Here is a 72,089-nt window from a genome sequence, read left to right as displayed (position 1 = left end):
TTTGCAAAATTAGCCAATAGTTGCAAAAAAAGGGCTTAAGCAATCAGAAAAAACTGTAAGTGGGCTCATGGATCCCGCCGTCTGTTGGGGTCTGGCCACAGGACCTCATCAACATCGCAAGCAATGTCCTCTCCCGCTAGGCACCGGGGTAAATATCCTCTTGCTCTCCCTCCATCCATGCTTGCAAAGTTCTTGGAATGGCTACGCTGAGGGCTTTTTGTAGTTGGCTAATTGGTGTTCGGTTTTGCAAGTAGGTGCCTTCAGGTGTGTATTTGAGTGGTTGCAATTACCCGATGTGCTTTGTATTTTGGATACATGTGTTTTCCGAATGGCACCCTGAGATTTCATTTTGTGAGCGAAGTGTCTTATGTATGAAATAGAGTGTAGCATGCAGGACCATGTGTGTTGCATGAGGGAGTAGGTGTGTTGCATAATTGGTACTGGGGTGCAAAGCAGCGCTTTTGTTTAAGGTAGGGGTACATGTGTTTGAGGTATGGTAACAACAGCTTCACGTTGTGTTACTTTAGTCTAAGCATGGGTTTATAGTGTTCAAGCAACGGGCAAAAACTGTAATGATCAATGGTAATTGAAGAGGAACCCTGGCTCGGGACATTTTCATGACAAGTGTCAGCGCAGACATCTACTAACGAGAGAACATGTTTTATCATCATAAACACGGTGATGTGAAGCATCGTTAAAGTGTCACTTCAGTAATGTTGACTCATGTTTTTAATAATGACTTTAAAACACTCATTTCTGTGGTTTATTTTAAGTTTACAGAATATAACATGTGGTAAGACGACGAGTTTTACTTCTCACTGTCCGTGTCATGTGTATCTATTTATCATGTATGCTACTTTGCTCTGTGGACTGTAAAATGTTTCATTGTGTTCATGAAATAAACCAGACTTTCACTGTCTGCATCTTTTACTGTTTTCTGCTTTTGTTCACTCCAAGTTTGACAAACCTACAGATATCCAGAGTTAACTCACTAACAATGTGGAGCAGTCTCAGTGTATTTAGCTGCTTTTTCCCTGAACACAACCAACTGAGAGAAACGCCTGTAGGCCTCACTTTGGTCATTTTGAACGCTGAAGGAGATTTGTTCCATAGACACCTTATACTAGTGTTTCCTGCACTACTATGTTCTATTTAAATCCAGATTCCTTTTATAGTTTGCAGTGAAATTTGTTAAACCGTTGCTTAATGGGACAGAAGTACAAGTCACTCTTTACTAACACATTTATAGATGAGTTTATTGCTGAACGACACAGCTGGCAGTCTCACACACTCTTTAGGTTTTTCAACTTTTGTGTGTAATGGTTTAGTCTATCAAACCTTACCCTTTTCTCCCCAGTATCACAACAGTGTGACTCCCAAAGTACAGATCAGTAAACAACCAATGATTCTAAATCCAGAACAGAAAGATACAGTTGGAAGATGAATGATTGCGTTTTTATGATGTGTAGTAAAACGACCCCCTCTTCTTCTTCTCTGTGTTGGTGTTGTTCTTGTGTGTGCGTGTGTGTGTGTGTGAGTGTGTGAGTGTGTGTGTGCGTGTGTGTGTGTGTGTGTGCGTGTGTGTGTGTGTGTGTGTGTGCGTGTGTGTGTGCGTGTGTGCGTGTGTGTGTGCGTGTGTGTGTGTGTGTGTTAGCCCTACTTAAAAAACATCTGAATTACATTTAGAGCTGAGATTCTAAGTTGTAAGCAGAAATCTTATGCTCAGCCAGAAGCATGTTTCCCCACTTTCACAATGCTGAGGTGTCAAATCCACAACCCCCAACAAATGGTTTGTTACACGCGGGTGTGAAGGGCAAGCTTTACTTACACAGCCTCACACACAGTAGATTTTTAAAGTTTTTGGTTACAGGGGTTTAGCCACAGATGCAACATCCACTTTTGATAAAGATCACTCCACCTGTTTATTTCTTAAGAAATTAAGCATCTTTATTAAGCTTTTATTTATAAATGTCTACACAATAATAGACACCGTGTGCTCTGAGACATTATAGACTTCTACTTCCATCGGTTTGCATTTTAAACTCCCAGCCTTTCAGTTTGTTATGAACGACTTATATTTCTAACATTTTGTGATATAAAAGTGAACCATGCGACTTTTTTTATTTGGAATGACTTAAGACACGAGTTATTTAAACAATTCTAAATGACAGTGTGATGGCCATAGTACTTTATGTGGGCCAAATGTGTTAAGGATAATGTTTATCAATGTAAAATTGCAAAGAACTTGTGGATAGAATATACCATTTTGTAAACAGTTACCTCAGAAGCTGTACTGGTAGATCTATGTATCTAAGGTAAAACTATCCACAGTACTTCCACTTCACCTGTGAGTGTACAAACACTGAAGGGACATATATTGTCCATATCAGTGTCACTGTGGAAGGTAAATGCATTTTGGTTTCTTTATCTGACACAGTTATTCAGCACTGTGTCAGCATTGTATTGACCTGCTTATGTGTTTTTTATTCTTGTAATTTGTTCATTTCTTTTCTTCTTATTTTCACTTACAGCAGTTTAAATACTCTCACTGACTCATTTATCAGGTACATCTTTGAACCGAGTTGGACCACCTTCAGCCATCAAACATGTCTTCATTTTTTGTGGCACAACAAGGCGCTAAAAACATTCCTCAAAGATTCTCAAGACATATTGAAATTACATCATCACACAGTTGCTGCAGATTCGTCAGCTGCTCTTACTTGAAGCAAACTTTCCGTTCCACCACATCCCAAAGGTGCTCTGCTGGATTGAGATCTGGTGACTGCGCAGGCCGTACATGATTTGAGCGCCGTGACATGGTGTGGTATCCTGCTGGAAGCAGCCATCAGACGATGGGTATTTTTTGGGCATAAAGACATGAATGTGGTCAGCAACAACCTTCAGGCAGGCTGTGGTGTTTAAATGATGCTCAGTGGTTACTACAGGGTCCAAAGTTTGCAAAGAAAATCCTTCACAGAGCATTACACCACCAGCAGTCTGAACTGTTAGAAATCAACTCATCGGGCAAGGCATCGTTTTTTTAGTCTTCTGTTGTCCAGACTTGCAAACTGTAGCCTCAGCTTGCTGTTGTTAGAGGACAGCAGTGATATCCAGTGTGGTCCGCTCTGCCTCAAGGTTTGATGTGTAAACAGCATTTTTACCCAGAGAATCACAGCTCACTGGATATTTTCTATTTTTCAGACCATTGTCTGTGAACAGAGATGATTGTGTGGGAAAATCCCAGCAGATCAGCAGTTTGTGAAGCACTGGGACCAGTAACATGTGCCATGTTGCTCTGTTTGAGCATTGATTTGCTGACATTTTATTATTTTATTAACCTTTATTTAACCAGGAAGATGAAGCTGACATGTGATTGACAAATGAAATGAACACTGAAATATTTGTGTTACACCCTGAACAAGTATACCTCATAAAGTGGCCAGTGAATGTATATAAGCAGTTGGACCAATTTCAGTTCATAGTAATATTCAGAAAAGATGCAAAAGAAGAAGAAGAAGACAAAAGAAAAGAGCACAGTGACAATATTTAAAGCTCTGTGGTTATAAAACTGGGGTTTCATTACTTCACTCAGAGTTTCAGTAGACGTAAACTGTGTTTGATTTGTGTTTTGATTTCCAGGAAATGAAAGTAAATGATTTTACTGACAAATGCATCTTTTCAATGATTTAGACACAAACGAGGCCCACACTTCAGCAGACAAATCTTTTTCCGTTTATCTGCCCGGTGTTGTGATCATCTTTATAACTGGAGTTATCGTGGGATTTATCTACTGGAGGAAAAGTAATGGGTGAGACTATTTTTGCTGCAGTAACTCAAAGATGATATAGATGTAGAGAAAGTAAAAGGAAACATCGCATTTCAATAAATGAGAATTCGGTGTATGTTAAACATCATGTCTAGAATGAACACTTTTTATCCTTCCAAAAATAATTATCATTATTAAGAGAGAAGATAATATAAATGTAGATGTTCTGACTTGATTTTTCTCTGTTTGAATGTGAATAGTGTTACACTAATGCTGACATCCTTTCTTATCAACGTGGCTGCTTAAGGTCAGGAACATCTGGAGTGTCTGTACCTGAAAATCCCAACGGTTTGGTGAGCAATTTATTGCTACGATCTACAGCAGCTAGTTAAAAGTTTGCCAGTAAACATAAAACATGTACATTTATGTTTTAGGATGTTAACTACTTATATAGATAATTACAGATTAGTGTTATAATACTATTAGTGCCAACTTCAGTGTCCTTTATTTTGTGAAGAAGCTCTTACAGAAATGAGCAGAAACATTAAATAATCCAGGCAACAGATGGAGAGATTTAAAGATCAATAGAGTGTGTGGGTAGACCGGGTTGAACTTGATTAATACCTAAAATATTTCACTTTTCTAAAGGATGACGATGAGCCAGATCAGCCCTATACAAACCTTCAGCAGCCATCGAGTGATTCCTACCAGACTATCATCTCAGTGAACCATCAACACGACAACAAGACACGCTCAGCAAGAAGCACAGGAACTGTGGGAGTGGATAATAAAGCTCTATGAAACATTTTAAAGTATATAAAACTTTAGGTGACATACTAATATAATAATATTCATATATTATAATAAACGTCCATCTTTTCACACTGGATAGTTGTTTCCCAGTAATGGAGACCATTCAGTCATAATACTCCAACTCAGGCTCTCAGATTTAATACAATACAAACACAATAAACTGTGGCAAACATGACTCTTTGTATCAGACTACTTTTGTTTTTTAACAAACATCTCATCATAATTTGAACACAATGTCCATCCAGATAAACAGAGAGATCAGTCTGGCTTAAACAATGTTGGTGGTTTACCTTCTACTGTCCTTCCACTTTTATGCACTTCTATTTTAGACATAGTAAAAGTTTCAGTGTAGACACAAGAGGTGAAATAAGGAAGGTGCAAGTCTTCCTGCTTTCACTATAGTCTACCTCACACTGTCAGCCACAGTTACTTCCTCACCAGCATGACTGCACGGAAACTCTGCTTTCTCCTGCTTCTGCTTGTGGTTTTTAGCAGTGAAGGTAAATATATATAATTAAAAAAGAAAAGCTGTAAAGCCAGGTGTTTAAGAAGAAAGCTTTAGTTAGGTTAGTGAAATAATATATGTGATTGATTTTCCCACAACAACAAATATATAGAAACTATAATCCTGATTTTGTTTCATTTTAACTGGAACAATTTATAGAGACTCTTGTGAAGACAATTGGAAAGAAACCCGATTCCACTCAAATATGCAGCAAAACAACTCTGAATATTACTGTGATGATACTGTGTGAGATCAGCACAGAGAGGAGCCGAGGAGAACAGCGTCGTCTGCTCTATCGTTACGACCGAGGCTTTATTCATGGCTGTGACTCCAGGTTCACACTGATCAAAGAAAATGAGACTGTGTTTCTCCACCTGCTCAACTTAACATCTGAAGACAGTGGGAACTACACCTGTGAGTGTGGATTTCGTGGTGGATTGTATGTTCTCCATCTCAGTGTGACTGTGAGAGGTAAAAACATTTTCTATTTATACCCACACCGCAGATTCAAGGTGGATGTTTGGAACTGCGTTAACACTTTCTTTTCTGTCATACATGGTTTGAGGTCGTCATTCCCGCCTGCAGCGGATTAATGAAAGGTTTCAGTCAGGAGATGAACATCTGGAATGTTTTTAAGCTCTTCTTCTGGCTAATTTGTTTAAAATTTCATTATAAAACTGCTCCAATCACAACTTTGGTGTTATTTCATCAGTGAAGTGTTTGAATGATGCAATTGTAACTCTAATGTAATGAAAAGATAAACATGTTTTCCACTTTAATATAACAGGCTAATGCAAATTTCGTGACTTTTCATGTTTTCAAAATGAAGTTTTTTTGTGTGTGTGTGGCAACATTCAACAGACGATGGAGATTCTTCTGGCATGAAGTTCATGGCTACAGTTCCCATCATTTCTGCTGCTGCTTCACTCATCAGTGTGGCTGTGATAACCTGTGGTTACAGCCTGAGGAGAAATCCTCGCAGGTGAAAACTTTTACTGACGCACTTAAACTCATGAAATGACCCTTTGAAATCACTTGAGCACATTACTGCATACAGCAGCCACTGTGGTGTTCAAAGTATCTCATAGGTTCTTTTAAAACACCACACATTAGTTGTAGACATAGCTAGTCTTGTTTTTGAGGTATTTTTCACCCCATGACCTCTGATGTTTTTATCCTAACAGAGAAAACAGATCAGGTCTAACTAACTTAACAGGATCTGAAACTCGCCAGATGTTTGTGAGTTTTCCATAGTTCTGTTTTACACTTAATTGTGCCGAGGCTGCAGTGCATTATGTCTGTGTTTTAAGCTGCACTTTAATTAAATGTAAATGACAGTGTAAATTGTTGTTTAGGACAAAGAGGACCGCTACATGAGCCTTCATCGGCAAAACATCGATGTCTACCAAACTATCTCCTCCGGTCGCCTTCATCATGATGCTGAGGCCACTGCATGTCACAGTCATGTACAATAACAATCAGAGATGGAGTTTTTATCCTGACTACGTGATCTATAAAACTATGATGCTAGACATGCTATCTATAAAAGACACTGACATTTTAACTTGCCAGCATCATGTGTACTGTTAGTTTGTTTTGCACTGAAAAAAGAGAAAAATATTAACGTCCAGTAAAACTTGTAATTATGTTGTGAATGAATTGCCTTAATTCATGGCTTTTAACACCATTTAATTTCTGTTTTTTATCTGGTTTGAACGTTGAAAATCCTGCCACTTGGCTCTGGGGCCTCTGCGACCATTATGGTTTTTGCTATACTGGTCCACTTGATAGTCATATTTGATGATGATTTTACTTTATTTTGAGTCATTAGAATCAGAACGGGGGTCAGGAAAGAAGAAAAAAGATAAGCTGGGGAGAAAGTTAACAGAAGAAGAGGGAAAAATAGAGAAGAAGAGAAATAGATGGAGAGGAAGAGAGAAAAAATACTGAAAATCTATTTCATCATCTGCTGAAAAACACAAGGAAAAACCAACACAGTGGGGAACCCACAGCAACAACCAATAATATGCAGTAAGTAGGCTAGTAAGTAGTAGTAAATAATAGATATTAAATGTTACTGAGCAGTAAATGGGCCCAGAGGGCCGAGACCTGAGGGCACCCCACCCGCAGCACAGGCCCAACAGAGCCAGGGGGCCGGGCCCCACCGAGCAGCCGCCCAGAGTGAGCCACTAAACACAGAGAACCACTAATGCACTGTGGGTGGGGGCACCAGCTACTGGCAGGAAGTGTGGTGGGGGGAAATAATACGTGACTATTTTTATGTGGAGTGGAATTAAACTGCCATAGAATATGCTTGTGGTGGATTTGACTCAACACAAGCGTATTGTCAAAGTGTTCTTTGGCATGCATCGAGACAGTTTCTCAGATACTGAAGTGACTTGAGCAGAGCCAGTTAAAGCCTACTGTGCTTGAGTGGGCAGCTCAAGTTTCCACGTGGAAGGTTTAGTGAGACAAAGACAGGAAGTTAAAGCTGCTGACTAATAATCTGCAGGTTCCTGATTTGAGTCTCTGTTAAGAGGATGGTGTCTCTGAGATAATTGCTTTTGTGCATCGATAAATAAACAGGGAAATAAATGAATAGAAAAAAGCATCCGAGCGGATGTGCACCGACAGTGTGCCCACTGGTCTTAAAGTGCCTTTGCGCCCCTTACCATTTATGGAGGTCCCATTTGGGCACATTGGTATGGACCTATAGTGTACATGGATATTGCTTTGTATTAGTTCTGGTATATTATACAACACAATAACATGATGCAGTGCTGCTGTGCAACATTTCTGCAAAGAGTGTGGTGCAAGCAAGGAAGATAAGATAACTCTTGCACAGTCATACCTAGTACAATAATACAACAAAATTGGAAACTGTCCCACCATAACACAATCATTTAGATACAATATTGGACTTTGTTTACATGTAACTGCACAAATAGAATTTAGAAATGTAATTATTGACAAGAGTGAACAACCACTTATAATGTAATCTACAGCTGTGACCAAACAGCTAGATAGAGAATCAGAAGTGTTGTGTTTTCTACAAAGTTTGCTGTTTCAGTGAGAGTCATATGTCATATCATTTCAAACAGTGGCGATCCAGAAATGTTGTACAAACGAGTAAGACTAACTACAGACTTTAGCCAAAGTTGTTAAGTTAGCTAAAGAGTTGGGATTGTGTGTAAGGCATAAATAAACCTAAAATGCAATGTTTTGGACGTTCTTTGGCACATTTCCCTGCTGTAGGGGTCTCTGCAAGCATACGGGGCTCTGAGAGGGAACAAGATGACAACGAGGAATTCTACTGGAAACAGTCGATCATGTCTGTCAAAGCTGAATTCAGGGCAAACTAGGCTAAATTAGTGTTTTTAGCTAACAGCTACAGTAAGCATAAAAGTGACTGTTGGGCTATTATTTGTTAACAGGGGCGATTTTAGCCCATTTTTGGGGTGCTTTGGTTCATTTTTGGGGTGCTTTGGTTCATTTTTGGGGGTGCTTTGTGTGGCGAGACGAGGTTGGGATATAAAGTAAATACTCTTCAGTTTTAAAGAACGACAACGCCACCCTGGGAATTTCACCCAGAGAATACTGGAAATGACACTAAATCACCAAAAAGGCACTTAGGTTCACTATACTCAATCCAGAGACGAGGTTCAATAATAAACAAATTGACAATTTATTGGTAATTATTTAAAACACCGAATAAAAACATAATCATAAATATTCAAATACAAATATGCTTAAAAAGGTATTCAGAGCTGAGGCTTACCAGTGGAGGGGCAGGGATGCCCCACACACACACACACACACACACACACACACACACACACAACTAAAGAAAGAAAACACACCAAAACACAAGTGCAACACACTATCACACACTCACACTAATAAACTAGACAAGGCAGGTGTGTACACTCAAGGGATCCCACCACCAAGGCACCCTAGTCTCCTCCACGTCGGCACTCCGCATCTGAATAAAAGAAACAAAGAAAATGTTAATATATTACAACAAACTAATGTGTAGCACCGGGGGATAACCCAACTGCAGGACCACACTGGTGATCTACAGCTAGAAAAAGGGCCTCCCACCAGTGGTGTAACAGAAAATCCAAACTACAAATCAAAAAGCAATAAAACAACATACAATCTGAATAAAACTCTAAAATCTGGAGCAAACGGAATCGCCGTACTGCTCCAACTTGCCGTCCACATAAGTTAACAGTCAATCAATATGCACGCCAGCTGACTCCGATAACCGGCATGCATATGGCCGTTGTCCACGCCGACGTCCACTGTAAAAGCTGACAGCAGCAGGGAAAGAATTCTCACAACGGGAACAGACGGTAAAAGCACAGCAAGGCAAAACAGCAGCACTTCAGTTCGCGTAGCTTGGCGCAAAACTAAGGCCCACACTTCCTGCGAAACATAATAAATAATTACTATAAAAGAACAATAGAAGGCAGAGAGCGTAACAAAAGTTGATTACGTACCAAATAAGCCGGGTCACAGAACGTAAGCAGAATAGCTCAGAGGAGGCTTCTATAGCTACGACCAGCCGCGATGAAGACTTTAGAGGAGTAACCCACAAACGATCTCTACCACACCGAGGGGAAGTCAGGTGACCAAAAAGGAGATCACAGGCAAGCGACGCAGAGACACTCAAATGGCCACTATTTATACCAGCGCCCCCTAATGGGCCAGGCTGAAAGTGGGTTGGACCGAAGGATAACATTCATCCTGCCACATTTGGTTCATTTTTGGGGTGCTTTGGTTCATTTTTGGGGTGCTTTGGTTCATTTTTGGGGTGCTTCAGCACTTACTTACTTTTTTTTGACAATATTTCCTGTTTGTGTGACACACTACTAAAAATATAAAAGGCAGAACTTGGTTGAGAGGTAACATTTTAACAACAAAAGTATCCATAATATTTTTTAATATTTTGTAATAATTTATTTGTAATAATTTATTCTGTTTCAGGAGTGTTTTTATGCATCTGTATTATATTATACAAACACATTAAAAGTGAATCTCTGTCCAAAATATGCACTCAGTTTACTTCTTACTCACTATGAGCATCATTCATTATTCTCCTCCAGTAATTAAGGTTAGGATATGTATTTTTTTTATTCCAATCCATTCTTCTTTGGCAGCATTTAAATAACCTTGATCAGAATTGATGGTTTTGTTACAGACTTTTCAAAAAAGTGTTTTGCTTTTCTTTCACAAATGTGGGATTAAATTGTTAAAAAGTACAAAACAGTGATGTCATGTTTTGTGACGAGGACCCAGGCACAGAGAGACTTGATGGATTTAATAATCTTTTGATTTAATAAAGAAATTTGCAGACTTGCACAGAGATGGTAAAATTATGATGACTGATAAAGGAGGCGAAGACAACAGATGATGAGGACAGGGAGGATGCAGGGACCGACAGAGACGGGGAAGAAGTCTCATTGTGACGAGTAAAGTGTATCTTGGCTGGCTGGGCAGCTCTCTGGGTGCTCAGCCCCCCGAAGCTCTGATCCTAGAATCCTCCCTGAATTGTGTTAATACAGTATGTCAACATGAAAGCATAACTGTACAGGGTGGGCCAGTTATATGGATACACCGTAATAACATAGGAATGGTTGGTGATGTTAAAGTCCTGTTTGTGGCACATTAGTATATGTGAGGGGGCAAACTCCTCAAGTTCGGTGGTGACCATGGTGGCCATTTAGAAGTCGGCCATCTGATGCCAAATGATACCAAACAAGGCAAAGTAAATAATTTTTAAAGGTAAATGTAGAGGAAACATCAAAAGTTGTCACGGCTGGGGCAGCAGTCGTGTGGTGGAGTGAATGAGGACCAAGATGCAGACGGCGGTGGAGATGCGAGTGGAGATTTATGTACAGTGAAAATAACAAAGGTGAGGGAAGAAGCGAACATCAACCTAAACTGGGAAGAACTAACAGACAAAGCAGAAAACATGAGGGCAGCAGGGAAACACAGAGATGACACGAAGAAGACAGAGAGACGTGGAGAAACACCGATGGACACGGAGACTTTTCACCTGTTCCTTTTGTTTGAAGTGGCCGAACTTGGCCACAGTAGGACGTGGTCTCCCGGTCGCAGCCCGCATGGGGCCGATGCGATGCACTCTATCAAAGGCGATGTTCTTCACCGTGTCCTCCAGCAGCTTCAGGTGGGTTTTGATGAAGTTTTTGCACTCTGAGCCTTCTTCATCACAAGATCCTGGAAGCACTGATCAATGTAATCTTGGAGAGCCTCTAAACCATAGGTGTCAAACTCTGGCCCGTGGGCCACATTTGGCCCGCAGTGTAATTACATTTGGCCTGCGAAGCCATACCAAATTACTACTAGAGCTGGCCTACTGGTATTATACATCTAATATCTATATATATCGTTTAGTATTAAGCTTTGCTTGTTCCATATTCAGTTTTTCAGCAAAACGTGTTTGAGTCAATAAGAAAAGATTGATTCTTATATCTGGAGGAAGATTTTTTTTCAATAAATATTCATGTTAGCCCGCAACATTGTTCCAGTTTTGAATTTTGGCCCACTGTGTATTTGAGTTTGACACCCCTGCTGGCTGACCACCGGATAAACACTGGTCTCCTAAATGAAGGTTAGGTTAGGAAATCATATCTAAAGTGGACTTATTTCCAGCTCCATTTCTCTAATAGAGTAGCTTTGCATGATTTACAGATCAAAATCATCCTTTATCTGATACTGTGCCCCCAGTTCATCCTGTCGGAAACAGCAGATTTAGCCCCTCCCATTTTAAGAAAGCTTTTTTCTAATTGGGTGCCCACAATGACACATCCAGATTCAAGAGTAGAAAAAAGTGTGATAAACTGAATGTCCAGAGGAGTCTGCAACCTCAGCGTTTGACTCACAGACATTACTGTGCATAAAGTGACCTCATGATTACAAACGTTGGTCTAATAATGCCTGTGCTCATAGACCAACCTACTAAAATACAGCATAAACAAGAGAAATCACTTAAATGCTACATTAGTGACCATAGTGATAAGTACAAGTTAAGGATAGAGGAATAACGAAGCTTCTATAGCCGCTGTAGCTAAATATGCCAAAATCATAGTATTTTGGGCCACGGCTGATCCTCAGTGGATGAGAGAGTGGAGTGGTAAGCTATCAGCTAACTAATCTTAGGTCATTTACATTAACAGCCCATTCACTTTTACAGCTTAACTTTTAAGTGCACTAAAAGTAAACATTATATAATATAAAGTTAAGAAAAAATATTTAAAGTCTGATCATGCTGATGTATGTTAATGTACAACTGTGCACCAGGTTTTATATGCTTTTATGGTAAATGATATTGTGGGTTTTATTATATATTGGAAAGTGGTGAGATGACATAGCAAGGATGCAAACTAGACTGAGGGTGCTAAAAATACTAGCATGCAAAGTACAGAGTGAATAAATGTCTTACAGTGTGTAAAACAATGTATCCTTCTGAAATCCAGCAAAGCAGAAGTACAGAGTCAAATAAAGAGGAAATGCTTTGGTAAATTTCCAGTGCAGCACAGAGCACATGGTGCCTTATTTAAAATGGAGGCTATATATCAGAGATGACTAATCAGAGGATTTCACAATCCTGTCAGAGGCAAAAATGCTGCTTTCAGGTCAGCCAGGAAATGTCATTCAGATATCCACGTGTTTCTAACTGCAGATGACAGTTAAAGTGGACCTGTAGTGTTTTTTTATACTTATTTCCAGTCATATAGATCTCTTGTAATAACTGTGCATATTCGTAAAAAGCAAAGCAAAGCAACAGGAAATTCCTTCAGTCTGCTCTAAACACTCGTTTTACAGTTTTTTCTGCTCTTGGATCTTTATGATTTTAATCTGGATTGAAATCTGAACCCAGAGCTGACGTGTCTTAAATCTGACCAGCAGGGGGCGACTCCTCTGCTATAAAAACATGTCTGATTGTCTATGAGAGTCTATGAGAAAATGGACCTCCGGGTCACCTGATCTCTGCTCTCAATAAACACTCTGGAGTATTTTTGGACCATTTTGCACCCATGAGTACACGCCCCCGACAAAAATTAATTAAATTAACTGCTGGAATTAACAAAGAGCAACAATTCAGAACTTCCCCGGACATCCGACCAAGATGTCACAGTTTCCTTCCATCTCTTCCTGGTGACTCTCAGGTGGCATGTTTTTATGATACGATTCATTTTTAAATGAAGATCTTCTGCAGATATGCGTTTGTCCCTATTGCTATACTCCAGGATCAAGTCATGTTTCTGCACGTCTGATTATTCCAGCAACAGACCTGCTTTATATGATTTAGAGTCCAAAAACAATCCCTATTCATGTTGTACTGACAGCCTGCAGATGTTCAGTTTATCAAAAACAAGTTTAGCTCCTGTCCCTTAAAACCCGCCTCTCTTTTACTATTCAGCCATTTTCTGGAAGCCTGCCGAGGGGCAGCACCCGTTGGTTTCAAAGTTTGAAAAGGCTTCTGGTGCCTTGCTGGTTATCAAAAGCTCCAGCTGCTAACTCAGGAACAACTGTTGAAAACGACCTTAGAAGAAATGTTTATATTCATGAGCATTTTTACATTAATAGAAGAATGAACAACAGTGAGGAATTATTCATTTAACAGTATTTGTAAGAAACATTGCATATTATATTATATACAAGGGCCAATGCATTTTCATTTAAGAATCAAAGTATACGTTCATTTAAGAGAAAATAAATAGCAGATTTTTGTTTTTCTTTCAAGAATGCTAAGTTTGAACATCTAAATGTCTCTGTGATGACACAGAGCGTCTGTTTGGCTTTTGTTAGCTTTTTAGGATGTTGGTGATCATTTTGGGAGCTATTCTCTGTATTTCCACTGATCCCAGAGCACGTTGAGCACTCTCCCAGTTGCTGCACAGGTCCGTTTCAGTGTTGTTGGTTTTTTTTGGTGTGATAATAAGTTTTTTCACTGTGCTTTCATGTTACAGCGCTGATGTTTCAAAGGATTCAAACAAAGGCTCAGTCTAGGTACACATTTCTGTCTCCAGTGTTGTCATGTTAAAGAATCACACAGAAATATAAATGCTTATATTTGCTCACAGGAAACTAAAATGAGTATAAAATAAAGCCAACACCCCAGGCTCCCATTACCAGGGTAACCCTGCCTTCTCACTGATCTCAGAGACGTTCCCAAATGTCATCCAAAGTTTGGAAGTCTTGTTGTCAGTGTGGACAAAGCTGTGAGCAGATGTTCTTGACAGAATCCTCTTCTCACTGTCCACAGTTGTTTTCACAGATCATTTAAGGCATAGGTGTCAAACTCTGGCCCGTGGGCCACATTTGGCCCGCAGTGTAATTACATTTGGCCCACGAAGCCATACCAAATTACTACTAGAGCTGGCCTACTGGTATTATACAGCTAATATCTATATATATATCGTTTAGTATTAAGCTTTGCTTGTTCCATATTCAGTTTTTCAGCAAAACGTGTTTGAGTCAATAAGAAAAGATTGATTCTTATATCTGGAGGAAGATTTTTTTTCAATAAATATTAATGTTAGCCCGCAACATTGTTCCAGTTTTGAATTTTGGCCCACTGTGTATTTGAGTTTGACACCCCTGCTTTAAACTCTCCCCGTTGTTCTCCAGGGTTTTGGAGATGATTTAGACAAATATTGTTAGTTAGAAGACTATTGATAAGTGTATTTGGTAATACTGAAGCTTAAAGGAATTTGTTCAATTCTAAACTACCATTTGCTTTAATTTTCCGCCAAAATCTCCGGCGTCTGACGTCAGTTACAACATGAGTCGCTTACCTCTGTCACTCTGAAGTCACATTGAGTTTTCCTCACTGACTGTTTTAGACAGGATTGTGGGAGCAACACAAAAAGCAGCTTCAGCTGGAAACACACAGTTTAGTGTCTTTGCTGCTCGCTTTAAGTCACAATAAACAGGAAACTCATTGTGTCTCATGTCAGAATCACTCATATACAGGACAGGAAGAGGCGGAGCTTATTTCCTGCAGGGAGCGGTTAGCAGTCTGTGTCTTTCTCATTTCTGACTCCTAAAGAGCTGAAAAACACAGGCTGTTATTGGCTGGCTGACACTGGGATTAATGTCCTTGAAGCCAGCAGTCTTTAATGTCCAGGTTCAGAACGGGCAGGTGAAAAACAGTCCTTTATGTCCTCTGATGTTCAATAAACTGTCCTGATTACTGAGGGAGCAGAGAAAGTGTCTCCATCACTCACCACAGCTGGATGCTCTGAAATCCTGGAATCCAGCTGTGGAGAGGAGCGCCGGCGGCGTGGACGCAGTTTAGTAATCAGGGAACGGGAGACAGGAGGGAAACACAGCTGGGACCAATTACACACACGAGACAGGAAACAGTAACACAGGACTGTCAAAGTAAAACAGGAAATATAACACAGAGTCCAAAGTAAGGAGACGTGGGACACAGTGAAGACACAGAAACAGAAACCAGAACTATAATCACAAAACAAACTCAGAAACATAAAGAGTGAATCAGCTGATTCAGTGTTTGTGACAAAAACATGGATCCTGGTTAATAACTTTTATTTGTTTGTTTCTGTATTATTTTGTGTATCGTTCTTATGAGCTGTTGTTTTGTCAGTGAAATATTATTTCATTGTTTTAAGCTTTTTGTTGACTTTGAAGTGCTTAAGTTGATATTTTTGAACATTTAATTTGTTCGATTATTGTCGAGTCGATAAAACTGTCAAACGCACAGCTGCTTCCAGCACGGCCGGAGGAGAGGTGGCCGAGCAGACGCACAACACACACAGCTCACAGGTTTGCATTTCTAGATATTGCAGATGTTGCAGAAATTGAGAGTAAAGAACTCGGAGATCCAGCGCTGTCTCCTGCCCCTTATTTATACACCACAACACAACGACAGGCGTAACTCACACAAACGGGTAACATGAGGCTCAGATGCTTTGGACGTGTTCACATATACTGGACACAGAATGATGAAGATGGAGCTGCAGGAAGGAGGAAAAGAGGAAAAACACAGAAAAGATTCACAGATGTGGTGAAAAAGGACACGACAGCTTCTGTTTGTTAGTTTGGTTTTTCTTTATTTGGTAAAGATTCAGAAATAAAGAGAAGATCACATGTTGGAATATTATATTAACGTTCTGTAATTACAACAAGTTGTAAAATCTTTCCAGAGTGAGACAGAGACTGTGCAGAGACTGTAGAAGGACAGAGCAGCAGCAGAGCAGTCCAGATACACTGATGATCCTCTGTCAGATCCAGAGGGACACACAGGGCTGATGCTGGACTCTACATTGTGTCTGACAGTGGAGCTGTTCTCAGAGCAGTTCACTCTGCAGCACTGACAGTCATCTGCACTTCATTCCTCTGTCAGTCACTGCTGGATGAAGCTCTCCTCTCCACCTCCCAGTAACATGGCCCAGTCAGAGCGTCTCTACACACAAGCTGCTGCTGCTTCAACCTCTCTGGATCATCAGGACACAGCTGCTCCTCTCTCAGCACACACACCGTCCTGTTTACCATCATGGCCTCCACCTGCAGAGAGAAGGAGGAAGAGCAGAGGAGATAAACGAGTGTTTCCAGAGACTCTTCATCAGCTGTCAGTCAGTGATGCAGCACATCCAGTATAAAGAGCAGCAGGGACGTCAGTGCTGGGACTGTACTAGGACTCATTGTTGCTTCACTTTTTCTAATCTTTGGATTTTTATTGAAGTTGCTGAAAATGTTTTTCCCTCCTAGTTTGAGTTTGGACTTTCATTCATTAGAAGAACCTTGGTGTGTCCACTCTGAGCTCTGTAGGAACCCCAACAACAAGCCCAACAATCCAGATGGACGGTTCCAGCTGTTAACTGGAGGAATTCCATCCAAACATCTGCTCTCACTAAATTCTTCCTCACCTACAGACTGTGTTCTTCACTGCTTTAAACTTGGAAATCAATGCAGTCATTGGTCTGCGTGCTGCTTTGTTCAGAGAGCTGATTGGCTGTTGACAGTGTTTGATCAGAGCGTGTCAGCCGTTACTATGGTGACCATAAAGGTGAGAAACAGGAAGTGTTTGTGTCCAATCCTGAAGCCTGTCACCGTTCTCCTCTCACAGCTTCACTGAGAAGCTGCAGCTTTACAGGAAACACTGGATCTTTGTTTCATACTGACTGTGTTTAGTACAATACTGCTGACAGCACCACCCACTCACTCCATCACTCTACTGACCTCAGAGTCTCCAGTCTGTAGTCTGGACTCTGCTGAAGATCAGACAGCTGCTTCACATCTGGATCCTTCAGGTTGTTGAACTCCAGGTCCAGCTCTCTCAGATGGGAGGGGTTGGACTTCAGTGCTGCTGCCAGATAATCACAGCTGATCTTTGACAAACCACACTTCCACAATCTGTATAAAGAATGAAAGATGTAAGTTTATTAGACAAAGAGCTTGAAATCATTCAGTGTTTCATCATCTGTTCAGAGCTGAAGAAGGTTCAGAATGTAGAAGTTTAGAAAATGGAAACTCCAAACAGCTGAAGCCAATAGGAAGCAGCTTCAAACAGGAAACTGTGCAGAGTTTCAGACTATATGTCCTGATGCAGCCAGTTGGATTTTGGAGATTTGAATCTCTGTTCTGTGACTAAGTCCTTGAATCATTTCTTCCAGTTGGTCCAACAAGACAGACTAAGTATTGGACATGTGTTGTGGCTCCATCAGGGGAGCTTCTAAATGTGATGTGATGGCCCCTCTGGGTCTGTCAGGTCACAGCACTGAAGAGAGCTCAAACTGGGCACACAGTTGTTCCAGTCTGGACCAAAGACTCTATACTGGGACTGAGGGACTGCTTTGACTGCACCCACTGGGAGTTTTGAAAGGCTCATGTTCTCACTTAGATCATCGATTTCTACTGACATTTCTTTCTGGGAAAAATGGGGATTACTTTGGAAACAGGAAGTATTTTCCCCAATAAGCAGCCCTGGATTAGTAAATCACTCCAACATGTTCTCAGGCAGAAGAAGCTGTCTTGTTATGAGGGAGAGAAGAAAAAGATTGAGGCACAGAAACCTGTTGAAAGAGAGATAAAGCAGCTAAAATCAGGTGTAAAAGTAAAGCAGAGGATGAGCTGAATAAAGGACACTCAAGGCTGGCTTGGAAAGGAATGAAGTCCATGGTGGGGATGCAGAACAAGGAGCAAAGATGAATGTGATGCTGAATCAGCAGAAGACTTTGATATCATTGATTTCAATGAAGAGCTTTGTGATTGTAGCAAAGGGCTGGTAGCTCTGAGAGTCCCACTGATGAGGTGTTTGTGTGGAAATCTCTTAGTGGGACCAAAGAGAGAAAAAGCCCTGGTCCTGATGCTGTGGGAGGGAAATGATTGAAGTGTGCTGTGAGGAACTGACTGGGAGATTTTCACACATTTTCCAGTCCTCCTTGGAACAACAGGAAGTTCCCAGCATATGGAAACAAAGGTTAAGTGTCCTATGGCACTCAGTGATGATGGTGCTGTGGCCCCACCACCTCCACCTCTTTGTAAAGGAACTAACTGTAATCTGAAGCTTCAAATGGAACTAAGACTTCCTCCACTAGGTGGCAGTGTCTGATGAGAAAGTGTTAGTGGAGCTGGCCTGGAGTCAGAAACAGGAAGATGCAGGATTTGGGCTGAAATGGGCAAAAGTGGTTAGCACTAGTGCCTTAGAGCAAGAAGGTTGTAGGTTGAAGCTTGTTGGTCAGCTGGGCCTTTCTGTGGAGGTTGGATGTTCTCCCACAGTCCAATGAAATGCTGCTTAGGTTCATTGGTGCTTCTACATTGGCTGTAGGTGTGGATGTGAGGGAGTGCTTCTCTGTCGCTCTCTGTTGGCCCTGTGATGGACTGCTCACCTGTGCAGGTGGACCACGCCTCTTGCCCTATGACAGCTAGGGCACAGGCTGCAGCCCTGTGAGCCTAAGCTGAATAAACAGTTAGCAAAAATGATCCATAGATGGCCTGAAATCCCCCAGTTAGCAGTTTGGTAGATAGCTATGACATGCTAATCCCATCCAGCAGCTGTATTCTACCTGTAAGCTGATCCCTGCTGAGCCAAAGCACTTTTTCATATACAAATTACAACCTTTAATAGAAACCTATTGGTCAGCATCTTATTAGCCTGCTGTTAGCTTCATTCCACAGAAAACTGGGAGAAACTAACAGAGTTGATAAAGAATAAAGAGAAATGTGCTGATTTAAAGCCTTTGAAGTGCTTCAGATGATCTCTGTCCACTTCTGTCCACTCATTCATTCATGTAAGCTTTCTAATGCAGCTTTGATCTTCACAGTCTGCTTGATGAAACTCATTCTAACCCTGAATGTCAGAGTGTTCCTCCTTCTCTTTCCCATCATTCATGCTGGCAGTGGAGGAGATTTGGATGTTGGACTGTGTTTTGGATGATGTGTGTATGTTTGTGTTGGACTGCTGTCTGTAAAGCAAACGCACATTTTGCTTTGGATTTCAGTGTCACACAGACTTTAAGGTGCAATGAAGAGTTTGAGAGTTTCACAGTGAATTTTCCACTGGAGGATTTTTCTTCTTCTTTGAAGGTTTGAAATGTGAACATTGTTCTTCTGCAGTCAATGGACTAAACCAGAGAAGAAGAAAACAGACTTTACCATGAAGATCCTCAGTGTGGATCAGTATAATATCAGCCTGATGTCTGCAGTTTAGTGTCAGCACAACTTTCACATCATATTCATCTCAGCACAACTAAAACATGCTGACTGACCCCAGAGTTTCAAGTTTACATCCTGGACTCTCCAGGAAACCACACAGATGCTTCACTCCTGGATCCTTCAGGTGGTTCTTACTCAGGTCCAGCTGTCTCAGATGGGAGGGGTTGGACTTCAGTGCTGCTGCCAGATAATCACAGCTGATCTCTGACAAACCACAGTCCCACAATCTGTATAAAGAATGAAAGATGTAAGTTTATTAGACAAAGTGCTTGAAATCATTCAGTGTTTCATCATCTGTTCAGAGCTGAAGAAGCTTCAGAATGTAGAAGTTTAGAAAATGGAAACTCCAAAGAGCTGAAGCCAACAGGAAGCAGCTTCAAACAAACACAACAAGAGAAAAAACTCTGAATGTTTCACATTAAAGTCGTACATTTCTCATAAAAACAGGACAAAGACTTGAAAAAGTCGTGTTTTTCCTTCCAGGAACCACATGGCTTCACTTTTAAAGGTGAAGTGTGACAGAAATGGACATATTTGAAGTCCAACACCTTTTTCCAGTCACATTATTAAAGCAGACAAACTACAAGCTCATTTTCATTCCAACAAGTCATCTTCTGACCTGGACTAACAACACTGGTCTCTATGTGCAGCTGGCTGTGAGACCAGTGCTCAGGGAGCGTCTACAAAGTGCAACACTGAAAGAACATCACACACTCATTTGCTTGCAGCACTTTCACACAAACATCTACTGTCATTATTGTCACCAAACTCTGTGGATCCTTTATTGCAAATTCAAATGGGATCAAATGGTCAGACAAAAGAGGGTTATGAGGAAATATGATGAAATGTTGTGTATTAGCAGCAAGTTATTGAATCATTTTCCTCAGAAACCAAACAAAATGATTGACAAACATGTTTTTACAAACTCAGTGTTGGACTTGGATCAGCAGGATAAGCTGATGTTTAAAGGCATTTGAGTCTCGCTGTATGAGAGTCCAGTTCTTACTCAATATTTATGGATGATGTTCTTTCAGTGTTGCACTTTGTCGACGCTCCCTGAGCCTCACAGCCAGCTGCACATGGACCAGCTGACATTACCCAGCATTAGAGGCGGCTGTAAAAAATTCATGTTCCCATTTAAATGGTTTTAATTTGAATAAAACGATGTTGATTCATTCAATCCTGAATCGATGTTTAATATAAATGTATTTTGCCAGAATCTCAGGTTAAAGCTCACAAACTATTTCAACAAGCAGCAAACAGCTAAAACAGTAAATGAGAGCAGCTAAACACACAAAGATGGAAACACAGAGCGTGGATCGTTCACTCCACGGCACGTACACGGACACGCCGTCGGGGCTGAAAGTGGACAGCTCACAGATCCTGAAGCTGCAGGTTTCATCTGTCTCCAACCAAAACTGAGTGAAGCAGCAGCAAAAGAAGATCCAAACTCTGCTTCACGTTTGATAAATATGCTCATGAATTCTCTCTGACTTTGGCTGTTCCTGCCTGCACAGCTCTCTCTCTCTCAGTGTACTCCAAGAACAGCTTCAAACATCTGTTTCTGCATCATTCACTGTTTATTAGCCACCAGTCTGCTGTTGTGTTCAGTGCTGTCGGCCTCTGACAGTAAAGCCTCATTTCTGCTGTTCCATGGAAACTTTTTAAAATGATGACAGATTACAAACTCTCAGCTGTGTCTGTAATCAAACCTCTGTAACTTTGCTTCACTTCAGCAGCATCAGCTCATGTTCACATGTTGCTTCATGGTTTGCTTCAGTTTTTGATCGACTGCAGAATATTTTGAAGGTTATCTGCTATAAAAAGCCAGAAGAGGAAAATCTGCTTCATGTGTTTCTGTTTGATCCTCAGTGACTTTGACACAAAGGCCTCTGCTGTGATGATCACACCTCTGATCAAGTCTCACAGTGTCACAACTGATAAATGATCAGAGTTAGAATATTTCTGACTGTCTGCTGTGTGCCGTGACCTTTGACCTGCTAAAGACAGTCAGCTGTGGATTATTCATTGTTGTGTCTGATACTTAGAACTGTGAGGAAGAAGCTACACAGTTAATCAGGGTCCCCTCTCTCTGAATCAGGAAAGGTGGGCAGGCCGCGTGTGGGCCGCGGGCCATACGTTGAGTATCACTGTTTGAAATGTGAACATTGTTCTGCTGCAGTCAATGGACTAAACCAGAGAAGAAGAAAACAGACTTTACCATGAAGATCCTCAGTGTGGATCAGTATAATATCAGCCTGATGTCTGCAGTTTAGTGTCAGCACAACTTTCACATCATATTCATCTCAGCACAACTAAAACATGCTGACTGACCTCAGAGTTTCAAGTTTACATCCTGGACTCTCCAGGAAACCACACAGATGCTTCACTCCTGGATCCTGCAGGTTGTTCTTAGTTGAAGAAGAGGAGTCGTCATTACTCAGCTCCAGCTGTCTCAGATGGGAGGGGTTGGACTTCAGTGCTGCTGCCAGATAATCACAGCCGATCTCTGACAAACCACAGCTCCACAATCTGTATGAAGAATGAAAGATGTAAGTTTATTAGACAAAGTGCTTGAAATCATTCAGTGTTTCATCATCTGTTCAGAGCTGAAGAAGGTTCAGAATGTAGAAGTTTAGAAAATGGAAACTCCAAACAGCTGAAGCCAACAGGAAGCAGCTTCAAACAGGAAACTGTGCAGAGTTTCAGACTATATGTCCTGATGCAGCCAGTTGGATTTTGGAGATTTGAATCTCTGTTCTGTGACTAAGTCCTTGAATCATTTCTTCCAGTTGGTCCAACAAGACAGACTAAGTATTGGACATGTGTTGTGGCTCCATCAGGGGAGCTTCTAAATGTGATGTGATGGCCCCTCTGGGTCTGTCAGGTCACAGCACTGAAGAGAGCTCAAACTGGGCACACAGTTGTTCCAGTCTGGACCAAAGACTCTATACTGGGACTGAGGGACTGCTTTGACTGCACCCACTGGGACTTTTTAAAGGCTCATGTTCTCACTTAGATCATCGATTTCTACTGACATTTCTTTCTGGGAAAAATGGGGATTACTTTGGAAACAGGAAGTATTTTCCCCAATAAGCAGCCCTGGATTAGTAAATCACTCCAACATGTTCTCAGGCAGAAGAAGCTGTCTTGTTATGAGGGAGAGAAGAAAAAGATTGAGGCACAGAAACCTGTTGAAAGAGAGATAAAGCAGCTAAAATCAGGTGTAAAAGTAAAGCAGAGGATGAGCTGAATAAAGGACACTCAAGGCTGGCTTGGAAAGGAATGAAGTCCATGGTGGGGATGCAGAACAAGGAGCAAAGATGAATGTGATGCTGAATCAGCAGAAGACTTGGACTCATTTGATTCCAGCTTTGATATCATTGATTTCAATGAAGAGCTTTGTGATTGTAGCAAAGGGCTGGTAGCTCTGAGAGTCCCACTGATGAGGTGTTTGTGTGGAAATCTCTTAGTGGGACCAAAGAGAGAAAAAGCCCTGGTCCTGATGCTGTGGGAGGGAAATGATTGAAGTGTGCTGTGAGGAAGTGACTGGGAGATTTTCACACATTTTCCAGTCCTCCTTGGAACAACAGGAAGTTCCCAGCATATGGAAACAAAGGTTAAGTGTCCTATGGCACTCAGTGATGATGGTGCTGTGGCCCCACCACCTCTTTGTAAAGGAACTAACTGTAATCTGAAGCTTCAAATGGAACTAAGACTTCCTCCACTAGGTGGCAGTGTCTGATGAGAAAGTGTTAGTGGAGCTGGCCTGGAGTCAGAAACAGGAAGATGCAGGATTTGGGCTGAAATGGGCAAAAGTGGTTAGCACTAGTGCCTTAGAGCAAGAAGGTTGTAGGTTGAAGCTTGTTGGTCAGCTGGGCCTTTCTGTGGAGGTTGGATGTTCTCCCACAGTCCAATGAAATGCTGCTTAGGTTCATTGGTGCTTCTACATTGGCTGTAGGTGTGGATGTAAGGGAGTGCTTCTCTGTCGCTCTCTGTTGGCCCTGTGATGGACTGCTCACCTGTGCAGGTGGACCACGCCTCTTGCCCTATGACAGCTAGGACACAGGCTGCAGCCCTGTGAGCCTAAGCTGAATAAACAGTTAGCAAAAATGATCCATAGATGGCCTGAAATCCCCCAGTTAGCAGTTTGGTAGATAGCTATGACATGCTAATCCCATCCAGCAGCTGTATTCTACCTGTAAGCTGATCCCTGCTGAGCCAAAGCACTTTTTCATATACAAATTACAACCTTTAATAGAAACCTATTGGTCAGCATCTTATTAGCCTGCTGTTAGCTTCATTCCACAGAAAACTGAGAGAAACTAACAGAGTTGATAAAGAATAAAGAGAAATGTGCTGATTTAAAGCCTTTGAAGTGCTTCAGATGATCTCTGTCCACTTCTGTCCACTCATTCATTCATGTAAGCTTTCTAATGCAGCTTTGATCTTCACAGTCTGCTTGATGAAACTCATTCTAACCCTGAATGTCAGAGTGTTGCTCCTTCTCTTTCCCATCATTCATGCTGGCAGTGGAGGAGATTTGGATGTTGGACTGTGTTTTGGATGATGTGTGTATGTTTGTGTTGGACTGCTGTCTGTAAAGCAAACGCACATTTTGCTTTGGATTTCAGTGTCAGACAGACTTTAAGGTGCAATGAAGAGTTTGAGAGTTTCACAGTGAATTTTCCACTGGAGGATTTTTCTTCTTCTTTGAAGGTTTGAAATGTGAACATTGTTCTGCTGCAGTCAATGGACTAAACCAGAGAAGAAGAAAACAGACTTTACCATGAAGATCCTCAGTGTGGATCAGTATAATATCAGCCTGATGTCTGCAGTTTAGTGTCAGCACAACTTTCACATCATATTCATGTCAGCACAACTAAAACATGCTGACTGACCTCAGAGTTTCAAGTTTACATCCTGGACTCTCCAGGAAACCACACAGATGCTTCACTCCTGGATCCTGCAGCTTGTTGTTTCCCCACAGGTCCAGCTCTCTCAGATGGGAGGGGTTGGACTTCAGTGCTGCTGCCAGATAATCACAGCTGATCTCTGACAAACCACAGCTCCACAATCTGTATAAAGAATGAAAGATGTAAGTTTATTAGACAAAGTGCTTGAAATCATTCAGTGTTTCATCATCTGTTCAGAGCTGAAGAAGCTTCAGAATGTAGAAGTTTAGAAAATGGAAACTCCAAAGAGCTGAAGCCAACAGGAAGTAGCTTCAAACAAACACAACAAGAGAAAAAACTCTGAATGTTTCACATTAAAGTCGTACATTTCTCATAAAAACAGGACAAAGACTTGAAAAAGTCGTGTTTTTCCTTCCAGGAACCACATGGCTTCACTTTTAAAGGTGAAGTGTGACAGAAATGGACATATTTGAAGTCCAACACCTTTTTCCAGTCACATTATTAAAGCAGACAAACTACAAGCTCATTTTCATTCCAACAAGTCATCTTCTGACCTGGACTAACAACACTGGTCTCTATGTGCAGCTGGCTGTGAGACCAGTGCTCAGGGAGCGTCTACAAAGTGCAACACTGAAAGAACATCACACACTCATTTGCTTCCAGCACTTTCACACAAACATCTACTGTCATTATTGTCACCAAACTCTGTGGATCCTTTATTGCAAATTCAAATGGGATCAAATGGTCAGACAAAAGAGGGTTATGAGGAAATATGATGAAATGTTGTGTATTAGCAGCAAGTTATTGAATCATTTTCCTCAGAAACCAAACAAAATGATTGACAAACATGTTTTTACAAACTCAGTGTTGGACTTGGATCAGCAGGATAAGCTGATGTTTAAAGGCATTTGAGTCTCGCTGTATGAGAGTCCAGTTCTTACTCAATATTTATGGATGATGTTCTTTCAGTGTTGCACTTTGTTTGGCACAAAATGAAATTATTTGGCCTCTCAGATGCTTTTAGAGATTCCCAAATGACTGATGATGACATCTCTGGGGTCTGATTGATAGAAAAAAAATCTCTTTGAGACCTTTTGTAACTGACAAACTCTTCATCTGCTAACAACACTGAGTTGAATCTCCATGGCTGATAGTTGGAGCAGGCATCAGGAATACACATTGAAAAAACAAGAGGAGAAATCACCAGAGTCTTATAATCACATTCTGTAACTAAAGGGAGACGTTTTTCTATACAAATATATGTTTTATGGACATTAGAAAAAAAAGAGTATTGACGTGAAGCAGGATTATGAAATCTCCATACATCAGCCAGCCCATAATTATCAAGAAAGCTCTGAATGACGCATGCTGACTTTGGACTAAGTGTACTTTTGTGTGAACTGTGGTCCATAGCAGATAATGAGCAGTTTAGGTCTCCCTCAAAGATGATATTGTGTGATGACATATTGGGGAGCCGCGCAAAGACATTAGTGAAAAATCTGTGATCGTCCCAATTAGAGGCGTAGATATTTGCTAAGATCAAAGGAAAACCATAAACTATATTTTCTACACTTAAAATCCTGTAATTTTCTCATAAATCGACAGTGCGGCTTATGGATGAATTCTGGTTGTGCTTACTGACCTCGAACCGATTTTATGTGCTACACGGCGCTCAGAAACCTTTCAAAAGATGTTTTGGTACGACTTTGCTCAGCTACGAGGCCGCACCGCTTGATGGATTGTTGGAGCATTACAGCTACGAGGAGCCTCGCGGAGTGATACGTACTCTGCTTCAACGTAATATTACTGTATTGAGTGTGTATAAGGACCATAAATGGCACCTGTAAGAGACACGGTTACAAAGAGGGTTTCAAACTCCAGGCTGTCAGTCACGCAGTAGAACCTGGGAACAGAGCAGCTGCTTGTTATTATGCTCAGCGTCTGTTTACATTTTGACTGCACGATTGTGAGCTTTTTGTTATGCACAAAAACAACATTGTTTTCTTTTATTTATGGAGCATTATTATTTAATAAATGCTGATCATTTATTTCTGAGTAATTGTTTCATGTACATCTACGTTGTATGTTAATAAATGTGCCTGTGTGAGATTTGGGACACAGCTTTGACTAAGAACTCTCTTTTTGTTCGAACTTTCTGGCTTTAAAAATATCGAGATATATATCGTATATCGCCATCCAGCTAAAGAATATCGAGATATGAACTTTGGGTCATATCGCCCAGTCGTAATATTGCAATAGGTTGTCCGTTAAACTCAAGCGGGGCTTGGGCCCTGGCACGGCGTAGCCACACAATCCTGGTAGTAGTGACGCTCGGCTATGACGGCGTGCGGGTCACCAGCTGGCTTTCTCAGGATAGGGCTCCTGTGTGAGGGGTCGACAATAACGTCTTTATCCATACCCAGCACTTCACGTAGTAGCACGGATACGGCCGTGGAGGAGCTCGAGTCCAGGCCCTCTGGGATCCCTATGATGTGGATGTTAGCTCTCCGCTTCCTGCCTTCATCACATTTATCCTTCAGGTCAGACAGCTCCTCCTTCATACTCTCTACTGTAGACTGCAGGGTGGTCACCTCATCGCTCCACATTGACAGCCCATCCTCAGCTTCTTTCACTGTAACCTTTACTCCATCAACTTCGCCGCACGTCGCCGCCATGCTGTTAGCGATCTCATTTCTCAGTCCTTGCACGTCAGCCCTTATATTGTCAAAATCTTCTTTCAATGCATTTCTGACTTCTTCTTTTAACAGCGTACTAATGTCCTCTTTAATGGATTGAAGAAGCTCCAGTTTTAGAGCAGTAGGATCCACATCACGCGCGTCTGTTGAGTCTGCTCTTCAGCGGCCGTAGAGCTGGACGCTGCCCTTTGGCCATCATCGATACTCTCGCCCGAGATCGCACCGGGGCTAAAATATTCACCTGCTCAGCTGTTTTTGATCAGTTTGAGCCTGTGTGGTTTGATCAGGTGGAGGAACGATGTGATGCTATAAAGACATCATCTTGTCCAAATGAAGTTGTTCCAACACGTGTTTAAAAAGATTTTAAAGGTTGTCGGTTCCGACATCTTAGCGATTTTTAACAGCAGTCTTAGTTCAGGTGTTGTACAGCCTGTTTTAAACATGCTGTTGTACAGCCTGTACTAAAAACCTGATCTGGATCCTCTGTCCGCTCAAACTTCAGGCCTATTTCAAAGCTTCCCTTCCTGTCGAAGATTTTGTAAAAGATTATATTTGTTCAGCTGCAATCTGTTGTAAAGGTTTCAGTCTGGTTTTAAAGCTCTTCACAGCACTGAAACTGCCCTTTGGAAAGTTCTTAATGATCTTTTATCAGCCACTGATCAGGAGACTCAGCTGTGCTTTTGGATCTGACCGCTGCCTTGACCACAGCATCTTGACCTCACCATTGGAGCATGGCGGCATCAAGGGCGCTCTATTAGACTGGTTCAGCTCTTTTATTAAATCGCATTATTACATTTGGGGCTTATATTTGACGGCAATTTGAAAAACAGCTGAGCTCAGTTGTACAGCGGTCTTTCTTCAAACTGAGGCTTTTATCTAAGGTGAGATCATTTCTATCTTTTAAAAACCTTGAACGGGCGATCCACGTTTTCATGACGTCCCAGCTGGATTATTGTAACTCCTTATATGTTGGAGTTAGTGGGACCTGCCTGGCAAGACTGCAGCTGGTCCAGAAAGCTGCAGCTCGTCTTCTGACACAAGCTCAAAGACATTTATCGTCCCAACAACCACATATACGCTGGTCCCTCGCTGTAACACAGTTCACCTTTGGCGGCCTCGCTGTTTCGCTGATCTTTTTTGTGCAATTTTGCATGTTTTTGTTTTTTACAGCGCGTTGTGTTCTGCGTCCTGATTGGCTGTAGACCATTGTCAGCCAATCTCGTGCTGTGTCTCCTGTACAGTACAGAATGTGTTCAAATTTACAGCAGTGTGACTCTGCAGTGCTGCACTGTATGTTTGTACGTTTTGTCCCAACAAACAACAATGATGACGAGACGTTTTGCACCTGTGGTAGCAGCCAAAGGCAGAGGAAGATGCTGACCATCATAGTTTCAACAAGGAGGCAAAAAGGTTGTAACTGTCCACAACAAGAACATCGTAAGGATGGAGTCAGCTTTGGCTTTGTGACAGTGACCGCAGGAAAAAGAACATCGTGCTGGACACCAACATTATCTGCAGAAAAACTCAAAAGCTTTATGAAACTTTACCTGACAGCGAGGAGCCCAGGCCATGGACGAGTGCTCCTCACACAGAAGCTCATTTAATGCCAGCAAAGGCTGATTTGACACATTTCAGAAACACTTTGCTTTCACTCTTTAATAATGAACTTATTTTTCTATGAAGGTTTGAACTTTGTTTAAACAAGAGAGAAAAGTGTGAAAATGTTCATGCCTGTCTGAGAAAAGTGTATAAAGTGTGCAGTGAGGGTTTAATTGCCTTAAAACTTCTATAATACTTGTAAAACATAAAGCTGCTACTTCATTCTGAGACTTATTTTTAGAACGTAACTCGATAAACGAGCGACCGCAGTACTGTATTGTGTTTATTTTGAAAACTCTCAACAGGATCTTCAGATTTATTTTGAAAACTCTAAACAGGATCTTCAGATTTATTTTGAAAACTCTCAACAGGATCTTCAGATTTATTTTGAAAGCTTTATCTGGAAAACACAAACACATAAGCAGGAAACAAAGAGCGTGATATGAAACGATAGACGTTTTCATATGGTCATCATATATACATCGTTCTATCGAACAGCCCCAGCTCCTGCTGTCAGTCTCTGTAAATCTGCTCTTAAAACACATTTGTATTCACTGGCTTTTAATACAGCATGAGAGTTATTTGATATTTGATGTGTGATATTAATATTAGGAGTTATTTTAATAGTTATTTTGGATTCTTGTACAGCACTGTGGTCAACGCTGCTGCTGTAATTAATGTGCTATAAACACATAAACAATCTGCAGTTAAACATCCAAAACTAAAGATGTGATCGCTGCCTTTAGAAAATGTGCTGATGCACAAGATATCAGCTCCATTAAGGTGGAATGTGGCCGTGTTAGAAACATGTTGGAAGAAGTTTGAAGCTGAAACTGTGAAGCTGAGAGTGAAAGAGCTCCAGCGTCTGTCACAGGAAACTTTCTTATTTCCACACTGATGAAAGCATCAAGCTTTGATTTCCTGCTGCTTTTATTGAGTCACACTGTGAAACTGAGCCACAGCTGAACCAGCATCCCTGTACAGCAGACACTTACAGCGCTTGGCTGCTTCCATTGGACCCTCTGCACAGAGCTTCAGTTTCCTCTTCTGGTCCCAAAGTGCAGAACAACAAGGTTTCAAACAGCTTCGTTCCAGCAGCATCAGCCACAGACATGCAGAGAGAATCCTTTGGTTGTGTTGTGTGTTTGCATATCTGCTGTGTTGCTTTGTGAGGATGGATCATCTCCTGCAGCTCCAGATAAACAAGCTGCACCTGAACCTGGTAGCTTCACTTAGAAGACACTTGTGACGGGAACGTGTGAGAAGTTTTGTGCAGACAAGTGTGGATTTAGAGTGTGGGACGAGCTCTCCACAGTCTTTGTGGAGATCCACATTCTGCATACTGCCTGTGAGAAACTGCAGACATTTGTCCTCCAAATCCACTGAGCAGCTGCTCGTGGTGGTATTAGCTTCATGTGTGCGTGTTAGCATGAAGCCTCGGTCACACTCTGCTGTGGACACGGTCACGGACAGCTGGACGCCTGATGGACGAGTCGTCCTTCCTGTTAAACTTCTTTGAGCATGAGAAGCTCAGTGGACACTGTTCAGTGTTTTAACTCTCGCTTTCTGATGGGTTTAGATTTTATTATTGTCATTTGTATTAGGAAATATTTAACCATATATTCTTAGAGGTGTATAATCAATTGTGTAGTGATAGGATGTGTGATCTTTAGCAGGCTGCAGGGGCTTGGTGTGTATTCCACACTAGAATGCACACCCACATCCTGGGAGCACGAGAGAGGTCGTACCTTCTCTTATTGTTTTATGGCAGGATTAACGTAGCTACGTCTGTTCTAGTCTAAGTGCTTTTTGTTTAGATGAACTGCTGGACTTCCTCACCATGTTATCTAGGGTGAACCATCTAGAGTGAAGGGGGGTCTACCCTCTTCCTGACCAAGGATGTTATATGACCCTTTGATCAGCAGTACCACACACACACACACACACACACACACACACACACACACACACACACACACACACACACACAGAGTATTCTTTGTTCACATGTATACCTATGTGAGATGCTATATGTTAATGACCCTATGCATATTCATGTAACCACAATAAAAGGAGTGCTATGGGGAGCCTGGCTGAGAGTCTGATGGTGGTCAAGTGGTGGAACGACGCTTGGCTCCAGCCAGGTCTCCCTCATGCATGAGTAAACCAGAGAACTTTGGTGCCTTGTGTCTTGCTTTTTGCTGCGTAGCAGATTGTCCTTAACGTTCCAGTGGATAGGTTCAAACTACAAACCTATCATTAATTGGTCCTTCGAGAGCCGGATCCCTGGAGTCGACATTCACCGAGGGGAAAAGAGACACGCCGACAGACTGACGTCAGCCAGGACTTATAGAGGTCCTGCAGCAAAGTCCCGAGGCGTGAGAATTCGTCATCGAGCCGGTGGATTAGCCGTCTGTTTTTTCTCCTCGATGGATGACGATTGACGGGATTCGGGACTGATGCTACTCGCAATAAGCAACACCAAGTAGGTATGTGAAAAATCTAAGCCACTGTGTGAGGCTGAGTTGTAAAGTCTTTATCACTGTGTGCGATAAAGCGTGTAGTCACTGTGTGCGACTATTCTTTGCCGCTGTGTGCAGCAAAGCGCGCATCCACTGTGTGAGGTTGCGTTGAAAGTCTTTATCACTGTGTGCGATAAAGCGCGTGATCACTGCTATGTAAGTCTTTGCCACTGTGTGCGACAAAGCACGCAGTCACTGTGTGAGACTGCGTTGAGACAATAGGCCTAATTTTTGTTGTTTGTGTGTGAGGATATTTTTTGTTGTTGTTGTTGTTGTGTGAGTGTGTGCGGAGCAGAACACGTGGTCTGTGACGTCGGCAGCTGTTGTTGTTATTATGGGTTCCCAAGCAACCAAGAGTGTGTCAGAGGGTGACGAGAAGTTTATGGTGAAATTCGCTCCCGGTAGCGCAAAGTATTTAGGACATTGGCGCAAGAAATATGATTTTGAAGGTAAATTGGTTGTAGGACAATGTCAAATGTTAGTAGACCAGTTGACAGTGAAAGCAGCTTGTGCGACAGGGAAATTGAAACAGGAGAGAGAGTTACAAGTGGCGTCCGCTAAATTGTGGTTAGAACAGGCGCAGAAGAGACAGGAGGCAGTGACTATATATACTGACAGTCAGTATGCATATGCTACACTTCATTTCTTTGCCGCTCAGTGGTCAAGACGAGGCATGACAACATCAACAGGTAAACCTGTGGAGCATGCGACATTGTTGCAGGCCCTGTTGAAAGCAGTCTTACTGCCTAGTAAAGTTGCGGTTTGTAAATGTGCAGCACACACACGTGGCACTGACCCCATTGTACTAGGCAACGCCTTTGCAGATAAAATTGCAAAGGAAGCGGCCCTTGGAACACATGGGGTTCATGTTCTGGCGTCACAGGAGCAAACTACGCCCATCACACATGATGTGTTAGCAGACATGCAGTCACACTCACCTCCAGCTGAGAAGCAGCTGTGGCTCACTAAAGGAGCAAGCCTGCGAGGTGATGTCTACTATCTTTGTGATAAACCTATATTGCCTAAGAACCTATATAGGACTGCTGCAAGTTTGAGCCACGGGCTCTGCCATGTCTCGACAGCTGGGATGGTGGCAGCAGTCGAACGGCAGTTTTTCACACTGGGATTCAATGCTTATTCAAAACATTTTTGTAAAGCATGTTTAATATGTTGTAAACATAATGCTCAGGGAAACCTCAGACCTAGGAGAGGAAAGTTTCCCAGACCCAGCTACCCATTTGAAGTAATCCATATGGATTTCATTGAGTTGTCTAACTGTAACACCTACAGGTACTGCCTGGTGATTGTGTGCCCGTTCTCAAAGTGGGTAGAAGTTGTCCCCACTAAGAAAGCAGATGCTATTTCAGTGGCTAAAGTGATATGCAAAAATGTGATCCCAGAGCATGGGATCCCCCAGACTATTTACAGTGACAATGGTCCTCATTTTGTGAATGAAGTAATTGAGAAAATGTCACAACATCTGGGGATAACGCTGAAAAACCATTGCTCATATCACCCACAAAGTGCAGGGCTGGTTGAAAGGACTAATGGCACAGTAAAGCTGAGACTCAGGAAAACAATGGAGGAAACAGGCAGAACATGGGTAGACTGCATTGAGCTAGTGAAAATGTATATGAGAATCACGCCAACTGATAATGGCCTAACGCCTTTTGAAATAATATATGGCAGGCCATTTAGAGTTCCAGTGTTTTGTAATGATAATGATAAAGCAGAAGAAGAAAACACACTAGCAGACTGGATGATTAAAATGCTGAAAAGCAAAGAAGTCATGAGTGCAAATAATCTGCCAGATGATTCTGTTTCTGTACAGGAAGAACGTCTGAAGCCAGGGGACTGGGTACTGATAAAGGTCATAAAGAGGAAGTGCTGGTCGAAGCCACGGTGGGACGGACCATACCAGGCTCTGCTGACAACACCAACTGCTGTGAAGATTGCAGAACGACCCACCTGGATACACCAAAGCCACTGCAAAAAGGTGACACACATCCAGGCCAGCTCGGAGTAAGTGGCAGGAAGACCGGGTACAAAGGGGGGGGAAGCCTCTAGGGCCCTTCGTCTCAATCCGGTGAAGAAACCAACTGAGCCACAGGTACTCATCAGAATGGCTGGTAAAGTGTTGTCTACCCTGCTGGGTGTAATGGCTTTGATGTCATCATGGTCAGCTGTGGAGACCCTGTATGTCCAAGGAAACCACACCCAATACCCTCATGGCTATTCTACAAACTTTTGGTGGCAGTTTATGAATACAACTGCTCACTTGAACAATAGGACGGACTGCTATGTGTGTGCTCATATGCCGTTATCCGCATATACATCTGGACTGTGGCCGTACAGCATACCAGAGGACAGGAGTTGGTGTCTGTTGGGCTTAGCAACTCATCCTGGCAACAGAGTCCTCTGGTCCCAGGCCAACTATAGTACACCTCTGAACATCACCTGGAGTAAGTCGCCACTTATAGATGTGAATTGTTCTGAGCAAACTGACTTATTGGCCTGGCCTCAAGTGTCAGACCCACTGCCAGACATAATATTGCTGAACAAGCTGAATACAGCTCAACTGCCGTTGTGTGTGATGAACAATGGATCACTGTCAGTGGGGGAGCTGCCGCTTCGTTTATGTGGATACATATACACCTACTGCCCTCCAGAGAATGAGAGCAGGTGTATGAAATGCTTGACCAGTGCAAAGTGAGCTGAGAACTTGACATTAAGGAGGACTGAATGCAAGTCCAACCGGGCTTACAGGATACCAGTAAAAGCAAAGAGTCAGAAGTGGACAGGATGTGCAAGGATGGTGCCGAGCAGTAAAGGAACAAGAGTTTTGGCTGATTGGTATTTCTTGTGTGGACATAAAGCCTATCTATCACTCCCTGAGGGATGGGGAGGATTGTGTGCCGTGGTGAAGTTATCGGATCATGTCTTCTTCATGGACAGAGTTGAACATCACCCTAGCAACCGACGGAAGCGTGAGGTGAATATAGCCTCACCTAACTCTTTTGGAGTGACAGTAGACACTGGAGTGCCACGAGAATTCCGCATTTGGAGTGGAGGAGCTAAATTCTTCCAAAGTTTGATCCCAAACATCGGAGTTGCAGAGGTGCGGGATCATGTGGAGATCAACCGATATGCCTTACTGCGACACATTAATCTCACTAAGACTCTGGGAACAGCCTTAGCGGAGGAGCAAAAGGCCATCAGAACGATGGTACTGCAGAACAGGCTGACCCTAGACTTGATAACAGCATCACAAGGAGGAGTGTGTAAGCTGATTGGAGAGACATGTTGTACGTTTATTCCGGATGGATATACGACTGGAGGAGACATCTATGAGGCACTGCAGAACTTAACTGCTCTGCAGAAATATGTGGCGGACCACACATCAGGAGGAGACACGTCACAAGGCTGGATAGCCTGGTTGACATCTGGACCATGGTGGAATATGTTTCTAAAGTTTTTGACTCCCATTCTTACATTATTGGCTTTGCTTTGCTTGTTTACAGGTTGCATCTTGCCATGTGTAAGATCGATGGTGAATAAAATGATTGCTAACACCTTTACCAATTTCATACTGTTGCAGCAGAGTGACATGGATGCTAAGGCTAATATGTGTGTATGAAATGAAGCCTGCACTGAAAATGTTGACAAGTGGTGTAGAGCTGAAGATATATATATGCCGTATAGCCTTAAAAAATGACAATACAGGGTGGTGATGATGGGTTTAGATTTTATTATTGTCATTTGTATTAGGAAATATTTAACCATATATTCTTAGAGGTGTATAATCAATTGTGTAGTGATAGGATGTGTGATCTTTAGCAGGCTGCAGGGGCTTGGTGTGTATTCCACACTAGAATGCACACCCACATCCTGGGAGCACGAGAGAGGTCGTACCTTCTCTTATTGTTTTATGGTAGGATTAACGTAGCTATGTCTGTTCTAGTCTAAGTGCTTTTTGTTTAGATGAACTGCTGGACTTCCTCACCATGTTATCTAGGGTGAACCATCTAGGGTGAAGGGGGGTCTACCCTCTTCCTGACCAAGGATGTTATATGACCCTTTGATCAGCAGTACCACACACACACACACACACACACACACACACACACACACACACACACACACACACACACACACACACAGTATTCTTTGTTCACATGTATACCTATGTGAGATGCTATATGTTAATGACCCTATGCATATTCATGTAACCACAATAAAAGGAGTGCTATGGGGAGCCTGGCTGAGAGTCTGATGGTGGTCAAGTGGTGGAACGACGCTTGGCTCCAGCCAGGTCTCCCTCATGCATGAGTAAACCAGAGAACTTTGGTGCCTTGTGTCTTGCTTTTTGCTGCGTAGCAGATTGTCCTTAACGTTCCAGTGGATAGGTTCAAACTACAAACCTATCACTTTCACTTCAGCTTCACCAACAACAGCACAAGCAGAGCAGCCCACTGCCTGCATGGCTGGGACAGCGCCCCCTGGTGACTGTAAACCACTACAACATGTAGACGGCCGTCTGCAGGCTGGATGTAGCACCACCGCAGAGACGTGCTGCAGCTCTGTTTAGTTACCCAGCTGACAGCAGAGGCTGTAGTTTACTGTTACCAACATGGAAAACTGAAGCTTCACCAGCTGGAGCTACAGAGCTGGAGAACAAAGGAGACTGAGAGGCCAGAATGATGTGGGAGGAAACATCAAGAGCCTGTTTGAAAGGAGACACATGTGGATGCTGTGCCAGTCTGTGGTCTGTCAGAAGTCAGCTGAGTCACACTGCAAGAAGCTGCAGAATCTCAGAGGAGGAGATTTGGAAGTGTTTGTGGGACAAACTGGACTCAAAGAAAGAAGATGTTTGTGAAGTCTTTGGTGGAGGTGAGCAGTGTGAAGCAGAACACATGCAGATGAATCAGGAGGTCAGCATCAGTGTCTCCTTGTGGTGGACGGTAAAAGAATCAGAGCCAACGCTCCCGTCCACCCTCGGCATGAAGCAGTGCTGTTTCTGAAACAGGAGGACAAGTCCAGAGAAGACAGAGGAAGCAAAGATGAGGGTGGGACAGGACAGCAGGACTTCCTTCACACCTGCAGCTCCATCACACTGCTGTAGCTCCTCTTCATCACACATGTACCTGCAGCCTGTCTTCGAGTCCAGGAGTCACCTCCACACAGTGTAGAAGCCTCCTGTGCAGACCATGGAGTCCAGCCTCTGTCAGGGAAGTCGGCACTAAAGCCTGAAAGACTTCAATCTGTCTCTGCTCCACCCGAGAAAGATCAGCACCGTACTTGTTGTGCATTCAAGGAGGGAACATCAGCGCTGCATCGTGGGAACAAAACCGCAGGAACAAAGACACAGCACGGCCGATGAAGGACGAGGACAAAGGAAAGGTGAGTGAGAAGACCCTGGTGGTGTGGACGGACCTGCAGGGGCTCCAAGACTGAGGAGCAGAGACGTCCATGTACCAGCTGAGGATGCTGCAGTGATCCAGGGAGCTCGGTCCAATCTGAGGCCGTGTGAACTACGTGGACCACAGTTTCTTCACAGACTTCAGCCACGTGAACATCTGGAGATCCAACAGTGCACGAGCTGTGAGCCATCAGCTGTTTCTCTCATCAGCTGCTGTAATGAGAGCTGCTGGAATCATCTCGAGCAGCAGGAAATCACTGATGTTGTTTCTAACCAAAGATATGGGACTGAGCTCCGCTGAGCTCCTTCTACTTTCATCCAGATAGAAACTGCTACAGTCTGCTGATTATTGCTTTGCCTCCATCACACGAGCTCTTTATCCTGTTCTTCACTCTCATTGGTTCTTTGTCTGCTTGTTTTTACAACAGTAGTCTTCTGATTGGTCAAAGGAGACAATCAGCTGTGACTAAATGTAGCTCCTACAGCAGTGATGGGAATAACTACTGAAGCTAATCCAGTATCAAAGCTCAGGAATCAGCAGCTCCCACCTCGTTTTCTTTCAACAACTATTTTTAGCTGCTGTGTTTTTGTGTTTCTGCAGACCTCAGACATCCTGCTGCTCTGGACAACTTTTTCATTCTTTTTTATCATTCTTTTGCTTTTCTTTTATTATTATGTTATATGTATTAATATGTGAAACACTTATTCTTTGTGTTTTTGCTTTGCTCCTGTCAAACTGCTTTAATAAAATCTGCTGCAGTCTAAACTGTGGACGTTCCCTTTTTAACCCTTTGTGAAACAATAAAGTTTTAAATCTGAGTATTCATCTATGTTAGTGTTTAATGGGTCTAATAGGTTGCTTTGGCCTTTCCCAGTAATATCTTCCCTTGCAGTCTGTGGTCCAGGCTTCTAAAACCATCCCAGGTTAACAAGAACTACAATCTAGAGGAGAGCTGCCATAACAGGTGTGACTGATGAGATCTGACCTGCAAGGTTACTCAGGTTTGTTTGTATCAGGACAAGCAGGGAAGCTGCCTGGACGTCAAAGTAGTTAGAGCTGGGCGAGTGTCCTCACCCACATCGGCTTCACAACTCTGCATCATCTACTGAGTAAGACTCAGAGCATCAGAGATTAGAAGGTCTACAAAGAGCTGAACCAGACTTCCTGTATAAAGGTTTTAGTTCCACAGATCGACAGTGTCAGCACAACTAAAACGTGGAGACTGACCTCAGAGTTTCAATTTGATGTTGTGGATTCTCCAGAAGAACACACAGCTGCTTCACTCCTGAATCCTGCAGCTTGTGGTAGCTCAGGTCCACCACTCTGGGATACGAAGGGTTGAGCTTCAGCACTGCTTCCAGATAATCACAGCTGATCTCTGACAAATCACAGCGCTCCAATCTGTATAGAGAATGAAAGATGTAAGTTTATTAGACAAAGTGCTTGAAATCATTCATTGTTTCATCATCTGTTCAGAGCTGAAGAAGGTTCAGAATGTAGAAGTTTAGAAAATGGAAACTCCAAACAGCTGAAGCCAACAGGAAGCAGCTTCAAACAAACACAACAAGAGAAAAAACTCTGAATGTTTCACATTAAAGTCGTACATTTCTAACAAGAGTGTTTTAAAGACAGAGTCACTGATGATCATCTTCTGCCCAGTAAAACTTTGGGTTTCCTCATGTGAGTGTTAATGATGCACAAAGACTGTGAGTGCAAAGAGGGAGCGAGGAGGATGACAGAGAGATGGTACAGGAGCATCAAGAACCCGGCGAGGAAATGAGCAGAAGGACTTTGGAGCCTGTTGGATTGAAGCTTTCACAGAGACGTGTTTGACTGGACACCACCAGGACAGACTTTTAATCCCAGGATTTGGATGAGCTTTCTGTCTTTATGGTCACAAATGATGCTGTAACTCTGTGACTGTCCTGGAACTGTCAGCAGTGTGGTTACGTCCTTTTGACCTGAGTTTCCACAGCTCTTATAACAGCAGTGTACATTCAGACTGAGACACGCTTCAGTCTGTATGGACCTGTTTCTGTAGCTGCCACCATCATTCTACGGTCGTGTCCAAATTCATGGGCTGCATCCTCCCGAGGACCCGGCCTTTGCGGTCTACGTGGGCTGGGTCCTCAGAAGGTCGGGTAGGCTGGAAATAAACGGCTGAGGAAATTGGACGGTCTAGCCTTCTGATTAGCGTCACCGCTGTCTCGGTGGAGTTTAATAAACTCAGCCGTCTGCTCCTTGCTATCTAAAATATAACAGGACACTGGCGTAAATTCTCGACCGTCTCATACTTCTGTTTAATCAGTTTTCTGTTTGACGTTTAGTCAGCTCTGTAAAGACCAAGGAGGAACCCACCTGGGGGATTAATAAAGTTTTATTTTATCTAATCTAATCTAATAACTTTAATCTCAGCCAAACCGATTTACTCACGAACAAACAAAACACTGAAAAAAGCCAAACAATAACATTTTGAGGTTGTCTAAGTGACTTATATATCACGTTTAACCTGAGTAGCGAAAGTCCGCGGTGATCTGAAAATGATGTGCCGGGAGTTGTGCCGTTCTCGGCGGCTTCAGTGACCCTCGAGCTCCCGGCGAGCTATCGAGCTGGTGGGTAGCAGACGTCTCCGAAAACGTCGAAGCACTTTTGCAAATATGCGGTATCTTGATAAACCGAGCAGATATTTGATGTTTACACAGCTACTTTCTCGCCTGAAAATATGTTAAAAGTTTATTTTGTGACCGAAAAAGATTAGTATGAGTAATTTTAAAACTTAGTAGCGGCCGCCATTGTTGGAAACTGGAGTTTGGCTGGGCCGCGCTATGAATTCTGGGATATGGTAGGCCACGAAGGACACACCCGACCCATCCTTCAAATTCGGGGAAAAGGAGGACGCATTTGTTGGCTGCATTCGGAGGAGTCTACGAATTTGGACAGCCTTCGACGTGTCGCTGTGACGTAATCGGTCTACAAATGCGGCCTCAGGAGGATGCAGCCCATGAATTTGGACACGACCTACATGTTTGTACATCAGCTTATCAAATACTGTCTGCTGTCTTCATTTATTACTCTTCACCTGCTTCACTGTCACTGTGTGGGCGGAGCTGTCTGAGCCCCACCCACACAGACACAGCTCCTCTCTGGAGCAAAACTTCTGCTTCATCTCTGCCTCTTTTCTTCATCCTCCACCTCTCTTTTCTCTTCTTCGGTGTTCTGCAGCCACAGAGCCTCACAGCCATTAGCACGCCCATACCTGAGCAGCTAGCATTACCCAGCATGCCGTGCAGCAGTGTCAGTTTGTAAATGTGCAAGAATTCCTGCTCCAAACTGTTTCACAGACTGCTGTGTGCCGTGACCTTTGACCTGCTAAAGACAGTCAGCTGTGGATTATTCATTGTTGTGTCTGATACTTAGAACTGTGAGGAAGAAGCTACACAGTTAATCAGGGTCCCCTCTCTCTGAATCAGGAAAGGTGGGCAGGCCGCGTGTGGGCCGCGGGCCATACGTTGAGTATCACTGTTTGAAATGTGAACATTGTTCTGCTGCAGTCAATGGACTAAACCAGAGAAGAAGAAAACAGACTTTACCATGAAGATCCTCAGTGTGGATCAGTATAATATCAGCCTGATGTCTGCAGTTTAGTGTCAGCACAACTTTCACATCATATTCATCTCAGCACAACTAAAACATGCTGACTGACCTCAGAGTTTCAAATCGACATCGTGGATTCTCCCGAAAACCACACAGATGCTTCACTCCTGAACCCTTCAGGTTGCTGTAGGTTCCACTCAGGTCCACCTCTGTGGGATACGAGGGGTTGGACTTCAGTGCTGCTGCCAGATAATCAAGGCCAATATCTGACAAACCACAGTTCTTCAATCTGTATAAAGAATGAAAGATGTAAGTTTATTAGACAAAGTGCTTGAAATCATTCAGTGTTTCATCATCTGTTCAGAGCTGAAGAAGGTTCAGAATGTAGAAGTTTAGAAAATGGAAACTCCAAACAGCTGAAGCCAACAGGAAGCAGCTTCAAACAAACACAACAAGAGAAAAAACTCTGAATGTTTCACATTAAAGTCGTACATTTCTCATAAAAACAGGACAAAGACTTGAAAAAGTCGTGTTTTTCCTTCCAGGAACCACATGGCTTCACTTTTAAAGGTGAAGTGTGACAGAAATGGACATATTTGAAGTCCAACACCTTTTTCCAGTCACATTATTAAAGCAGACAAACTACAAGCTCATTTTCATTCCAACAAGTCATCTTCTGACCTGGACTAACAACACTGGTCTCTATGTGCAGCTGGCTGTGAGACCAGTGCTCAGGGAGCGTCTACAAAGTGCAACACTGAAAGAACATCACACACTCATTTGCTTCCAGCACTTTCACACAAACATCTACTGTCATCATTCATGTTTCTGCTCCTCTGGATTCACACGGAGCCTCTGCTCATGCCGTTGCCATGGTGAATCATAGTATGTGGCTCCATAACTCAGACTGAGCATGCTCAGAGCTGATTGGCCCGACTCTGATCAGCTGATCTAGAAGAGGAAACTCTGCTATATGTACATTATTACATCTACACCTGAATCACAACACTCACACAAATATATCAACTGTGTTTAATATTTTGGCACGTAGATCATTTATGTGCTTCAGCTCTTCTTACATTTTACCACCAACATGTTTCAAAAGGAGCAGCTTTTACTTTGAAGGCCAGCTGTCTGTGTTTCTTGTTTTCATTGTTGGATAATGGAACAAGTCGATGCTTCAGTGCTTTGAATTAGGAGTGGGTTTTAATAATCGATTCATCGATTAAAATCGATTCTGGCTTGGATAACGTGATATTGATTAATTAAAATCCTGAATCAATTTTTTAATATTAATTTATTTTGCCCGAAATGTCAGAATCTCAGGTTAAACCTCACAAAACTTTAACAACCACCAAACAGCTGAAACAGTGAATGAGAGCAGGAACACGGATTCTGCACAGAGACGTAAACACAAAGCTCGGACCCGCCGACGCATCAGAATCAGTGAGATGTCGCCTTTCTCACTGACGGCACAGACACGGTCGGGGCTGAAAGCCGACAGCTCGCCGATTCTGATGTTTCGGCGGGTCCACGCTTTGTGTTTACGTCCTTTTTGCGCTCGATTCTGAAGCTGTTAGTTTTATCTCTCTACAAACAATATTGACTGAACCAGCAGCAAAAGAAGATCCAAACTACGCTTCACATAAACATCGTCATGAACTCACTCTGACTTTTGCTGTTTTGCTTCCACCAGGATAAAATCACACTTCATGCACAGCTCTCTCTCTCTCTCTCTCTCTCTCTGTACTTCAAGAACAGTTTCCTGTCTAAAAATCTGTTTTCTGCATTATTCGCTTGCTTGTTACGCACAAGTCTACCGTTGTTTACAGCGCTGTCGGCCGCTGTTTTTTTCCTTTTACTTGCTTTCGAAAAGAAAACCTAATTTCTGCTGTTCAATACTGAACAAATTTAAACTTTTTTAAATTATGCAAATTGCAAAACGCTCAGTTGTGTCTTTAACAAAAACACTGTAACTTTGCTCTGCTTCACTTCAGCAGCATCAGGTAATGTTCATGTGTTGATTCATGGTTTTCTTTCGTTTTTGATCTACTGCAGAATATTTCTATAAAATCCCAGAACAGGAAAATCACCTTCATGTTCTTCCGTGTTTTATCTTCAGCTACTTTGACACAAAGGCCTCTGCTGTGATGCTCACACATTTGATAAAGTCTCGAAAGTGCCAGCTTCCCTTTTATAGACACAAAAATATGTAAATGTACTGAATTATAATATTTCTGTCTGAGGCAAAATTTCCCAGATTCCAATCGAATTGAATCGAACTGAACATTTCCTCATGAACTGTATTAAACTCTGTAAATGAACTGAGAACTATTTCTACATTTGAAACTATGGATTCATTTTCCCGTTCACTTCTGTACGTTAGTGTATAAATGAATGTTAGACTGGGCTCCATGGAAACACTTGGACTGGTCTCAGCTGCCTTCTTTCTGTAGTCCTTTCTCTTCTCCAGCTTCTGTTTGAAATCCTCTCACAGAGCCTGAAACCTGCTTTGCTGTCATGTGTGGGCCTGTGTTCCTCTGCTTTAACACAAACCTCACCACAGCAGCTGTGTGGGTCGTCTCTGTAGCAGCCCGATCAGCTTCTGATACATGAACATCATCACAGCTCCTAACTTCACCTTTATTAGCTTTGACATTCATGTCTTTCTTTTCTCTGTCTGTTTCCACACAAGCTCAAAGTCTCTGCAGCCTGTTTTTATCTGCTATCATCAGATCTCCAACAGCCTCATTCACATCCCTCACACACTCTACAGCCTCACCAGTACTGACTTCATCTTCACTGACTGATGGAGCACAACATGAATCTGTGGAGGCTGAAAAGCTGTCCTGACAAACATCTCCCCGTCACCACTCCACTTCTGTCAGCCTTTAAATGAACGCTGCTCAAGTCTGTCACTTCTATTTGGAGCCAAGAGGAAAAACTGTTGTTCAGTCGTTTGGAAAGACACAACATTTCTGAAAGCACTCAAACTTCTTCACATTTCTCTTCAGACACATCCTGAACATTTAGGAACTAAAGAACGTTTCAAATATCAAAGATCAGAAATATAGAAAAACAACAACAGCTGCAGTCAGTGAACTCACCTCAGAGTCTCCAGTCGACAGTTTGGACTCTCCAGTCCAGCACACAGAAGCTTCACTGCTGAATCCTGCAGCTCGTTGTTACTCATCTCCAGCTCTGTCAGATGGGAGGGGATGGACTTCAGAGCCGAGGCCACAACTTCACAATGAGTCCCTGAGAGTCCACAGTCAGCCAGTCTGTGATCATAGAAAATACAAAATGTGTTATTATAAAAGCAGAAAGTCTGCATTATAAACACAGACTGAATGTATATGAAGACAAAACAGAGTGAGGTCATAATCTGATGAACATCTGCTCTTCACATCTGTGCTTCAGCTCCTCTTACTGTGTTTGACATGACACAACGATTGAGTCTCTCTCAGACCTGCAGACTTTTAATGAGAATCTTTGTTTGGCTTTAATCTGCAGATGAAGGAGGAAGATGGTGTCACATTTAGGCTTCCATAATGTCCACAGTCTGTCACTGAGATCTGATCCAGAGTCAGAGTGAAGACACACATGTGGACTGTTTCCTGTCTTGAATCCAGAACATTTTGAATGAGTTCAGCTCAGTGAAGAGTTCCAGCTGGAAAGACGATCTCTGTTTGCTACCTGCTGCTGTCAGGTACGACTGTTCACGTCCACACTCAGGAAAAATCTGCTGACTGTCACCAAACGGAGCAGAAATGTCATCACTGGACAATAATGATGAATGAACTCAGAGCTGCTGATATCACATCTGATTTCAGGGGAACAAAACTAAAAAGGGACAAATAGAAACAACCATCATGACTCTGTTTGACCTTCAGATCAGAAACTATGGTTCAGAACAGCAGCAGGATTTCAGGGGAACTAAACACAGAAATGATTGGCTCGTTTTAGCTTTCTGAGCCATTAGTCTGCAGGTTTATCACTAGTTGGCAGAAACAGACTTGTATTAATGTTCAGCGCTTCAGTGTTTATGACTCCAGATCCAGGTGACAGCAAGTCAAAATGATGTTACCTGTCTGTGTCCAGCAGCAGCCTTTGAATATTGTTATAAACTCACATGGATCAGTTTGTCTTTGATTGGTTTGTAAAGTTCAAATTCATTTATATTCATCAACTCTAAATGAAAAATGTTTTTCTTCTTCTATGTTTATTATTAGAGTAACAAATTCTTATAGTTTCCTGTTGTTGAGAATTTCAGTGTAAAACCACTCGGACCTGTGCATCACTGCACACTGTGAAAGTATTACTGCAGTTTAATCTATAATCCTAATCAGTGTGTTTACTGGACTGTAGTCAGACCTCCGTTATACCAAAGGAAACACTGAACGTCTTCAAAGTCACAATAAATTTATAATAAATGCTAATAAATACTGGAGTGTTAGAAAAGATGCTTCCAGCGTGTTTGTCTTTGATAGGGTTTATTCTGTTCGTCTACAGTCTGACCACTTGGGGGCGCTTTTGTCTCTTTTGCTCTGAGCCTTGGGTTTATTCAAACTGATTTTAATAAACTATTTTCTGCAAGTTGAAGCTTCATCTCCATCTCCAGTGGTTGTTGCATATTTTATGACTATATTAGTAACAGTCAGAGAGTTTAGAGTAAATTAGATCTTCACGTTTGATTTTTGACACAACATAAATGGTGAGCCAGTGTCAGAGGAAGTGACAGCATCCACCGAGGACCGGGGGGAGTGGGAGGACTGGGGGACCAGGCCAACAAAAAGGTGATCACTGATACAGGTCAGCAAACATTTGCTCATTTGGTGTCTTAGAGCAGACTCCGCCCAGCTTTGTCGTCCATGGTTGCTCTTTCAAAGGAATCTAGTTACATATTATTTTACTTAATGATCTACTGACACCACTGACTATGCAGGACAACCCCACGTCTGGAGCCAGTGCACATGTGCAGTTCAATTCCTGGGCAGGTTCTGAAGATGGCCGAGCTGTCGAGGACAAAGTTACTAATGTGAAGCTAATGTGGTTAATCAAGATCTTCATAACCATGTGGAGCACAGTGTGCTTTCATCGTGGAGAAATCACACTGAAGAACTCGGCACACATTTTGGGGGCCTTTCTGTTTGTTGCTACAATCTGCAAATTTCATTAAAAGTTTAATAAACTATCATCTGGTCTTTATTTTTAGTTAGCACATACCTTAAAAACTCTAAGCTGTAAGCTAATGATAGTTATATAACAGCAGATGCATGCTGGTGCAATAAGCTGTATGTTTTATTTTTGATCTGATTAGTCAAATAATCACAAAAATAATTGTTTGTGGCAGCGCTACTGTGACCTCAAATAAGAAATGATTGCAGTTTATGACTGAGTAACTAAACTATCACCAACTGATAATATTAATGATCACATCTGGACTCACCGAGCCTTTCTGAAGTTCCTCACAGCTGCAATCAGTCTCAGTCGTCCCTCTACTGATGTTTTGTACTTCTTCAGGTCCAACTCATCCAGAACCTCCTCTGACATCTGCAGCATGAAGGCCACAGCTGAGCAGTGGATCTCAGAGAGTTCCTTTGATTTGTTCTCTGACTTCAGGAACTCTTGGATCTCCTGATGTACTGAGAGGTCGTTCATCTCCATCAGACAGTGGAAGATGTTGATGCTTCTGTCAGGAGAGGATTTTGTCTTCCTTTCTTTAAGATTCTTGATGACTCTCTGGATGGTTTCTGGACTGTTCTCTGTCTGACCCAGCAGACCTCCTAAGAGTCTCTGGTTGGACTCCAGACAGAGGCCATGAAGGAAGCGGACAAACAGGTCCAGGTGGCCATTTTTACTCTGGAGGGATTTCTCCATGGCTCGTTTAAGGAAATCATTCAGAGATGACTCCTTGTATTTTTTTCCCAGGAAGTTCTTCAGCACCTCTGACTTCCTGTTGGTGAAACAGTGGAACATGTAGACTGCAGCCAGAAACTCCTGGATGCTCAGATGAACAAAGCAGTAGACTGGTTTCTGGAAGATCACACACTCTCTTTTGAAGATCTCTGTACAAACTCCTGAGTACACTGAGGCCTCTGTCACATCCAGACCACACTGCTCCAGGTCTTCTTGGTAGAACATGATGTTTCCTTTCTCCAGATGTTCAAACGCCAGCCTCCCCAGCTTCAGAAGAACTTCCCTGTCAGCCTCCGTCAGCTCCTGTGGACTCGTCTCATGTCCCTCGTGGTACTTGTTCTTCTTCCTCTTTGTCTGAACCAGCAGGAAGTGTGAGTACATGTCAGTCAGGGTCTTGGGCAGCTCTCCTCTCTGCTCTGTAGTCAACATGTGCTCCAGAACTGTAGCAGTGATCCAGCAGAAGACTGGGATTCTACACATGATGTGGAGGCTCCTGGATGTCTTCATGTGGGAGATGATTCTGCTGGACAGCTCTTCATCACTGAATCTCCTCCTGAAGTACTCCTCCTTCTGGGCGTCAGTGAAGCCTCGTACTTCTGTTAGCCTGTCAACACATGTAGGAGGGATCTGATTGGCTGCTGCAGGTCGGGAAGTTATCCAGACGAGAGCCGAGGGAAGCAGATTCCCCTGGATGAGGTTTGTCAGCAGCTGGCTGACTGATGACTTCTGTGTGACATCAGACAGCAGCTTCCTGTTGGTGAAATCCAATGAAAGTCTGCTTTCATCCAGGCCGTCAAAGATGAACAAAAGCTGAGAGACAGCCAGCTTCTCTGCTGTGACCTTCTGTAGTGTTGGATGGAAAACATGGAGCAGCTCCAGAAGACTGTACTGCTCCTCTCTGATCAGGTTCAGCTCCCTGAATGAAAGCAGAACCACCACACTGACATGTTGGTTCTCCAAGCCCTCTGCCCAGTCCAGAGTGAACTTCTGCACTGAGAAGGTTTTTCCAACACCAGCCACGCCGTTGGTCAGAACCACTCTGATGGGTCTCTGTTGGTCAGGTAAGGCTTTAAAGATGTCCTGGCACCTGATTGGAGTGTCATGGAGGGCGTCCATCTTGGAAGCTGTCTCCAGCTGCCTCACCTCATGTTGGCTATGAACCTCTTCACTCTGTCCCTCTGTGATGTAGAGCTCAGTGTAGATCCTGTTGAGGAGGGTTCTACTTCCTGTTTCATCACTTCCTTCAGTCACACGTTCACATCTCCTCCTCAGACTGATCTTATGTTCATCTAAAACCTCCTGCAGACCAACATCTGCTGAAAGAAAGAAAAACAGAAAGAAAACTCTTCAATGTCTGAACAACAACAAGAAGTCCAGTTTTCAGAAATGAGTCCATCAGCAGACAGATGTTCAGTCTTACTTTGTACACAGCTGCTCTGACTGGCTGTCTGCAGTCCAGCTCTGCTTCTGGATCTTTCTCCACACTGGGGACAGGACCAGTCTCCTGATGAAGCAGACTGGTCCCAGTATGAGGAGATGCACTGTCTGCAGAACCAGTGTCCACAGCTGGTAGAGACTGGATCCTTCAGGACGTCCTGACACAAAGCACAGCAGGACAGCTGCTCCTCCTCACAGACACCACTCCTCTTCCTCCCTCTGTGAACACATTTCTTTATCACTAAAATCATTGACTGTCAGTGACAAACATCCAGATTTGATGACACTGTGCAGAAGCTCTGATGGTCACAGAGAAAAGTCAAAGTGGAGAAACTTGTGTTTGAGTTCAGAATCCAAGTTTCCTTTGCTGTTCCTGCCTGTCTTATTAAACACAGAGTGATCAGCCTACAAACTCCACAGTAAAAGCCTTCATCACAGAGCTGATTATGTCCTTCACTGGATGTACTGGAAGTTTGGGATCCATCACTTTCAACTGACCTTTGACCTCCTCTAAAAACTGTTGTGGAGCAGCGGTGTCACATTCAGAGCTTTCAGCTTTATTTTGAAAGAGTTCAGTCATCAGGAAGTGAACTTCTGGGTTCTGATTTCCTTTCTATTATTTTACAGAAGTGAAGAAGAAGAACTAAAAGCTTTGAAATGATCTGAGTGATATTTTTGAACATTGCCACCAAATTGAGTTCAGCCTCCAGCAGTAACTTTGTTTCATGATGCCTCCCTGATGATGTGATGTTTGATTACAAACCTGTTTATGTGTTAGACATTAATCACATGAACACAGGCAGAAAAAAGAAGCCAATGAAACAAATGACAGAAACGTGTTCATTCACTGCCATGATCCATATTTGATATGTACAGATGTTTGTAAAGAACACGTGTGCAGCGCTTTGTTCTGAGTATCTGCTGTCAGCACACAGTGCAGCAATAACTACAACCACACGTTTCTGTAGATCCTGAACATCAGCCTGGAGGAATCTGACCTCAGGTCTGCACACAGAGGAGCTTCACCTCTGGGATGATGCTGGCTTCAGCTCCTTCTACAATCAGGCAGAAGCTTCTGCACCATCAGGACACAAACAGAGAGGAGCTTCTATCCTCAGACCATCCAAGTCCTAAATCAGAACATGCTCCCCTCATAGCATCACCATCAGGGTTTAAACAGGACCTTACATCATGTTCTTGTCTCACTGTCATATTTCAGATCATACCTGATCCATTATGACGTCACACGCTGCTACACTGATCCTGCTGCTTCATTACTGCTGATATTACTCTGCTCACTCTGTTCAGTTACTCTGTTTACATCACTTTGCTCATTTGCTTTGTTCTGCTTGCACTGCTCTGTCAGTACATGCTGTGCTAATGTGGCACAAAGCACTTTAACATTACATCTGCACAATGTTTCATTATTTCATTTAATGATTGTTTATAATGTTTTGTCCAGTCACAGGAGCAGCTCAGCACATTTCACTGTGTTGTACGTGTATGACGATGCCTGTGACAAATAAACAGCCTCGGACTCTTCAATCTTCTGCATTTCTTTGGAGATCAGCTCAGTGGCCTGTTGAGACCATCTTTCTATTTCTGATGACTCAGTTCAGATTATTATCCTGATACTTTCTTTTAAAATGTGATGAAATCATTTATCTGATGTTCTGACACAAATACACCAAAACAATCCCAAACAGCACAAACCACCACGTTACACACAGTGTAATAAAAATACAGGCAACTACAAATAAAAACACTTTTAAAATATAAACTAAAATTACAAAGTGGTCACAGAATTTAAAACACCCGTAAATGAGTCAGCAGCTCTCTTACATGGTCAGCTGAGCTCCATGATTGAAGTTCACTGTTGGTGCAGGTTCATGACTGAATTGTAGAGGTCTGTCTCTGGACCGGTCACTCCTCACAGACACACAGCTGGATACTGGAGACTGTGACCTCTGACCTCTGCAAATACAACCACATTGCATTCATTTCACATCAATTAGTACACCACAAAAGGCATGCAAGAAACACAGTATGAAGGCAAACTTCTGGCTTCAATAACATTCAACAGGTCAGGTGGAAACTTTTCTCAGATTTGATTCATGTTTTTATAGAACGATCCAGCTAAAAAAAATATACCATTAGGTCAGGGGTCAGCAACCTTCAGGACCCAAAGAGCCATTTGGAGCCAGTTTCCACGCAAAAGAAAACACTGGGAGCCACAAATACTTTTTGACATCTAGAATGAAGATAACACTGTATATACTGTTTTTTACCTTTATGCTTTGTATGAACAACTAAGGTGTGTTGCTTATGAAATCCATGAAGTGCTACAGAGAAAATTACATGTTATTTATGTAATGAACACATTTGAACTCTTAAAGAAATATAACAAAAGGAAAGACACCCAGCTGAACTAAAATGATGTAGCAAACAAAAACTGCTGTGAGCCGCCACCCTTATATCTCCTTTGGGCTTTTGGAGCCTTGACCTGACTTTTAAAAAACAATTGGAAAAAAAGCTCTATGCTGCTGAAAGATGAAAAATAGATATTTGCAACATTCTGCCTAAATATGTATTTTACCTGGTTAATGTGTGTGGCGGGGCGTGGTCTGCAGCGCTGCTGCAGGGGAGGCGGACGCACCTGAGCGGCACCCGCAATCACGCCTCGCCGCCTTAACGTCTGTGCTGTTGTGTTGGTGTGTGTCGGGCTGTGAGCTGCAAAGCTACAGCCGGCTGTGTGTAGAGCAGGGCGATATGGCCAAAAATATTTATCACGATATATATTTGAAAATTTGCGATAACGATATAACCGACGATATAATTGATGCGAGACAAAATACAACTCCACAACATTACTAGTGCAAAAAGACAACCTTCCATTTATTTTCACATAAACAAGAAGCTGGTTTTTATGTACATTAAAGCTTTATAAAAATTTAACAGTGCAAATGCAAATTCCTTGCTGAAAGTTTAACCAAAAGGCATTTCCAGTAGAAATGGGCTGACATATCCTGAGCATAACCATGTATAATATCCACTGAAGTTAAAAAGAGGTGCTTTGCAACATTAAACTGCAGTGTGCAGTACGCATTTTTCGGACCATAAGGTGCACGGGATTATAAGGCACATTAAGCGAAACAAAGCAGTCAGATAAATCAAACTTTATTAAACTCATTCTTCTTGCTTCCTCCACTTCTGTACCATTGATTCATTAATGTTGAATTCTCTGGCAGCTGCTCTATTCCCATGTTGCTGCAGTATATTAATGACTAACCTCGTATTGTGGATGGATTATCTCAGTTGTTCTCCTGACTGAAGATTGGTCCTTTTACAGCATCCTGCCATGCGATTGCATTTGTCTCTAACCATGAAGAACCTTCACGTTAACTTTTATAAGTGGAAAAGTGTTAGTGTTCGTCCTCCAGCTTCACTGTTTATGTTATGCTAACATAGCTGTGTCGCTAGCGATCACGTAGCACATCATTATATACCAGCTAGCCCAACTTCAGTAACCCTACAAACATCACTGCTGTTTAGTTTCCTGTCTTCATTTATGTTGGAAGTGATAGCAGAGCTGTACGTTTGATTTTTTTCAGAAATCTCTCAGTCAGAACATGCAATATCATGCTTAGGTAACTAGCGAAACTAGCGAGCTAACTTCCGCTAGCTTCCTGCTAACTTCTAACTCCGTTAAATGTAATAACTTTTGTTTTTATGGATGCCTGGAAGTTAAACTTTATAGTTACACCTGGTAAAGCAGCAATGCTGATCGTTTTATTAAAGATGAAAGAATTTAGACAGTTTTTAACTCTAAGTGATGCTGCAGTGTTGTTTGACCTGAAGCATACGGAGTTTAGGACCCAGATTACTCCCAGATTTAAGAGCATCTTAGTCCGACAAATATGACAATAACAACGGCTGCTTGCATGTTCTGCAAAAAAATGTGTTTTGTCGTGTATCTGACGGACAAACGCCAAACCAGTTCCACATCACGGAAGTTGCACCATTTTTACAAACCAATTCTGGATCATCTGTTTCACTCAACAATCGGCCATGTGCGTATGAAAACAAAGGCACCGCGCATGCGCGTTTTACTCCCATTCTATCGCGATATTTCATTTTCCTATCGTTGCCTAACATTATACCGGTATTACCGTGAACGGTATAATATGGCCCAGCCCTAGCTGTGTGCGTACAGCAACCGTGTGTGAAAAGCGGTCAATAAAGAGAAGCTGAAAAGCGAGTTCATGCAAACATCGTCGGGTCTGCCGTGATATGTTTACAACGGGACTTCTGCTCCTGAACCTCTGCGCACAGCGTCTGCAGGTCGGGGCTGTACGAAGTCACTTTCATCTTTACAGGACTGTAAGCTGTCGTCTGTGAGGCGTGAGCGGTAGGGATGGGTATTGATAAGATTTTCACGATTCCGATTCCATTTTCGATTCTGTTTAACGATTCGATTCTTTATCGATTCTTTTTAAAAAAGGAGAACACTAAGGTCGATTAGCTTAGAACTTTGTTTTATATCTTCTCTTTGAAGAAGATAGAAATTTAGGAGTAACATGGCCTTACAAACCCAACAGTGAGATCTTAAGAGATCCAGCCTACGGCTCTTCAATGGGGTGTCACAGGGACCCCGGGGAAAAAAATTGTAAATGTAAAATAATAAAATAAATATTCTTCTGTAGCAATAACAAAGTATAACATAAATTATTCTGTAGCAATTACACAAGAATATCCAGTAATGTCCCTGCCTACAATTAAACACATTCACTTACCGAAAATCGGGGGCATCTGCTGTGGCAAATGGGTGCAAGCCTTTGACCACAAACTTAGTCACTGCTCGGTAACATTAGTCTATCCTGGCTTGAAAGGAGACGCTACCGGTAGACTGCAGCGAGAACTGCCAGCGAGCGCCAGCCAGACTCTGTCTCTCTCATCATGGTCACCTAAACGCGCAGTAATGGCAGATAAGGCAGATCGCGCTAACATAATATGCACTGTTAGCTGATTATTTACCTGCCGCATTAACGGGAGAGGACGTGCAAACGTTACCGCTGCTGCTGGGTTGAGATTCACGAGTCCGGAGCGGAATTAAAAACACGACATTCATTTAAGGTCATCGTGTGTTTTGTGAGCAAATGCTTTTGCATATTCGTAGTGTTTCCTCCCTTAAATGAAGTATCTACTTTGCAAGTATTGCAAGTTGCCCTGTTGTCATCCGTTCTCGTAAAGTATAACCAATCTTTTTAGCGTTTGAGCCGCCATGTTTCCTGCCAGGTAAATGACGCTCCGCAACGTGGTGACGTCATTCAGGGTGACTGGAATCGATAAGGGAATCGTTTGCAAAAATGGCAAACGATTCCAAGGAATTGAAACAGTGGGAACCAGTTCTCAACAAGAACCGGTTTTCGATACCCATCCCTAGTGAGCGGTGTTTGTTTTTAACATAGTTCACGGTGGAGAACAGCTGCTGACATAATGTGGATCCGAAGATCCATAATTGGCCTACCTGGGGCTGAAAGTCTCGATAAATGCACGGCGTTTCGGCGGGTACACCGGCTTCCGCGAGTGTGACGCTTATTTGAACGATGAAAAAATAAAAAATATAATTTTCTTTTTATATTTCAATATCACAAAAATCTTCCAATTTAGAACTACAAGTTAAAAAAGAACATAAATAAAATACACTTCAGCTAAATACTTCTAATTTATTTTCCCAAACCACAAGGAGCCGCACTGTAAGGACTAAAGAGCTGCAGGTTGCCGACCCCTGCATTAGTGTTAGTCAATGTTGCAACTGAACTGAAAAACAAAAGATTTTGGTCAGGTCCAAAGAAACAAAGTCACTATTAATACAACACAACCCCCCCAAAAAGAGCCATGTAGACCCCGGGCTCTATGGGTCTTGTGCTCGGAGCTTGTTCCTGTGCTGCCATGATTAGTGCCTCTGTGCTGTCTTTCAGTCCAGCTTTGTTCAGCCACTGGTAGGATTTCTGGATGTCAGCCACTTCCTCTGCCTGCTGGTGGTGCAAACTGTGTTGTTCTGAGTTTCATTGGACGTCTTTGTCCAAAGCACCAGACAAAGGGCAAAGTAGATGCATTTGCATCAGCAGGAAAATACACCCCAAACTGGCATCATCATTATACAACTTTAACAACTGCCACTAAATGATACTTCATACACAGACCAGTGTTAGGTTAAGTTATGATGTCACTGGTAGAACATTTATAGAAACAACCTTTGAACTCTGAGTCAGCAGCTCTCTTACATGGTCAGCTGAGCTCCATGATTGAAGTTCACTGTTGGTGCAGGTTCATGACTGAATTGTAGAGGTCTGTCTCTGGACCGGTCACTCCTCACAGACACACAGCTGGATACTGGAGACTGTGACCTCTGACCTCTGCAAACACAACCACATTGCATTCATTTCACATCAATTAGTACACCACAAAAGGCATGCAAGAAACACAGTATGAAGGCAAACTTCTGGCTTCAATAACATTCAACAGGTCAGGTGGAAACTTTTCTCAGATTTGATTCATGTTTTTATAGAACGATCCAGCTAAAAAAAATATACCATTAGGTCAGGGGTCAGCAACCTTCAGGACCCAAAGAGCCATTTGGAGCCAGTTTCCACGCAAAAGAAAACACTGGGAGCCACAAATACTTTTTGACATCTAGAATGAAGATAACACTGTATATACTGTTTTTTACCTTTATGCTTTGTGTGAACAACTAAGGTGTGTTGCTTATGAAATCCATGAAGTGCTACAGAGAAAATTACATGTTATTTATGTAATGAACACATTTGAACTCTTACAGAAATATAACAAAAGGAAAGACACCCAGCTGAACTAAAATGATGTAGCAAACAAAAACTGCTGTGAGCCGCCACCCTTATATCTCCTTTGGGCTTTTGGAGCCTTGAGCTGACTTTTAAAAAACAATTGGAAAAAAAGCTCTATGCTGCTGAAAGATGAAAAATAGATATTTGCAAAATTCTGCCTAAATATGTATTTTACCTGGTTAATGTGTGTGGCGGGGCGTGGTCTGCAGCGCCGCTGCAGGGGAGGCGGACGCACCTGAGCGGCACCCGCAATCACGCCTCGCCGCCTTAACGTCTGTGCTGTTGTGTGTCGGGCTGTGAGCTGCAAAGCTACAGCTGGCTGTGTGCGTACAGCAACCGTGTGTGAAAAGTGGTCAATAAAGAGAAGCTGAAAAGCGTGTTCATGCAAACATCGTCGGGTCTGCCGTGATATGTTTACAACGGGACTTCTGCTCCTGAACCTCTGCGCACAGCGTCTGCAGGTCGGGGCTGTACGAAGTCACTTTCATCTTTACAGGACTGTAAGCTGTCGTCTGTGAGGCGTGAGCGGTAGGGATGGGTATTGATAAGATTTTCACGATTCCGATTCCATTTTCGATTCTGTTTAACGATTCGATTCTTTATCGATTCTTTTTAAAAAAGGAGAACACTAAGGTCGATTAGCTTAGAACTTTGTTTTATATCTTCTCTTTGAACAAGATAGAAATTTAGGAGTAACATGGCCTTACAAACCCAACAGTGAGATCTTAAGAGATCCAGCCTACGGCTCTTCAATGGGGTGTCACAGGGACCCCGGGGAAAAAAATTGTAAATGTAAAATAATAAAATAAATATTCTTCTGTAGCAATAACAAAGTATAACATAAATTATTCTGTAGCAATTACACAAGAATATCCAGTAATGTCCCTGCCTACAATTAAACACATTCACTTACCGAAAATCGGGGGCATCTGCTGTGGCAAATGGGTGCAAGCCTTTGACCACAAACTTAGTCACTGCTCGGTAACATTAGTCTATCCTGGCTTGAAAGGAGACGCTACCGGTAGACTGCAGCGAGAACTGCCAGCGAGCGCCAGCCAGACTCTGTCTCTCTCATCATGGTCACCTAAACGCGCAGTAATGGCAGATAAGGCAGATCGCGCTAACATAATATGCACTGTTAGCTGATTATTTACCTGCCGCATTAACGGGAGAGGACGTGCAAACGTTACCGCTGCTGCTGGGTTGAGATTCACGAGTCCGGAGCGGAATTAAAAACACGACATTCATTTAAGGTCATCGTGTGTTTTGTGAGCAAATGCTTTTGCATATTCGTAGTGTTTCCTCCCTTAAATGAAGTATCTACTTTGCAAGTATTGCAAGTTGCCCTGTTGTCATCCGTTCTCGTAAAGTATAACCAATCTTTTTAGCGTTTGAGCCGCCATGTTTCCTGCCAGGTAAATGACGCTCCGCAACGTGGTGACGTCATTCAGGGTGACTGGAATCGATAAGGGAATCGTTTGCAAAAATGGCAAACGATTCCAAGGAATTGAAACAGTGGGAACCGGTTCTCAACAAGAACCGGTTTTCGATACCCATCCCTAGTGAGCGGTGTTTGTTTTTAACATAGTTCACGGTGGAGAACAGCTGCTGACATAATGTGGATCCGAAGATCCATAATTGGCCTACCTGGGGCTGAAAGTCTCGATAAATGCACGGCGTTTCGGCGGGTACACCGGCTTCCGCGAGTGTGACGCTTATTTGAACGATGAAAAAATAAAAAATATAATTTTCTTTTTATATTTCAATATCACAAAAATCTTCCAATTTAGAACTACAAGTTAAAAAAGAACATAAATAAAATACACTTCAGCTAAATACTTCTAATTTATTTTCCCAAACCACGAGGAGCCGCACTGTAAGGACTAAAGAGCCGCAGGTTGCCGACCCCTGCATTAGTGTTAGTCAATGTTGCAACTGAACTGAAAAACAAAAGATTTTGGTCAGGTCCAAAGAAACAAAGTCACTATTAATACAACACAACCCCCCCAAAAAGAGCCATGTAGACCCCGGGCTCTATGGGTCTTGTGCTCGGAGCTTGTTCCTGTGCTGCCATGATTAGTGCCTCTGTGCTGTCTTTCAGTCCAGCTTTGTTCAGCCACTGGTAGGATTTCTGGATGTCAGCCACTTCCTCTGCCTGCTGGTGGTGCAAACTGTGTTGTTCTGAGTTTCATTGGACGTCTTTGTCCAAAGCACCAGACAAAGGGCAAAGTAGATGCATTTGCATCAGCAGGAAAATACACCCCAAACTAGCATCATCATTATACAACTTTAACAACTGCCACTAAATGATACTTCATACACAGACCAGTGTTAGGTTAAGTTATGATGTCACTGGCAGAACATTTATAGAAACAACCTTTGAACTCTGAGTCAGCAGCTCTCTTACATGGTCAGCTGAGCTCCATGATTGAAGTTCACTGTTGGTGCAGGTTCATGACTGAATTGTAGAGGTCTGTCTCTGGACCGGTCACTCCTCACAGACACACAGCTGGATACTGGAGACTGTGACCTCTGTAACCCTGTCCTTTCAATTCTCTCTTCATCATTTAGGTGTTAAAAAAAAACAACAAAAAAAAAAGGGTGTGGGGCTCAGAGGATCAGTTCTCTCTGACAGCCATATGATCAGCTGATCCCTCTGTGATATTGTGTCTGCCTCATAACGCCGACAGGTCAGCCAATCATCAGCCAGTTTTTTCTGTCTCTGAATGAACTCAGTTTGTTCTCAGCTCTTCTCTCTGATTCTGCTGCACTGACTTCACTTAAACTTACAGAGTTCAGATCTTAGCAAGAAAACAAGTCAATAAAAATCAAACTCAGATCAAACAGTTTGAACCAATCACAGATCAATGATTCTGTCATGGTTATGTTGAAATGACTAATAAAGTTAGTAGTGTTCTTACATTGTTGCTGCAGGTCCATGACTGTAAGGTGGAGGTGTTTGTGTAACTCCGTCACTCCTCACAGACACACAGCTGGATGCTGCAGATGCTGCTCCGTCCTCTTCCTCCATCTTCTTGATGTCAGGGTGGACTTAGTCTGAGAGGTAAACACACACACTCAGAGGTGCTGTTGTACTGGAAGCATCACACTGACGGCTTTCTAATGTTGGAGCTTTGGCCCTAAAGTCCAAACCAGTTATTTTAGAGGCTCAAAGTCTTTAAAAAACACCAAAACCATCACATTATTTAATAAGTACATGATCAGGTGGATGAAGGAACTCAGTGTGTTTGGGATCATCATCATGGTGAGGAGCCCACATGTTACGGCTCCTTTGGAGAGAAGCTGAGGATCACTGCAGGAAGTGAGCTCATGAAACCAAACTGCTGTTTGTGAGCAGGATGACTCTGTTATTGGACCTGCTCTGTGTTCTACATATGATCAATACTTCAAATATCTGTAAACATCTCATCTTATATTTGTTGCACTTGGTCACATCGGTCTTTAAAAATAGATTTTTAATGTCACTGAGAGTTCTTTTCTACCTTTATTGATTTATTTTGGAATAAATTAAATATAAAGGTGCCAAAAACTGCCTGCAGCTTCAGCTCTGTGACAGGAAACTACTGTCAGGCTCAAAATGACTTCAGATTATTCATCACAGAGTGTTTATGGATCACAGGACACGTTACAGTTTCACTGTTGATGTTTTAGTTTTAAAAAAATGCTGTGTTAAGGTCTTACTGTGAATCTGCGCGCTCATTGGCTAATACCCTGAGACTGACAGGTGGTTATCCAATCAGCGTGCGGCCTCACACGGACATAAAACTCTTAAAGTTTGTTTTTTAAGGGATTTTCAGATCAGACCTGGGCCCTGTTTCAGGAAGCCGGTTTAGTGGAAAAACTGAGTAAGTATACCCTGAGTTAACGAAAACTCTGGGTTTTCGGTTTCACAAAGCGAGTTCAGCTGCAGCCTGAGTGAGTCACTATGACGACACACGCCGTGAAGCTAACCTGCCCCCTAGCAGGTTTACCACAACTAACCCTGACTGTCTCCGCCCCTTTGTCGGAAACCTGACAGTAGGAAGTCTCAGACATGGCGTGTCCCTTCCTTGAAGAGCCGGTAGATATCGAAGCCCAAATTCTCCGCAGAGCTCTCCGCCGGGAGAGAGTGATTCGAGCGCGTCTGGACATCTTATCATTACCTGATGATTTCCTGTGCGAACGTTACCGTTTCTCAGCACAATCTATAAGTTATTTGGATAACATCCTCAGGCCATATATTACGCATGTGACACATCGCGGACATGCTCTCAGTTCTGTACATATTATTTGTATTGCACTTCGGTTTTTTGCAAACGGGAGCTTTCTGTATAATATTGGTGACGCTGAGCACGTTTCCAAGGCTACCGTCTGTCGGGCAGTCAGGAATGTTACAGTTGCACTGAAACGTCTCCTGTACTCGTCTGTGGTGTTCCCCGGTCACAGACCCACAAGATTCATCAAAGAGGGATGCCACAAAATTGCAGGTATCAGGATGAACAAAACTTAATTTATGATGTGGTGATACTTGAACTACTACTTAAATTTTACATTTATTTTCACGGTTCCCAGGCGTGATTGGCTGTATAGATGGTACTCACATTCCAATTATTGCTCCTTCAGTAAATGAAGGAGACTATGTGAACAGGAAGTCTTTCCACAGCATTAATGTACAGGTACATAGTTCCCTGTAGCATTTCAAACTAACAAATTATTTCATCATAGTAATGGATGCTAATTTGTGTTCTCTGCACTGTGAAGATCATATATGATGCTGCCAACATTATCACAAATGTGGAAGCCAAGTGGCCAGGCTCTGTCCATGACTCACAAATATTCCGTGAATGTACACTGAGCACAAAATTTGGACATGGTGAGTTGAAAATACTTTAAAATATATAAAGACCAATTGCTTCAGGGACATTTGAACTGAAGTGTATCCTTCTGTCTTAGGAGAGTTCACTGGCTACTTGCTTGGTGATAGGGGGTATCCATGTTTACCCTATTTGCTTGCCCCTTACCCTGACCCTGAACCGGGCCCACAGCAGCGATATAATCTGGCTAATTGCAGGACAAGAGCCAGAGTTGAAATGACTATCGGAATGCTTAAGGCCCGGTTCCAGTGCCTGCAAAGACTCAGGGTCACCCCAGAAAGGGCATGTGACATTATTGTGGCATGTGTGATTCTTCACAACATTGCCACAATTAGAGGAGAACACTGTCCTTCTGAACCAAACATCAGCAGTGATCCAAACCATGAACATCCTGACCCTCCCACGGACATACAAGATGGAAGAGCAGTCAGAGACACCATATGTCACAATCATTTCCTTTGACCCATCACCTCAACATGTTGAAAGAAGAATAAACAGATTTTTTGTTCAACTGGCTTTATTGGTCGCCTGTGTTTCCTGTACACAAAGTATTAAAAGATGTAAACCTCATAAAGTGTCTCTGTTGCTTCCTCCTCTGTAACAGCTGTCAATGTTTCTTCATTATTTTCCTGTAGTAAAGAAATAGACAACATTGCTGTTCTACTGTAAACTCATATAATCTGTGGAGTATTACTCACAACTGCATGTTGGTCTGGCTCAACAGGAGGCTGCACCAGATGCAGTACACCATCACCATCAACTGATAGAATATGAGGTTTATACAGGTCACTTATAACTTACAAGGGACCAAATGGCAATTAACAAACATACCAAGCACCTTACACTTCATTGTCATTATGCTCTCAAAGACAACCAAGACTGAGGGAAAGCAAAATCAGTAGGTAAATAACTTCACTACAAAATAATCCATTATGGTAAAGAGTTTATCAAATGAATGAGCAGCACTGCGAAGGTGACTGTGAAGAAAGGATGTATGCACATCATGTATTATTTTGAATTTACCCCTTATGTAGGCACTTGTGTCTTGCGGGGTTATTGACTCAGAGGATGTCCCCGCAGAGATGCCTTCGGCCACAGGGCGCCCACTGTTTTGGCTGAGGGCCAACTGCTCAGCCTCTGTGAGTGGTGGTGGAGGAGGACCCCCACCTGTTTTTCGGGCCTCCGCTTTTTTTCTGTTGGCTATAACGGGTCACATTTGAGCATACAGAGTAAGCAAATATGTACTTGTAATGTGCTCAGATAATTTCAATAAGTGCTTACAGACAGAAAATTAATGTAACCTCTAACTGCAATTGATTTACATGGGACAAACAGACCAAGCACTATGGCTCATAATACAATTACACCTGACCTGTTTGGACTATATTTTTATATTTCATTTTTACTTGCTGCCAGGCACGTTTGGGGCCTGTTGGGTTGCACCTGCGCTCACATCACGTCACAAAATAAAATGTATAAAATAACAAATAAAATAACATATGATAAAATAACGTGTTAAATGGGTGGAAATCCCTAGATCAATGTTTAAATTAACACTCACGCATTGACTCTGTCGGCTATGTTTTGCCATGCATGCTCACTTTCTTTTGCAGCTGTCGCTGTGTTACTTTTTTCCGCGGAATTTGCATGTTATCGGCATATGCTGCCATCAGCATTTCGGCCTCAAGCGCTGTGAAATACATTGACCGCGCCTTCTTTCCCTCCGTCTCCATGGTGACTCGCTTAATCTGTGCTCCGCTTATCAGGGCTTTATGTATCCTCGTCCGCGCGCTTCACTTGGGGTTAAAGCAACTCCGCCTTGATTGAACTAATTGTTATCAGCCTTTCTGAAACGGAATATTCCGAGTTGGACAGTTCGGGGTTACTCAACCGTGAGTGTCGTTTTTCACTCTGAGTTTTCCAAACCGGCTTCCTGAAACAGGGCCCTGATGTTTCTGCCTACAGCCTGTTTACCGATATAATCGATATCAGACCAACAGAAACCTCGGTGATCAGGACGCCGGGACTGAGAACAGGAAGTGGCTCAAACGTCGCACTTACATAAAGTCAGCCTGAACTCCACTCACAGAGTTTCTGTCGCCATTTTAGTTTTAAAACCCGTCGTGATAAGGGCGGGTCTTACTGTGAACCTGCGCGCTCATTGGCTAATAACTTGAGATTGACAAGCCGTTATCCAATGAGCGCGCGGCTTCTCCCAACATAAAGTAGTTTCGTTTGAAAAACCAAAGTCTGATTATTTTTGCCTCCACTGACGGAGCCTGTTGTTCCCGCCACAGAGACACAGTAATGTCAGAGCGGTGTTAACACTCACCTGCCTCAGCACAGCTCTCACTCTCCTCCTGCTCTCTCAGCTAAACTCACTTCCTCTCTACTTACAGGAAACCAGCGCTCAGAGGAGCCGACCGGCCTCACGTTTCACCCACAGACACGAACAGCGTGGAATTATTTTATGTCATAAGAAGAAACATATTCATGTTAACACTCACCTGCCTCAGCTCCACCTTCCTCCTCCTGCTGCTCTGAACGGAGGATCAACACTTTCACTTTCACTGCTCCTCCCTGAACACAGAGGATGCTGGGACTTGTAGTTTTTAAACTTCGTTCAGCCGTCTTTAGTCCATCCAGGACTGCATTTTGGGACAGTTACTGACCCCACATCTGGGGCTCTTCTCAGCTCTTTCCGGGGGTGAGGTGCCCTTGTACCTCGGGCCTCTGGGACTGGGGCTTGGTCTGCTCTGGTGCGACTGGCTGCCGGCAGGGCCTGCGGGCTTGTCGTCGCAGCCCCCTGCGCCCTCTGTACCTTGGCTACTGGGTGACACCAAATGACTCCTTCAAATTACAAACATATATATTGTTTATTAATAAGCAAATGTTATGCAAAAAAAACTACGAGAGAGGAACAGGCAGACCAGAAAATGACAGACATGAAACATAACTGAGACAAGGAGACAAGGACACAGGGAAGGCGTTGTAACAAAAATTTTAACACTTTTGCATGTCTTCATTTTTCTGACTTCAGTTGGCTTCAGTCTGACTTTAACTGACTGAAAACTTTATTTGAACAAAGTTAACTGACTTGCATTCTCTGTATGTTGATAAATGTATGAAAACATATAACATTTAATCAGCGTCAGTTTTTAATTTGGATAGAGGATCATCCAGTGTCTTAACAGACAGCCAGTTGGATCTTGACTTTTTTGATCAATAACCCTCATTTTAGAAATTCCAAATGACTGTCTTACTGGGTCCCACCTCAGCAGCGATGGCGCGCTGCGAGAGACCCTGCTTATGCAGTTAAACAACCCGACCGCGTTCAAGAAAGGAAAGTTGTTTTGCCTTTGCCATCAGAACGTAATGACAGTGTGACTACCTGACAGTAAATGACAATGAGTCCACATTTTTGCACAGATTTGGCCTTGTAAAGGCATGTGGTCCTAAACTTTTGAGCAGCTGTAAAACCGCCTGTTTCGGTTTAAGCGTTGTTTTCAATAAATTGACCAGCTCATAAAAAAGTTTTGTCTCACTCCATTTCTTCTTGTTGCATGTTGAAGCTGTACTTGGAACCTTGTTAAGATCCAACTATGCACAATATGATTTTTTTTTTTTTTTTTTTTTTTTACAATTTTTCAAGTGGTCTTAAATTTTTGATTGGAACTGTATAAATATTTGCTTTCAGTTATTCACAGTGAGATAATGTCAAAATAAATGGAATAAGTGAAAAATGTCTTGATTGCTCCACATATTTCTGTTGAATGGTGTTCTAAAACATCCGTTCTTCAGTATTTTTAACTTGCATATATTTAAATTTATATTTCAATAATGCTGACATATCTCCTTTTTCAGTGTAATGGTTTAAGCTCAGAAACATCTGCAGTATCTATACATGAAGTTTATGTGAGTAATTGTCAAATCCAGAAATATGGATATTTATTTCAGAACTTTATTGCATAACTTACATATTTTCACACACACACACACACACACACACACACACACACACACACACACACACACACACACACACACACACACACACACAGATCTCTTTATTAAGTTGTGGGCTCATGTGTTCAGCATCACGTTGTTGAGTGCACAGTTCTGTAGCTCAAAGTTCATTCTTCTAAACATGTGAAGACCACAAAAACCAAAGAGTCACTTTTAGCATTATGACTCATTCTATATGAATCTTGCCAGCCATACATATGAACCGTTTGAAACCTGTGTGAATGCTTTATGCTACAGTGATACACTGAAGATGCCACTAAAGCTTCTCTTCTTTCTGAAACTACTTGAAATGTGTCTTTATCACAAACAGTAAAAAGTTACGGTCATATAAAGAGCATTCATGAAACTGTCAGGCCGGTGGTAAAGAAAAGCTTGATACAAGTAAAGCACAGTTTGGTCTTACCGGCTGACACATAAAGTGTGGCACTGTTTTTCATTTCATTTTTCTTTACCTTTTATTATTACACTCACTGACATGAAAATGAGCAAATGAGTATGTTTTATGTTTGTATGTGAGTCTGCTCAGCGTTTCACTGTAAGAGTGTTTTAATACAAAGGAACAGGCAGTCATGTACATGCACTTCCTTTACAGAAATACCCTCACCAGCATGTACCTCTGTGAGTGATGCTACTTTAAGGTCAATATAACTCTTTTCAGTACATCATCTGTACTGTCAGCAGCAGTTACACTGTTACTCTGACACCTGGACAAATGTGGATGCACTGAAGTTGTACTTAATTCTTCTTCTACCACTAACTGCAAGCTCAGAAGATTAAGGGGGAGGTAATGTAAAAATCTGATTCATAAAGTAACATCGATTTTTTTAATGATACTCCAGCCTCTGTTTTTTTTTCTTTTTGATTGTAGAAACTGTTGTGAAAACAATTGGGAAACAACCAGATGTCACTCAAATATGCACCAATGAAACACAGAGAATCATCACACTGATAGTTTGTACGATCAGAACTCAGAGAAGTGGAGGCGAAAATTGTAGACTGCTGTATTATTATGGACGGTGTGATTTGCACTTCAGGGCCACCGTACAAATGTGACTCCAGGTTCACACTGATGAAGGAAAATCAGACTGAGTTTCTCCACCTGATCAATTTAACATCAGAGGACAGTGGGAGCTACACCTGTCAGTGTTCAGCTCCTGAAAAAACAAATATTCTCCATCTTAAAGTTTTTTACAGACACTAGGACACATTTCTCAATACTTAGGTCACTTTTGCAAAACTCCTCACACAGTGAGCACAACAGAAGTCTATGTGGGCTAAACTGAGGATCATTTATCATTGTTTTGGCACAAAATGCATTCAATGACTACATCTCTCAAATTTCATGAATTATTTTCTAACTCAGACGCAACAACTGCCAAAAATCTTTGTACGTACAGGACATTTTGCATGTGCTTACATACTGTTTTCAAAACTGTTAAACTTATGGTCAAAACAATAACATAATGCAAAACTGAATAAGACAGCAAAATTCAACGGCAATATTTTATTGAAACATATTTTAAATCTAAAAATGCAGTTTAACCAGCCACAGCTGATTCTCATTGTAGATGAACATCTACACAGGTGTTACTCCTTCAATTTCATTACAAAAGGAGACGACTGCTGAATAGGTTTGTTTTGTGATGTAAACATGGACCCAGCCAGAAATGGAGAAGTGGCTGAAAGAGGAAGAAGAGTGGCTGGGAGGGGGCGAGGAATACGTATGCGTGGTGGAAGAAGAATAAGAGGAAGATCAGAGCTACTGTAATTGATCATGTAGTAAATCATGGTCACTGTTGTGTCTTCACTGCTTATGAAGAAATCGCCTCGGAGCCGTCATACTGGTTCTTTATTATTCCGTAGATATAGGAAACGTATCCACACACTGTAAACTGCTAAGCTAGCACATGAACACACAACTAGCTACTTCCGGCGATTTTCACAATAAAAGTTCGAACATTACAGTCACTCAATGAGAGAGGCTGGTCAGTAGTGATGGCCAAATGAAGTTTTCTGAAGCACTGAAGCTTGTATTGAAAAACGGTTCATTACTCGAAGCTTTTCAACACAGTCCTCTCTGGTGACATCTGGTGGCCAGAAATATGAAGCGCAGCTTGAATCCACAAAATAAAACCAACTGCTTCATTATGATTGCCCACTCTACAGAGTGGAATCCTGTCTGATATTGGGCCGCTGTTGTGTTGCTTTGAACGTGTATTTTTTGGTGGTTAAGAAAATGTGTTTTATTTGTTTAATAAATAGTTTTGACCAGTAAACTCCCCTTGCTTAAACATGCGCCATGGTGTGGTCTTTCTTTGCTTGTGACTTCTTGATGTTGGTAAATACAATAATTGAAAAATACCACGTTACATATAAATACATATAATAATGTACAGCACATTATGGAGTAGGCTTCTGCTGTGAGGTCTTGCCTCCATGCAGGTATGCAATTAATCGCCGGAGGGTATATTTATAAATAATATTATATTAAGGAAATTTTCCCAGACATATTTTTGACCTGGGGGTAGAATTGATTGTGAAATGGAAAAGGAAAATGCTTATGAACTTGCAAATTAAAAACATGATGCATTGACGGTAACCCTTTTTCATTTTTATTTAAAAAGAGAATTTGTTCTAGTGTGCGATGGCCGAACCTGTTCTTTTTCGTGGAGATAATTTATCGTGCCTTAAGGAACATCCCTTCACATGGCACAGAGGAGGCTGGAGTGCAGAGAAACTGGTAGAGATGCAGTTATACAGTCTAACTGGGCCCCACAAACTATCAGCTAAAGAGAATAAAGAAATTCAATTGCTGTACATTTGGCAGACTAACATTTTCAGATTAATTAAACAATAAAATATATTTTTTTACAACATTACAAGTAAAGAGTCAAGTGGAAGTTTTTCTAAAGTTATTTAATGATATTTATATTATGGAAGCAGATTTTTGACATTTTACTTTTTTCCCGTTTTCAGATATAATAAACACGCACAAAACAAAAGCAAACGGCCAGAACACAAAGCTGGAAAACCCACCCGATTGACAAAAATCAACTCAAAATACTCCCACACAACAGAACCTCCTCTATTCCTCGCTGGCTCCAAATCTCTCAGTGGAATGATCAGTGGTTCGCTATCTGTCACCATCAAAACACTCCAAAAATCCCGCAAATGATTCGCTTCCTTATAAACCATTGAATCAGATACCGAAGCAGTTAGGTTGGTTCTAAATGAAGCTTCGGACGTCACTGATCACGTGACTCTGGCCAAACGAATCAAGCTTCGACACAGTGCTTCTGAAGCAGTGTGTTGATTTTTTTGACACACGCACCGGAGCTTCAGCTTCAAGCGGACCATCACTAACTGGTCAGAGAGTGTAGCCAAATCTGCAACGCTCTACAGTGGCATCTATTGTTAGAGTTTTCCGGCAAACCAACAGGTAACTTGTATTCTGCAGGGCATTTGCACATTTCAGAAGTAAATAAGCTTTTGTGTAATTGTTGTTGCATTTCTGCTTAGGACTCAACGGTTACCTCACACAGGAGGGAGAGGACGGATGTTCACTGATGTGCAGGAAACTGCCATTGTTGATATGGTCATCAGAAACAATGGGATAAAACTCACTGAAATTAGACACAGTCTTGGCAGACAACGTTACTTTGGCAAATATTCACAGTGTAAGCATAACAACAATTTCTAGAGTCCTGAAAAAACATCAGGTCAGGATGAAGCAGTTGTACACTGTGCCTTTTGAGATGAACTCTGAACATGTCAAGCAACTCAGGAACCAGTATGTCCAGGTAAGATCACAATAAAATACAGATCTGTTTTTGAACAAAACCAAACACACACAAAGACAACTTTTACAAATTTACTACTGTAACAGCTTATGTTGCACTGTGGATTTATGTTAGAGAGTCATGGAGATCGAAGGCAGGCAAACACACCACATTTTCATCTTTGTGGATGAGGCAGGTTTCAACTTGGCCAAAGCACGGCGACGAGGGAGGAATGTGATTGGGAAGAGAGCCACAGTGAATGTCCCGGGGCAGAGGGGTGCCAACATCACAATGTGCGCAGCAATATCCACTGATGGACTGCTGTTACACAGACCACTAATTGGGCCATACAACACTGAACGGCTCCTTGTGTTCCTGCATGATCTCTATGGAAGGGTTGTGCTAGGTGAGGAAAGGGATGCGGAGAGAAGGAATCAGCCAACATTTATAACTGTATGGGACAATGTGGCATTTCATCACTCCCGTGCAGTCACCGAGTGGTTTGCAGCCCATCCCAGAATGGAGTCTCTTTTCCTCCCACCTTACTCTCCATTCGTCAACCCCATAGAGGAATTCTTTTCCTCATGGTGGTGGAAGGTTTACAACTGAATGCTGGATGCCTGGAGATATCAGCAGAAGATTGCCAGGGATGGATCAGGCATGCCAGAAGATTATTTCCTAGGTGTATTGCCCTAGATTACATTAGATGTGATATGGATGAGAACCTGTGGCCAAATGGAGAAGACCGAGTAGATTAGCATTACTATTGTATGTGTATCAGTGGATGGTGTGAATACAAATTCTTGTATTTTGGGATTACTTAGTGCAAAAAAATAAAAATACATAAACAAATATTAACGAATTCTGCATGATGTCTGATTCATTCCAGTAACATATATTGAAATTATAAACAGAGATGTGTCCTTGTTTTACACAAGAAAACACTGTGTAATGCTACATGTTGTTAGTGTTTTTTAGGTCATTGTTTTGTGGGTGACAAAGCGTGTTTGTCAGCTGTCAACCTTTGCTAGTGTTCTGGAAGAATGAGTTTATTTGAGACCTGAATAAAGTGTTTTGGTAGTTGCAGTGCATTTTAAATGTGAAATAAACTGCTTTGCCAAGCTGAAGGTCGGTTAGGAGAATTGTGTGAATAGTTTTGCAAAAGTGACCTAAGTATTGGGAAATGTGTCCTAGCGGCTGTAAAAAAAACTGTAATGTCACTGTGGAAGGTAAACAAGGTAAACAACCTATTTTCTTATTTTAACCATTAATTATTTAGCAATATAAAGTCTGTACTGATATTAGAAGGTGACCTTCAGGATTTGTTAACTTCACAAGGCAATAGTCATACATCACACTTAAAACCTTTGTTCACTAGTAATGCCAATACTCCTTTCATGTTTCTGACAACTGCTTTTCTCCTCATACAGAATTAAGCAGCAGGTCTGGAACAGAAACACTTCCTCTTACACTGATTTGTGTAACCGTGTTCATCATTGTGAGTTTAGTTATCTTTGGATTTATTTACACACGACTGTGTGACAGGTGAGAAACTACTGTCAGAGCTGTTTCACATGTTTCATGATTTACCTTTCAACACGCTTCATAACTTTAAAATGTGATTCTCTTTGCTGTTTTCATTTTGGTTAATCCACTTTAGCTGAAGGTCATTTTGATGTAACGTCCTCTTCAGCAAGACTCTGCACTACTGTTCTTATGTTTAGGTGAATTAAAGTCAATTAGCTGCCTGATAATAATTTATCAGATATATTGATCATAAAAAAGTGATGTTAACATCATTTGTTATCCAAAGTGGCTGTTCAAGGTCAGAAACATCTGGACTATCAATGAAGGAGACTCACGGCTCTTTGCTGAGTAATTTCCTTGTAAAGACAAAGCAGCAGGTTTAAAGTTTGTTTTATATCCAGTTCTATTTCAAAATGTGTGCTGAGGCTGTTTTTGTGAAGTTACTTTGATTCAACATACCTTTGGTCACCTTGAGTTTTTTTTATCAGACTTTTAATTTTAGCTTACAGGATGAAAATGTGCAAAATGACCTTTACACAAACCTTCAGTATCCAACAAACGATCTCTACCAAACTGTCACCTCAGATCACCCAAAACACAATGCAACTACAAATTAAGCACAATAGGTGTTGTTGTGATTAGTGTTGGCCTTTATAATCAAACTCTTTAATCTATGTAAATTTTAACAGTTATATATAATATATTTATATATAATATGTGAAATAAATAATAATAACTGTAAGTGGCACATGAGCATTAGTGGTCTTAAAGAAATTGTTTTGGATGATCATTACATGCCTTTACTTTCACTGTTTTGTTGTAACTGAGACCATTCAGTCACGACACTCCAGCTCTTTGAAACAGGTTCACAGATTTATACGTGTATACTTTGCATAAGCGTGTTAACAGAATACAAATGCAATAAACTGTGTCAAATATGACTCCTCCTGTAACATTTTTAATGCACATTCCTTTTACTGTCATTGTGTTTAGTCACTAACAGATGTTCTTGATTGTGATGTGTCATTACTTCAGACTTTTCAGATTCTAACAATAATTGTAATCACCATCCAGATACACAGAGACATCAGTCTGGATGTCTTAGGCTTAAAAAGTGTTGGTGATGAATGAAAAATTACATCAAAATTTAAAATGTTTTTCTTTTGTATTTAAGAGTTTGTGCTGTTTGACTTTGAGACTAACAAGAAACAACAGCTTACACTTGCATTTCTATTACAGATATTTAAGTTTAAGCATTTCTGCTTTCAAAATGCTCTACCACACACTGCCAGCCGCAGTTACTTCCTCACCCATATGACTGTGTGGAAACTCTGCTCTTTGTCCTAAAAACTTTATTCTGTTATCTTGGTTTCAGTAGGAGAAAGGTGAGAATTTCCTTACCTGGATAATTGAGCATACACCAAGACATCTTCTCTTTGTCCTGCTTCTGCTTTATTATAATACATGTTTATAATCATAATTACTTAAAAAAGCAACCTATCCATGTGTTTTAAAGATGAATGCTAAGCATTTTATTCCAGTGATATTCAATTTAAATATATATGTGATTAATATATTGTTATGGCCCGTCTAGGCGCGGCCAGACCACAACATAAAGTGATCCATCCCCGTCCAACCCCAAGCAGCACGTCACACGCTTAATATTTTGTGACAGTGATTTATTTACAATAAGTGCAGTTAAACAAAGGAAGGGAGCATACCATAACTTCAGGGTGAACCCAAGGCCAAAACAACAAATAAAAAGTAACCTATCTCAGGAAATAAACACGACAATCACTTTCCTCCCTGCCTAACAAAAACAGGAGAAAACTGATCAAACAAAAAGGCGGTCCACCCCTACATGCTCTTACATTAACATAATATTTTGACACAGTGAATGGTCTGCCGGTTGGGTTGGGCCGAGGATGAATCCCTTGACAGTCCCTGGTGGTCTCTTCTTATCCGCTGCCTCCCAGTCCTCAGCCAATCGGTGTGAGCCATCCACCCTGGGTGCACCAACCCCGGAGGAGCACCTGGACACTCAAATTCACACACATGATTACGGTCACAGTCGTAACACCCCCTTTCCCAAGAATCAACATTACCCCCAAAATGTTTAATTCAAGGAGAAAGTGCTCTAGACAGGGTATCAGCCAACACGTTATCTTTCCCTTTCTTGTAACTGATCTCCAAGTTAAAATCTTGCAATAACAAGGACCAGCGCATAAGTCTTTGATTGGAGTTGCGCATTTGGGAAAGAAACACCAGTGGGTTGTGATCGGTAAACACCTGCACAGGCAGCACACTTGACCCAACATAGACCTCAAAATGTTGTAACGCAAGGAGTAAGGCAAAAGCCTCTTTCTCAATGGTGCTATAATGGGTCTGGTGTCTGTTAAACTTTTTTGAAAAGTAGCAGACGGGATGATCCACGCCGTGACCATCTTCCTGCAACAGAACAGCGCCTGCGCCACACAAGCTGGCATGAACCTCTAGTTTAAAAGGGCGCTCAAAATTCGGCGCAGCTAGCACTGGTGCACTGCACAACAATGCTTTGGCAGATTCAAGTGCCACCTGACATGCTGGAGACCAAATAAAAGGCTTTAAGGGGCTAACAAGATCAGTTAGGGGACTAACCACATCAGAAAAATTTCTGCAAAAACCTCGATAAAAACCGGCCATTCCCAAAAAACGACGCAGAGCTCTTTTTGTCTGCGGGACAGGAAAATCAACAATGGCCTGTACTTTCGCAGCAACAGGGCGCACCTGCCCCTGTCCGACCTGTTTCCCTAAATAAGTAATGGTGGCTTTGCCAAACTCACACTTAGAGAGGTTTAATGTGAGGGAAGATTCACAAAAACGTCTGAACACCCCAGAGAGCGTTTCCAGATGTTCTGACCATGTTGGAGAATAAATGACAAGGTCATCCAAGTATGCCTCACAGTTTCTCACTCCAAACAATACTTTCTGCGTCAGACGTTGAAATATGCACACATATATCTGCCTAGATATATGTGTGCATATATTGGTGGCATATATATGTGCCACCTCAGTGTCGCTGTCTGTCAAAGTACACCAAGAATGTCAACTCGAGGGGCAGGACTCAGTGACAAAGTTA

General features: G+C 42.1%; 1 protein-coding gene and 1 pseudogene across 1 annotated transcript; one reads left to right on the top strand and one right to left on the bottom strand.

Annotated features, from left to right (window-relative positions):
• Nucleotides 1-16,177: 16,177 nt before the first annotated feature.
• Nucleotides 16,178-61,703, bottom strand: LOC146548066 (NACHT, LRR and PYD domains-containing protein 12-like). The gene is made up of 14 exons (XM_085265022.1): nucleotides 60,206-61,703; nucleotides 57,687-57,822; nucleotides 57,173-57,310; nucleotides 54,187-54,318; nucleotides 49,742-49,873; nucleotides 47,883-48,118; nucleotides 45,993-47,778; nucleotides 43,651-43,824; nucleotides 40,653-40,832; nucleotides 38,179-38,350; nucleotides 24,698-24,870; nucleotides 22,131-22,328; nucleotides 17,322-17,495; nucleotides 16,178-16,646 (listed from the first exon to the last, which is right to left on the bottom strand). Exons 2-14 carry the CDS (start codon nucleotides 57,794-57,796, stop codon nucleotides 16,634-16,636), a joined length of 3,618 nt encoding a protein of 1,205 aa, XP_085121148.1. The 5' UTR covers nucleotides 57,797-57,822; nucleotides 60,206-61,703; the 3' UTR covers nucleotides 16,178-16,633.
• Nucleotides 33,624-35,190, top strand: LOC146548067 (uncharacterized; annotated as a pseudogene).
• Nucleotides 61,704-72,089: the final 10,386 nt, after the last annotated feature.

This window comes from Mchenga conophoros, linkage group LG23 (genome assembly GCF_057382185.1).
Source record: "Mchenga conophoros isolate Kocher_MC1m ecotype Shallow Benthic linkage group LG23, M_conophoros_male_GT1.1, whole genome shotgun sequence".
Taxonomy (NCBI): Eukaryota; Metazoa; Chordata; class Actinopteri; order Cichliformes; family Cichlidae; genus Mchenga; species Mchenga conophoros.
Note: the sequence above shows the minus strand (reverse complement) of the source record. Positions and strands in the feature narration are given on the sequence as shown.

Excerpts from the sequence above, each read along its gene's own strand:
- LOC146548066 (XM_085265022.1), bottom strand. The coding sequence starts at position 57,796 with ATGGAGGAAGAGGACGGAGCAGCATCTGCAGCATCCAGCTGTGTGTCT. Across the intron at positions 49,874-54,186 it reads CATGGAGCTCAGCTGACCAT|AGGTCAGAGGTCACAGTCTC; the intron begins GTAAGAGAGCTG and ends TTGTATTTGCAG. Across the intron at positions 47,779-47,882 it reads TCAGAGCAGCTGTGTACAAA|CAGATGTTGGTCTGCAGGAG; the intron begins GTAAGACTGAAC and ends TCTTTCTTTCAG.